Source organism: Lycorma delicatula, chromosome 5, assembly GCF_047948215.1.
Source record: "Lycorma delicatula isolate Av1 chromosome 5, ASM4794821v1, whole genome shotgun sequence".
Lineage (NCBI taxonomy): Eukaryota > Metazoa > Arthropoda > Insecta > Hemiptera > Fulgoridae > Lycorma > Lycorma delicatula.
The window spans coordinates 182,212,069-182,284,157 of record NC_134459.1 but is presented as its reverse complement, the minus strand read 5'-3'; the positions used below and the strand labels follow the sequence as shown (position 1 = coordinate 182,284,157).

At 31.2% G+C, this 72,089-nt stretch overlaps 1 pseudogene; it reads right to left on the bottom strand.

Moving 5' to 3' along the window:
• Positions 1-28,895: 28,895 nt before the first annotated feature.
• On the bottom strand, positions 28,896-65,472 carry LOC142325813 (protein Smaug homolog 1-like; annotated as a pseudogene).
• Between the last annotated feature and the right edge of the window lie 6,617 nt (positions 65,473-72,089).

Here is a 72,089-nt window from a genome sequence, read left to right as displayed (position 1 = left end):
AACTACGAGGAAAATTAATTCGTATCAATTACCCGAAATCGTCGTGTCAAACTTCATTTGAATCGGTCGTCCATTCAGTGTGGAAATATCAACCTACCTTTTTTTTTAAGCACCCCCAAGGGCAACTGGAACCGCCGTTAAACATTACATCAGTCGTTCCAAGGTGCCGTGGCAGTTGAATGACCCCCTATGAATTGTCCCGTTGGACTTAACCCATCGAGGTCTCCCCCGCAATATAGGAGCAATTCGACTACCTGTTCAGGACGGCAACGAACTCCTCGGCGGGGGCGCTGTCTTTCCCGGTCTTAACCTATCTGGCTCCAGGCATGCTTTGCGCATACCCTTTGACTCGCGCCCTTCGTACACCCTCGAGGATTTCCCATGCCATCATCGGATACGCCCCGATTCCCCCACTCTTGCTTGCAGGCGAGTCCGGGGCGTTCTAGGCAAGAGGGCTACCTCCCGTCCCTATAAGTGTCACGCTTTAAAACACCCTTTTTTTCTTTTTTTTTCCGGAGGTTCCTCCTCGCCCTTGATAGTTAAGATGGGATCGACCGAGTTGGCCGATTCATTCCAACCCCCCTGATGACGAAGCATACGGTCAAAAACCATATCAGGTGTAATCGCTACCGACAGCCTTAATCTGACGTTTGTTCAGTTTGGTTTGTTCAGCTATCACAATCGAACCAGGCGCTGGAAAATATCATCTAGTCCGCAGTACCGACACGCCGAATATTTCCTCCTTCTCATCAAGTAACAACCAAAGTCGCCATGGCCAGTGATAAACCGGGTGAGACGGAAGTCGACCTCCCTGTGTCACCGCCTCACCTAGTCCTTCACCACGGCAATAAGACGTCCGATCCAACGACCCTTCTCACCGGCCTCCCATCTCCTCTGCCAGCTGACCGTGATCGTTTCTCTCGCCTCAGGTTTCGGCATCCGATCGAAGCGAACAGCCCTCTTCTCCACCAGCAGGTCTATTGACGGAATACCCGCAAACAAACAAACCGCATCGAAGGATACCGTTCTGTACGCGCACGTAATCCGTAAGACCAGCTGCTATGAATCGACTGCATCACGGTGCGGTATTTTTGTACCCTCATGACTCCGCTCCATGCCGGAGTCGCGTGCAGCTTCACTCAAGTAACTATCGCACCGATAACTCTCCTCTTCTTCATCGGTCAGAACCATTTATAACAAGGCAAATGTCCCGTAGAAGCCTCCTACCGGAAACGACTAGGACCTCTGACTTTTCCTGGACGATTTCGAGTCCCCGAAAAGTCAACTATTCGTAAAAAATCCGAAACGCCACGTCGCCTCTCCTCTCCATCCGGTCCTCATCGACAACCCTCACCTGTACCGCCAGATCGTCGGCGAACCCAACCACATCGACTCCAATCACTTAGCTCCATATGCAAGGTCTTAGACTTCTAAGACCTTGTTCCAACAAACCCCGCGACCCGCCGGACCGTAGCCTCTCATTTAGTGTCAAACCCCTTTCAAGAGGCTTCATCGTATCCCCGGGCCGACCAGAATCGGTCTAGATTACAAACAGCAGAAAATTAACAAAAAAAAACAGTAAATTAAATTATGCGGATAGATAATGAATTAATAAATCGATTAATCAATTAAATCCACACCGAGTCGGTTAAATTTAATGTAAATTAAATCACAATTAATTACTAATTCAAATTAATTACAAATTCGACTTAGAAGTCTCCGTATGTCGAAGTAAACAACAATTTAATTAAATGAAACAGCTGTGGCCGTAAATAAACAAGTCTTAGCAACCGTAGGCTGAATTCAACAAAATCGAACTTAAAACTCGTAATTAACACAAAACGATAAATAACAACAAAACAGAAAATAATATCACAAAACAGAAGCGAACGCAGGGAAAAACTACCAAAAGCGGAAAAAATAACGGTAAATTAAATTTCAATAAAACGAACGTAAAATAATTCAAAACCCGACTAAACCAAACAGAACAAGACAAACAAAACGAAACAGCATTAATCTGACTCGCAATACGGACCGCTTGTGCTAACTAAAAAATCCTTCTGGAATTTTCCAATACTAAAATTCAATTTTTTGGTTAACGTGAATCATACAAAATACAGATCCGAAAAAAAAGTACCGCATGCAAAATTTCAACGGTTTAGCATATTTTTTTAAATATTGTATACCGTATAGCTTTACACAAAAAATTAAAAAAACGTATAAATAAAAAGAATTCTTGCGTAGATCTACGCAAGATGACCGACCTTTCGTTATTTTATTTTCTTTGCCTTGCTCAAATATTTTCGACCTTAATTGAGAGTAACTCAACCAATCATCATTAAATTTTTACTACTATAGTATGTATAAATTTCAATGAAATTGATTTAGTAGTTTTGGAGTTTTTCGAGCCACAAAATTTATTCATAAGCCTATAAGGAAACGTATTTTTGTACTCCTCGTACCTTAAAACGTAAAGCAAATTAATTTTCACCCGTAATTCCACCTTGCGACGGAAAGTAATGTCGTATTTTTTTCGAAAAGCTGGTAATTAACCTTAAATTGAGGGTAATTTAAGAACGACTCAAGCAATCTTCATAAAATTTTCATATGCCCGACTTTAAATATATTACTACAAAATATTTAAATTTCAGTGAAATCGATCAAGTAGTTTTGGAGATTTTTGAGCCACAAAGTTGTATACATACGCCTATAAATAAATAAACATTAAAGGAAACTACAATTTAAATGAACGATACATTCGTATTCTTCATACCTCAACATATAAAGAAAATTAATTTTCATTTCCCAGTCCTACCGTGTAACCGAAAGCAATACCGTAAATTTCTTTGAAAATTAGATAAAAAGTAAAAATTAAACAAAAAAGGCTTAATTTCTTTTAATAAATTACCCGCAACAAATTTTGTTTTTAATTTAGTGAAAAGGAAATTATAAATTATATAAGATAAAATATTTACGATTACACAGACAAATTTTTTTTCAGTTTAGTCTACGGTAACATCGTCAGGATTACTTCAGAGTATGCGTGTAAATGAAGTGTAGTTTTGTACAATCTGAGGTCGACCGTTTCTGAAATGTGTGGTTAATTGTAATCCGACCGCTAAAGAATACCGGTATCCACGATCTAGTATTCAAATCCGTATAAAAGTAACCGCCTTTACTAGGATTTCAACCTTAGAACTCTCTAAATCGAAATCAGCTGATTTGCAAAGAGCGCTCATTTCTACACCGACCCGGTGGTTAGTACACAGACAAACTGGTATGCTTTTACCTCTCTTCCGGGTACTACTGACTTAATATTCCAGTTATTTTAAGAATCTTTTTATATATCTATTTCCCGCATTAAAAAATAAAATAATTGTAATTTGGTAACGGTTTGAAACGATTAGCTTTCCAAATCCATTTTTTATATCGGTTTGAAACAATTAGCTTTCCAAATCTATTTTTTAAATTTTTTTACTTCGTACAAGGAAGTACTGTGATCGCAAAACATTTCGGTTTCCAGATTTCGACGAAAATATACATTTTGACCGTCCGTAAATCCATTTCGACTAGTTTCGGCGTGACGTTTGTACGTCAGCCGGTCTCAGTGGCGCGAGTGGTAGCGTCTCGGCTTTTCATCCGGAGGTCCCGGGTTCGAATCCCGGTCAGGGATGGCGTTTTCAAACGCGACAAAAATTTAATTCGTATCATCCTCTGAAGCAGTACGTAATCATAGTCCCAGAGGTTAAAAAAAATGCATTGTACGTTTTTACGTACTGCTTTTATATCTTGCATAATTCAAAAATGATTACTCGTATTATGTTGAAATATTGAATTTAGGACTGTTGTAACAACTAATTGTGCATCTTCACTTTTGATTGCAATCGACTGAACCAGAAGCGTCCAAAAAAGCCCGATATCCAAAAATTTTGGATTTTGGACTGTTTCCTAACTAAAGTAATATCATCACCATCATTGAGAGCTTTTCAACGATATATCATAAGCGGTACTTATTTTCATCGGTTCCGTAGTTATAGCCCAATGTAATTTTAATTAATGAAATATTTGGATCTTACAAGGGGAAGGCACATCGTTTCGAATCCGACTTCATTTCCTTTTTTTTTTTAATTTAAATATATTGATTTATTAATAATTATTTACTTGTGATTATAAAAGAAAATTATTACGATAAATAATAAATAATTCAAAAATAAAAAAAAAAGAAATATGAATAAAAATCATAAGCTATTAATGAAATAAAATTTTATGTACTTTTCATTTTTAAAAAAAATTTGTATATGTAATTTAATCGGCGTAAACGAAGTCATATGGTGCCCACATCAGATTTTATTTTTTTATTTAACTTCTCTCTTTAACTCTCCTCATTACATGATTATTCAATTTTTTTGCACATTTAATATTATCTAATTTTTTATGTCTTTTATTCTACTTTTTCTTTCTTTTTTTTACATTTCACGTTCCATATATATAAAGAGTTACGCAAAAAACTTTCTCAGTTTCATTTCTATCTCTTTCTAGGTAATTTTTTTATTTTTATTTATTAAATACTTCTCTCAACACTGTTTTACCTTTCTTTCTATTTTAAATGTTTTCCACTACACTTGCTTTTTATTTTATTCTCACTTTCATAATCTTATATTTATTTTTTATAAACCTTCCTATTATTCCCTTTATATTTATTGGTTTTATCATTTCTTTATTTTATAAAAGATAATTTTCATTCCATAACATAAAATAAACAAATATTGTTAATATTTTATCGATCTCTATAACAGAGTGGTTAATGTTTCTGTTTTTTAATTCCTTAACCTACAAGACACCAGGTTCGAATATCATTGATTTTTATTTTCCCGGTAAATATATTTAAAGAGTTATATTAAAAGAAGAGGAAGTTGAGGAGGATGAAATGGGAGAAACAATACTGAGATCTGAATTTTAAAGAGCATTAAAAGATTTAAATGGCAGATAGGCTTCTGGAATAGACGGAATACCTGTAGAATTACTGCGCAGTGCAGGTGAGGAAGCGATTGATAGATTATACAAACTGGTGTGTAATATTTATGAAAAAGGGGAATTTGCGTTAGACTTCAAAAAAAATGTTACAGTAATGATACCAAAGAAAGCAGGGGCAGATAAATGTGAAGAATACAGATCAATTAGTTTGACTAGTCGTGCATCAAAAATCTTAACTAGAATTCTATACAGAAGAATGAGAGGAGACTGGAGGAAGTGTTAGGAAAAGACCGATTTGGTTTCAGGAAAAGTATAGGGACAAGGGAAGCAATGTTAGGCCTCAGATTAATAGTAGAAGGAAGATTAAAGAAAAACAAACCGACATACTTGGCGTTTATAGACCTAGAAAAGGCATTCGATAAAGTAGACTGGAATAAAATGTTCAGCATTTTAAAAAAATTAGGGTTCAAATACAGAGATAGAAGAACAATTGCTAACATGTACAGGAACCAAACAGCAACAGTAACAATTGAAGAACGTAAGAAAGAAGCCGTCATAAGAAAGGGAGTCCGACAAGGATGTTCCCTATCTCCGTTACTTTTTAATCTTTACATGGAACTAGCAGTTAATGATGTTAAAGAACAATTTAGATTCGGAGTAACAGTACAAGGTGAAAAGATAAAGATGCTACGATTTGCCGATGATATAGTAATTCTAGCCGAGAGTAAAAAGGATTTAGAAGAAACAATGAACGGCATAGATGAAGTCCTACGCAAGAACTATCGCATGGAAATAAACAAGAACAAAACAAAAGTAATGAAGTTTAGTAGAAATAACAAAGATGGACCACTGAATATGAAAATAGGAGGAGAAAAGATTATGGAGGTAGAAGAATTTTGTTATTTGGGAAGTAAAATTACTAAAGATGGACGAAGCAGGAGCGATATAAAATGCCGAATAGCACAAGCTAAACGAGCCTTCAGTAAGAAATATAAATTGTTTACATCAAAAATTAATTGAAATGTCAGGAAAAGATTTTTGAAAGTGTATGTTTGGAGTGTCCCTTTATATGGAAGTGAAACTTGGACAATCGGAGTATCTGAGAAGATAAGATTAAAAACTCTTCGGAAAGATCGTAGAAAAAAAAATTGATGGTGCGAGATCGGGTTTGGGATTATGTGACGGTTTATTCCTCTGACCAGAGTTTTGAAAAGCATCCCGTGTCTTTTGAACGGCGAGCATTATCGTGCAGAAGTATCATAAAGCCTTTTGAAAGGAAACCAGGACTTTTCTTCCTTTCAGCGGGTTTCACTACGTTTTATAACACGATAGTATTCACTGTTGACTGTACATTATTCTTTCAAACATTCGTAATAAATTCAACTTTTATAGTCCCAAAAGCCTCTTAATAGGATTACTTTACCGGCTGATGCTAAGGTTATGAATTGCTTCCAGGCAAGCGAACTCGCGTCTTTCCATTCCAGACATTATGTTTTGATTTCAACACAAACTAATGAATCTGAGTTTCATCTCAGATTCATAATGCGATTTTTTTGTTAAAAGTTTTCGATTAAATTCTGTAAAAATGTGAATTTTGGCGTCTTTGGGAGTTTTAGACGATTATCTCGGTACCCATCTCGATCGTGATTTGAGGGAAGTTCAGGATAACATAGAAAATGGAATAAACAGCACCTATATTCGAACTACAAATTTCATAAATTCCCAAATTTTTACGATTCTATCCTCGCAAATAAAATCATTAGTCGTCAGTCAAATTTCAACCGGTCTTTCGATACGATAAAAATTGCCGATGATTATTCTTCTCGATTTAAAATGTTCGACCCACCGATAAAAATTTATACCGTTTAACATCTGCCGTTGAATTTCGTCCGGTTTTACAGAAGAATTAAAATCTTAACCGCAGCACGCTGTTCTTCTTCGGTACGTATTTCAAGAGGACTCGACATTTTGAACTAAATAAAAGAGATTATAATAAAAGAAATTCTTTTCGAACGGCTGATATTTACCGTCAAGGGTGCCAACTTCAACGTCATACAGTCTCAATTGATTTTGCTTGATGATATCGCCACATAAGCTTGAAGCTTATGCGCGGGATATGGAAATGGAGACGTAATTAAGGCCGAGACTCTACCACTCTCACCACGGAAGTCGGCTTATTTATTCTACTAAATATTTTTCCACTATTTCCATTTCTATTTTTAATTATCGAACGATCTTTGAATAAAATCCAAAACCTTCATTTAGTTTTAGAATTTTATGGATAATTTACACAAAAAAAAAATACATTTCGGTTTATTTTTTTAAAAAAATAAACGATTGTTATCGGATGGTTATTATACGTCCAAATTAGGAGGTCATGATATCCAACAAACTCAGAAAGTTAGAGAAGAACAAGAAGAAACGAGGAGGTCGTCCCACAATATTCAACCCGGCCCAGATTGCCGGAAGAAGAATAAAAAGAATCTCCACCGCGTAGATCCCTACCATGTTCTTAAAATTACCAGTCAGACAATCGCCTTCAGATAACTTTCCCCGAAGAGAGTGCATAGGACTCTCCAAAAAACTAGGGCTCCATCAGTCGCATTCCTGCTAGACCGAAACGCCTTCAGCGGTCGGACTAAAGGGGAATCGTTTCAGGAGAAGGATGTAAATATCTTGCTGAACTCCCAAGGAATAACCTGTACGTAAATACTTTTCACACGCACGATCTACAACGGATCGGAACGGCAATTCTAAATCCGGCTTATCTTAAAGCCAAAGTACAAGACAAATATTTAAATATTAAAACGAATTACCCGACAGATAAATAGAAAGACCCAGCAGCAATGGATTGATGTCCACTTTCAGCAGTAAATAGGAAGTGCGGTAAAACATTTCCCTATATCCTTGCGTTCCGATCCGGATGTAAAGATAGTTTTCTATCTTGCCCAGCGGTCAAAACACGGGTTGTGAATCTTGAGGAAGACCGGTTCAGTTTTAAAAAAGAAATCGTTAGAAACTCCATACGTATTCAACGAACCCGAGTGAATATTGAAAGTTTTCAATAGCTGTGGTATCGGCTTTGCGTCTCAGCTAAATAACCGTTCGAAGAATATTATACCGGATGTTACAATTTCATCCGTATAAAGTTAAAATCGGTTATAACCAACGAATCATCTGGTCTGATAGGTTCAGCGGTTAAAAACTTATAGAAAAGGCAAAAAATTACTCAGATTACATTAAAAATTTATAGATGTCGGACGAAGAGTATGTCCATTAATACGAAAGTGCGACAAAAAAAATTGGTATCTCAACCCTTAATGACAGTATAGCGTAGACACTGCCCCATCCGATTTTTAATATTAGCGACAAAATTTCTTTTAATTTTTCTGGTCTACATTGTATTTATTAAATGATGTAGGAACATACATTCTAGGGGGGGGGGGGGGGAAATACATTAGAAGTATGGAAATGAAAACTAATGGAGAAAATAAAATGGATAGAATAGATAAAGTAAGAAAAGAAGAAGTTTTGGTTTGGTATAGATTTGTTAAAAAAAAAAAAGAAAGCTAATTATAACAAAAAATAAAAAGAAATTGGCTTAAAAGAAAATGCGAACTAATCAACTGTATAAACGAAGGTAAACTAAAGAAAGAGTTTCAACTAATTGACGATATGAAAATAAGAAAGAGAACACTATTATAAAAGCTTGGCAGAGAATCGATTGGCTTGAAAGCTGACTGGTTATGTATTTAGACCTAACAAACGGAAGACTACTCTTCTAAATAGATTTTTATATTATTAAACTATAAAATTTCTTACAGAAATCATTAGAAAAAGTAATAACAAAACAAAGAAAAAAATATGAACAAATTTTCAATGGAAAAATACTTAATAATTATAAAACAGTAAGCAGTATTGTTACAGTACGTGACAGGAACTTAATTATGATACAGAGTATATTGTATGTTTATTTTTTACTTTTATTTATACACAATGTATAAGAATTAATTAATATCAAACGTGAAAATGAATATTCATTATAGATTTTAAGTCGTATTCCTTTCCTGAAAAAAAAGGTTTCCCGTAATATTTGTTTAACGAAAAATTAATTAATGATAATACTCCCATCATATATCTTTTAGCATTATATACATTAATACCGTAACAAATAGAGAAAAACAAAAATCGTAACGTTTAAATCAGTTCATATTAGATCTATAAAGAAATAGCGGTGTAGACAATTTCTTTAGCCGTGAAGCTAAAGAAGCATTTATTTTGTCTGGGCAGGAGGCTCTCCCCTGGACCTCGATGCGTTCGTATCTTTATGTTTCTGAGAATATTAAGTATTTTACAAAAATATTTTAAGAAAATAAATATAAATGCGTAGAGATTTTTGTGAACATTTTGATGTTTTTATATTTAAAATAGGCTTAAGGAGTGAATAGATATAGAGTTTAATAGAAAGGAAGAAAAATTAACTTTAAATACAAAAAGCAGCTATGCCTAATATAAAATTTAAAAATTAATAATTAATAAATCATTTTAAAATAGGTGATTTGAATGTTATATTAATAATTTTTTTAATCGAATAACTTACTTAAAAGTAAATAAATTTAACGCAATCATATTATTTAAATTTAAAATTGAATATCATCCGCTAACGCTAGCCATATTGTTAACAGGGAGTTGGCTTTTTCGTTTAGTTTTGTGTCGGTTGGTGTGAAGTTGTGTTAGTCGCCGGTCCAGCTGCTGCTACTAGCGCAGAGTGTGAAGTTGTTTTTTTCCATTCGTTTATCTTCCTTCAGTTTAAATATTTTTGAGGAAAATTTTGAAAGTTTATTCTTCGTATATATATATAAATAAATATATAGAGCTATCAAGAAATATCTACAATTTTTAAAAAATTAAAGATCCGGAACCAAAATACAGAAATATTTTTTAACTGTAAGCTTATTCATCGCGAAACCAAAAATAAATAATGAAAAATCTGTGTAAGGCAGTGATTCCGAAACTGTGCAACACGGCGCCCCGGAGAGCCGCAGCCTCTTCATAGGGGCATCGCGAAATATTGTTTTTTTTTGTCTTCAGCCATTTGACTGGTTTGATGCAGTTCTCCAAGATTTCCTATTTAGTGCGAGTCGTTTCATTTCGGTATACTCCCTACATCCTACATCCCTAACAATTTGTTTTACATATTCCAAACGTGGCCTGCCTACACAATTTTTCCCTTCTACCTGTCCCTCCAATATTAAAGCGACTATTCCAGGATGCCTTAATATGTGGCCTATAAGTCTGTCCCTTCTTTTAGCTATATTTTTCCAAATGCTTCTTTCTTCATCTATTTGCCGCAACACCTCTTCATTTGTCACTTTATCCACCCATCTGATTTTTAACATTCTCCTATAGCCCCGCATTTCAAAACTTTCTAATATTTTCTTCTGAGGTACTCCGATCGTCCAAGTTTCACTTCTATATAAAGCAACGCTCCAAACATATACTTTCAACAATCTTTTTCTCGCATTTATGTTAATTTTTGATGTAAACAAATTATATTTCTGAGTGAAGGCTCGTTTCGCCTGTGCTATTCGGCATTTTATATCGCTCCTGCTTCGTCCATCTTTAATAATTCTACTTCCCAAATAACAAAATTCTTCTACCTCCATAATCTTTTCTCCTCCTATTTTCACATTCAGTGGTCCATCTTTGTTATTTATACTACATTTCATTACTTTCGTTTTGTTCTTTTTTATTTTCATGCGGTAGTTCTTGCGTAGGACTTCTTCTATGCCATTCATTGTTTCTTCTAAATCCCTTTTTACTCTCAGCTGGAATTAGGATATCATCAGCAAATCGTAGCATCTTTATCTTTTCACCTTGTACTGTTACTCCGAATCTAAATTGTTCTTTAACATTATTAACTGCTAGTTCCATGTAAAGATTAAAAAGTAACGAACATCCTTGTCGGACTCCCTTTCTTATTACGGCTTCTTTCTTATGTTCTTCAATTATTACTGTTGCTGTTTGGTTCCTGTACATGTTAGCAATTGTTCTTCTATCTCTGTATTTGAACCCTAATTTTTTTAAAATGCTGAACATTTTATTCCAGTCTACGTAATCGAATGCCTTTTCTAGGTCTATAGACGCCAAGTATGTCGGTTTTGTTTTTCTTTAATCTTCCTTCTACTATTAATCTGAGGCCTAAAATTGCTTCTCTTGTTTCTATACTTTTCCTGAAACCAAATTGGTCTTCTCCTAACACTTCTTCCACTCTCCTCATTAATATCATTATGAAAAAATATCAGAAATTATTAATGAAATAAAATTTTATGTTTTTTTTTAATTAAAAAAAAAATTTGTGTATATAATTTAATAGGCGTACAAGGAAGTCATGTGGTGTCCACATCAGATTTTTTTATAGCCTTTATTAAAAAAGGTGTTAGATTTAGAGGAAACTTTACAAGAAAATTTGTTAAGCTTAACTTATAAATATATTCCCCCACCTCTACATTTTTATTTTTTGGCTCTAACTCTTTCAATTTTCATTATTAAACAATTTCTTTTTATCGCTTAAACGGTTATTACATTTTAAGTAGTTTTGACCCCTAATATTATATTCAAAACACAAAATAAGAAGCAATATTTTCATTACTATCATAAAAGTTATAAATTTTATAAGTTATAGAATGCCGGACTGGGTGAGAACGAAGGAGAAATTGTCATTTTTCCTAAGTATATTTTTTGTTTAGTTTTACAAATAGAATCCAAAAAAGTATAGCCAGCCCACCATTTTAGAAACATTCTGTATAATTAGGATTCGTTAATAAAATTCTGGAAATTTAACAATGTTTTTTCTTTTGACATTTAATTTTAAAATTTTTGTAAACAAATTAATTATTTATATTACACACATATATAAATTAAAATTAATCTGTTTTTACGTCTTATTTATATAACATTTATATATATTATTATTATTATTTAAAATACTTTATATACATAAAACACGTGATTGTTTTGTTGCATATTTTAATAAATATTTGTATTAAAAAAATGTATAATTTTTTATATTATCTATCACATAACTTGTCCAGTAGGCCTTCATTATATCAGGTTCAGTACAGTCTTGTTGAAATTAAACTATTTCTTAATGTCTTAAGGTCGTTTACGTATATATATTTAATAAATAAATATTAATTTTTAATATTGATTGTAGTAAATAAAACTTGATTATTATAAATACAAGGAAAAAACTTTGTCAAACGTTTTTTAGCTACCGAGAACTTTGGCCTCAAAAGACAATTATTAAAGAAGAAAAAAAAGTGGAACTCTAATACAAGTAAAAAGAATTATCTAAAAAATAAAATTATTAAACTTTAATTCAAAATTAAACTTTTGAGGTATGAAACCCGCATGTTATCCAACCCTTGACCAGTTGTATCCTAAATTTAACGTATTAAGTCACCGTTCCAAACTTTATAAAAATCCAATCAAAAGATATAAACCAAAACGATAAAATTTAGTTTTATTCTCTAACCCTGAACCCGTATGCTCGATATACCAAAGTAATGGTATCAACTAATTGATACAAAAATGTGACACGAGTCCGGAAATTATGAAAAAACCGGTTGTGTTTTGCTCTCAACCTTTTATAAGAGTTTTTAAGTGAAAACATCAAGAAAAAATATCTTAGATACTTAAATGCAATTAAATTATACGAAAATCTACCACTTGTGTAAAATTTTGAGAGACGGAATCGTAAATATTCCCTATAATCATGACATACTTCATCTTAATCAATCCATCCAATTTGTAAATATCAAGTAAAAAAACAAGTCTATATATACTTATATACATTCTTCAAGAGTTTTTTAATGCTAAAATTATGTTTTTTAAGTTACAGAGGGGTCATTAAAAATGAAAATGTGCCAAAATCCCGATGTATTAAATTTGTCCCAATTAGCTTCATAATTTTCTTTATATAGAATACTGTATATATATATAATTCTAATTGAAAAAAATTCAACTTAACAATTTAACGAAGTTTTCTTACGTTAAACGCAAAAACGTGATGTTTTACCCCCAATTTGTTTTGTTAGAAATCTTCAAAACTAATGAATATACAGTTCTGGGACCCATTTTTTAAAATATTTTTGTTCAGAAACCATAAGAAACAATTAAATTTGCTTCTTAATTTACTTTCCCAGAATTTCAAGAAGTCTTCATTTCACTGGGGAAACTGAAATCTTTCGTTAACGAAGCGTTTTTCCTATGTTTATATGAAACTTTTTTCCCATTTTTACTACACAATCAGCTCCGAAGAGATTGCCGTATAGTTTTAAATATATATATATATATATATATATATATATGAATATTAATTTAAATGTAATTTATTTAGATTTATTTTCCTCTTAATTGGATAGAATTAAACATAATAACAAGACATATTATCTTTATTAATTTCTTGGGTAAACCAATCAACTATTCGAAGTTATAAATTAAATTCATTACATTTCACTTAGAATTTTCTAAGCTTCTCCCCGGCATACACCCAGGGGCCGGGAATGTAAGACTTCACCTGCGCCATAAGATGCGACATCTGCTTAGCGCTGTTGGGTGTCTGTGGAGCCAGACCCGACCAGGAGGGGTGGGAGGCTCCCACCATCAATGATTGGCCTCCTTCACAGGGCCTTCGGAGAGAGAATATAAGACCGTAGTCCCGATGGGGGATCCCTTTTGGGATTCCTTATTAGAGGCAGGGCGTAAAGACCGGAGTCTCCAATGGGGTCCCTTCATTTAGAGGCATGGCCCCAAATAAATACGGCTTCCCGGCTACCTGGATGGAACTTTGTTTCTACCGAGGTAGCTTGAGGCGATTGCAACCCTCTTGGAGCTGAGTTTATGCTTGGTTGCGAGTCTGTTTCCGGTGGCGGTGAAAATACAGTTGTAAAAAAATAAAAATAAAAAAAGAGATGAAGTTATAAGAGATGGGGACAGTAGTGCCCCATCACAAACATCAGAGGAGAATGTTCAGCATCACATGGCTTGCTCTGCCAAGACCGACTGTCCTCAATGTGCTACACAAGCGCCTTAAGTTTATGCATACAAACTGTAATCTTTACACCAAGTAACACACTTATATAAGGTTTTTTTTTATTTTTATTAATTCACCATTTACGAAAAAAGGGAAGTTACATCAGACTTCAAAAAGAGTGTTATAGTCACGATACCAAAGAAAGCAGGAGCAGATAAATGTGAAGAATACAGAACAATTAGCTTAACTAGCCACGCATCAAAAATCCTAACTAGAATTCTGTACAATAGAATTGAGAGGAGAGTGGAAGAAGTGTTAGGAGAAGACTAATTTGGTTTCAGGAAAAGTATAGGGACAAGGGAAGCAATTTTAGGCCTCAGATTAATAGTAGAAGGAAGATTAAAGAAAAACAAACCAACATACTTGGCGTTTATAGACCTGGAAAAGGCATTCGATAACGTAGACTGGAATAAAGTGTTCAAGTACAAAGATAGAAGAACAACTACTAACATTTACAGGAACCAAACAGCAACAGTAATAATTGAAGTACATAAGAAAGAAGCCGTAATAAGAAAGGGAGTCCGACAAGGATGTTCCCTATCCCCGTTACTTTTTAATCTTTATATAGAACTAGCAGTTAATGATGTTAAAGAACAATTTAGATCCGGAGTAACAGTGCAAGGTGAAAAGATAAAGATGCTACGATTTTCTGATAATATAGTAATTCTAGCCGAGAGTAAATAAGATTTAGAAGAAACAATGAACGGCATGGATGAAGTCCTACGCAAGAATTACCGCGTGAAAATAAACAAGAACAAAACGAAAGTAATGAAATGTAGTAGAAATAATGTAAATGAACCACTGAATATAAAAATAGGAATAGAAAAGATTATGTAGGTAGAAAACTTTTATTTTTAGGAATTAGAATTACTAAAGATGGACAAAGCGATATATAATGCCGAATATTACAGGCGAAACGAGCCTTCAGTCAGAAATATAATTTGCTTACATCAAAAATTAATTTAAACGTAAGCAAAACATTTTTGAAAGTATATGTTTGGAGCTTCATATAGAAGTGAAACTTGGACGATCGGAGTACCTGAAAAGAAAAGATTAAACGTTTTTGAAATGCGGTGCTATAGGAGAATGTCAAAAATCAGACGGGTGGATAAAGTGACAAATGATGAGGTGTTGCGGTAAATAGATGAAGAAAGAAGCGTTTGGAAAAATATAGCTAAAAGAAGAGACAGACTTATAGGCCACATATTAAGGCATCCTGGAATAGTCGCTTTAATGTTGGAAGGACAGGTAGAAGGGAAAAATTGTGCAGGCAGGCAACGTTTGGAATATGTAAAACAAATTGTTAGAGATGTAGGATGTATAGGAGGAGGTATACTGAAATGAAATGACTAGCACTAGATAGGGAATCTTGGAGAACTGCATCAAACCAGTCAAATGAGTGAAGACTAAAAAAAAAAAAAATTCATCTTATAAGCTCTAAGCTTATACATGGGAATATAAAATGTATATATTATAGCGAATGAAAAATGTCAAGCTTGATCGGGATTCGAACCCGGATGAAAGGCCGAGATGCTACCACTCCACCACGGAGATTAGCAATATTACAAAAAAAGAAAAAAACCCGCCAACTTAAAGGTTTTTGTTCAAAATATTGAAATTTGAGCGATCGTTACAGGTTTATTGGTTATTGTTACGAAAAGTGTTGAAATTAATATTTTTTAAAAGTCTTTTTAGGTTATTTATTAAAAAAAAAAAGGAATGGTCAACATAGTTAACTTATTGATAGTTGAAGTAAGACTACGTAGTCTAGTAGTTTTTGTAGGCTACCGTTTATTTTAAATATATATATATATATATATATATATATATATATATATATATATATATATATATATATATAGTAAGCCCCTTACACTATGAGTATTTGTAGGACATACACATTTGATAACGGACTTTTGTTTGGTGAGCTACATTACAAACCAGTTTTGATGATAAGTTGTAAGTCGTAGAAGAAATCCTCCTTTTTGTATTATTGAGGCCCAGTAAGCGGCAGCTTGATTAAAGAAAAAATTGTACGCGCATGTGTGTGTGTGTGTTTGTTTGTGTATATATATATATATAATAATAATTTATATATATATATATATATAAATTAAATTTTTTCTTTATTATTTCAAAGTAAATATTTTACATTCCATACAGGTCTTTATATATTTATATACACATCTTTCTGAATCACTCCTTCCCTCGTTTCTGTGGATTACTTTTCAGTTATATTAAGAACTCTTCCGGTTTCCTTTTTTAGATTTTATATTATTCCACTGCTTTTATCCCTGATGTTTTATTAATAAATAATGTATTACTTAAATTAAAAAAAGACGACCACCTGAATTTTTCATTTTTTTTTAATATTTATTTTTGATATCCTATTTTTCTTTGAATTAAAAAATTGTGTATTTATACTTCTATAAACAGTTTGTCATATATATGATGAATTTTAGCAGAGTGTAAAAAATGTAAACCGTAATTGAGATTCGAACCCAGTATCTTCCAGATAAAATACAGCACTTTGAGTACATTTTAATAATAATAATAATAATAAAAAGATACAATGGTAAGAAAAAATAATATAAAAAAAATTGCATAACGGAAAAGTTATAAAAAAAATATCTGATGTGGACAACACATGACTTCCTTGTACGCCTATTAAATACACATTTTTTTAAAAATAAAAAGTCCATAAAATTAGATTTCCTTAAAAACTTCTGATATTTTTTCTTTTTCTTTTTTTGTTATTGAACTATTATTCGTCGTAATTTTTTTTTACAACCGTAGGTTAGTAATTATTAATAAATCAATATATTTAAATTAAATTAAAAAAAAAAAAAAGGAGATGAAGTCTGATTCGAACTTATGTGCTCTCCCCTTGTAAGAGTAAATATTTCATTAATTAAAATTTTATTTGGCTATAACTCTGGAACCGATGAAAATAAATACCACTTATGATATATCGTTGAAAAGCTCTCGATGAGAACTTATTACGTCAGTTAACAAAGAGTCAAAATTGAAAATTTTTTTTTTAATTTGGGTTTTTTTGGACACTTTTGATCCAGTTAATTGCAATCAAAAGGGGAGGTACATAAATCGATGTTATAACAGTCCTAAATCCAAAATTTCATCATCCTTCTGGTTAATCGTTTTTGAGTTACGAGAGATACGTACCAACGTACAGCCGTCACGCCGAAACTAGTCAAAATAGATTCAGGGTTGGTAAAAATGGATATTTCCGTTGAAATTTGGAAATCGTACTTTTTCGCGATCGCAATACTTCCTTTACTGCGTACAAGGAAATAAAAATAAAATGGAACATTAAAATATACAAATGTGCACTAAAGAATTATATAGAGAATTAAAGTATTATAAGAGTGGTATCGTCTCGGCCTTTCATCCGGAGGTAACGGGTTCGAATCCCGGTCAGGCATGACTTTTCCTCACACGCGAAATTTGTCATTTATCTCATCCTCTAAAGCAATAACTAACGGTGGTCCTGGATGTAAAAAAAAAATGAATTATATAAAAATTTATTCTACTCTTTGAATAAAATTTTAAGATACAGGACCCATGCGATGTTTTATAGTCTTGGATATATAAGCGGTGATTTAAGTTTAATTCGCTTTTACTATTTGGTTTTTTTATTTATTTTAACTGTATTTTTTTTAATTTTAATACCTCACACCTCTTTGACCCGTTATATTAGAAATTAAATAGCATCAATGATGAATATTCAGAAATCAACGGACAAAATTTAAAAAAAAAAAAGCGTTTGATCAAAAAAAAGAAACGATTACTGACAAAAAAAACTGACCCGGCCTAGCCAAGAATTGTAATACACTCGTATATAATTATTTTTACGTATAATTATTAATTTCTTTTCTTTTCGTTCCGATTATTACTGACCATGTTTGCATAGTTTTGATTTCTTTTTCTTTTCCCAAAAGATTTTCATTCTTTTACTCGGTTGTTGTCGCCTTTCTTCCGTTCATTTATTCAGGTTTATACCCGTCGTTTTCTTCTCTCTGGAATTCTCGAATCACTTTTTTAAATTTATCTCTTTCTTTTCACAGATCCTTAGAAATGTTTAACGTTTTTAGATCTATTTCTACAGAGTGATTCAGAAGGATAGGGCAATACTTTGATAACTCATTGTAGAGGCTAAAAATAAGAAAAAAAGTTCATATAAACATAGGTCCGAAAACGCTTCGTTAGCGAGTTATACAGGGTGAAAGATTTCGCCCGAGTTTCAGTTCCTCCGGGTAAATAAAGGCTTTCTGAAATTCTGGGAAGGTCAATTAAGGGGAAAATTCAATTGTTTCTTATGGTTTTTGAGCTGGGAAATCGAAAAAAATAGGTCCCAGAACTGTATCTCTTTTAATTTCTTCATTAAAACGCCAAAAATATGGTCAAAAAACACATTTTTTTTACGTTTGACGTACAATAACGTTGTTAAATTGGCAATAAATCATTCAATTTTTAAACATAAATTGTAAAGAATTTAACTATAAGAAGATAATGTAAATAATGTCAACAGAAAACAAATAAAATTTTAAACACGTCGACTTTTATTAACCACAAAACCCACGAAAACTTAGAAGAAAATGTTACAAAAAAAAACGGATTTGTCTAGGAGGTACAATAATTTTAGACCTACGGAAAACAAGTTGGCAGCACTGATTTTTTTTATCACAATTTGTTTAAATACTACTCACTGTTGTCAGTTAATTGCGGTAATGTGTTAAATAACCTTTCACTGATCAATCGTGTTTGCAGTATTACGTCGAATTCTTATCGTAAAAATTTTTAAGTAATGAATTTATTATATTGCTGGAAAATATCCCCTTAGCAAAACGAATCGAAATGTATTACCAACTTAATGGAGCTCCTACATATTTCACTAATGAAGTAAGGCAATGACTTGATGAAAAGTTTGCTGGTAAATGGATAGGACGTGGAGGGCCGGTTAATCGGCCACCGAGATCTCCAGACCTCACTCCGTTGGATTATTGTTTGTGGGGACGGTTGAAAAATGAGGTTTACAAGCAAAAAGTAGACACACGCGATGAAGTGATCGCTCGCATTCTCAACGCAGCAGCTATAATCAAGGAACGCAAAGATACCGTTAAACTGGCCACACAAATCTAGTACAACGCGTTGAAAAGTACATTGAACACAACGGTGGCATTTTTGAAAGTTATTAAACCGCATGAAATACTACTTGTAAGCAGCATTTTATCATTATCATAAAAAACAGTAAGTATTCTTTCTTCCTCCAGTTATTTTCTACTGTACATTACGAAAAAGTTTTTTCAATCTGTTAAAAATTAATCTGTTTTGTTGTTAATAAGAGTCGACGTGTTTAAAATTATATTTCTTTTCTGTTGACATTATTTACATCAATCTTCTTATAATTAAATTCTCTACAATTTACGTTTAAAAAATGTATGATTTATTGCCAATTTAACAACGCTATTGTACGTCAAACGTAAAAAAATGTGTTTTTTACCCTATTTTTGTAGTTTTACATGAAATATCTTAGAAACTAAGCAAGATACAGTTCTGGGATCTATTTTTTTCGATTTCCTAGCTCAAAAACCATAAGAAACAATTGAATTTTCCCCCAATTTGAATTTTCATAAAACTGTAATCTTCTATTCCGGATTAAATCCCCTATACTTTCCCATTTACTTGTATAGCATTGTAATCGGTCCAATTTGGTCATCATATGTAGTTTTCACCGGATATCTAAGGAATCCAAAAAATCCAGATGGAAATTTTCCGGATGTTCACACTCTAAATCATTTTATATCTCCAGAAAGACTGGACCGATTAAGACCAAATTTGATGGGGAATTGATGCCATTAAATTTTCAACTTGAAAAATCAAGGAGGTGAGGCTGTAAAGCAAGGTCACCCTCCATATCACGATATTTCACCTAATTAAGGTCTTAGTTTTCTTAGGCACATTTGTCAACGATTAAAAAACAATATTTGCAAAATCGCACCTCTACCTCAAAAAAAAAACTAGTGGCTAAGTGGGTATACGACGTCAATAGTACCTTCTATCACCACAAGGAGGGCTAGTGTAGCATTGACGTGCTAAATTAAGTTGTATGTATATACGTGTTTAAGCCTCATGACGGGAACGACATACAGCCGTTTGTCAGCTTTTTTCTTTTATTAAGTATTCGTACATAGCTGAGAAAGTAAACGATTATGTAAATTTATTATTTTTTTAATTAATAATTAAATAATATATTTGATTAAATCATCAACACTTTTGAAAAAAATAAATGATTTAAAAAAATAAAAACGGCTTAAAAAATAATTCCTTAAAAGGTAAGATCTTCTGATTCTATTAAAATTTAAATAAAAGGAACAAATAATTAAGTAATGTAATTTAAGTATAGGGAATTTTTATTATAAAAAAAATAAGAAAACCGTATCAAAATAAATTTAAAAAAGTAAAGAAAAAACTTAGAATGTATATTTATATAAATTTATTTATAGATATATTAACCCGATTATAGATCGATCGACCTTCCATCATTCGTGTATATATATGTACAAGATATATAAGGAGAGATATTTCCATTTTATAATCGGTAAAACAAAGCGAATGAAATAAAATCTATAAATGGTACTAGTTCTATTTATATTTATATATATTCTCAGTATGAAATATAAAAAAATAAATAAATATTTAAACCGTTTTAAAATCCAATATAGTTAAAAATTTAGTTTTTATTAACAATTTGTATTTTCCTTAATTAAAATGAATTGCCTTGCATTTTTTTATATTTATTTATTGATTTTTATTAATTTTATAATTAATTTTCTTACCAAAAAAAAAGTAATATTATATTTACTTTTATTATTATCAAAAAATACTCCCACAAGCAGAGAGGAATGGCCCTTACCTGGATTAGTTAAGGGAAACCACCTTTAATCCTTCATCAGAGCAAATTCGCGGAATACATAATTAATTATAAAATAAAAAAATACTCCCAAAAAAATTGTTATACTTTCCTGGCATTGATTATTTATTATTATACAGAAAAATAATGATACGTGAAAAATTTACCAAATATTTCCTTTTTGGCGATAGGAAGGCTGAATTATAATAAAGTTTTACGGTAAAATTATCATTGCGTATTTAAATAAACCAAAAAATAATTTTTTAATTAAAAAAATACATTTGTATAAGGCGTACAAGGAAGTCATGTAGGACTATTTTTCTTTCACTCTGTAGTTAACTTTAATGTAGATAAAATGCCGACCTCGGTGGCACAAGTGGTAGCGTCTCGACCTTTCATCCGGAGGTCCCGGGTTCGAATCCGGGTCAGGCATGGCGCATTTTCACACACGCTACAGATCATTTATCTTATGCTCTGAAGCATGCCTAACGATGGACCCAGAGGTTAAATAAAACAACAAAAAAATGAAATTCCAGAATAATTAAATAAAGTTAAACAGAAATTAAATTAGAAAATCCAAAAATAATACGATTCTAAATTTATATTAAATAATCAGGTGTTTCACCTGATCTATTACATATACACATATGTAATAATATATGATCGGTTTAACATTAACAAATACAAAATCTAAAGTGAAGTTTCGTGGCGAATTTTCCGAACCTTTTTACATAAAATCCGGACTGAGACAAGGCGACGGACATTCGCCTTTATTATTTAATCGTGCTTTAGAATTTTTGATGCGCGACCGGTTTAAAATTAATCCAAAAAATATACACATAGGATACAAAAGAGATAACTTAAATTTAAATCGCCGAGGATTTGCCGACGACTTAGCTTTATTAGCTGATAGTATCGCAGAAGCCAGAATACAAACAACAAGTATAGAAGAACTTGCGAATAAAATTGGACTTAAAATTTCTTACGAAAAGACTAAAATGATGGCTATAGATCCTTTAGTTATTAATTCTGTGAATATTAATGGAAACAAAGTAGAACTTGTAGAAAGATTTCAATATCTTGGAGAGATCATTACTTGTAATCGTAACGAAAAACCAAACCGGACCGAAAGACTTAATAAATTATTTAAAGTGCTACAAGTAACAGAGATTACTTACAACAAAAAATCGCTCTCGATTAACACTAAAATAAGACGTTACAAAACTGTGGTTAAACCGGTAATTACTTACGCGAACGAAACTTTATTTAGATTAAATCAGAAAATACGACTGAACCTTTGCTTAAAGTTGAACGCAGGATTCTTAGAACCCGAATAAACGAAAAATATAAACACGAAAATCGGTAGAGATTATCGCCTAATAAATTTCTGTACGAAAACTTGGAATCCTTAATCGATACGATGAAAAAGAAGCGAATTTCTTTATGCGCACACTCGTTAAGATTATCGCAGGATAGGATTACTAAGAGAATTATCGATCGATTTTGGTCTTTAAAAAATCCGCCGCTATGGATAAAAGACATGCGAGAATTAAATTTGACTTACGAAGATTTACTTAATAAATCCGAAAAATTAAAATTTTTTATTAAAGATCCGAATACCGACTTTAAAGTAAGAACTTTTAATTATACAAAAAGGGTTTATTCAGAAGAGGATCGTAAAGCAAGATCGTTAAGAATGACTAAATATTAGGAGAAAGTAAAAGCTAAGAACTTAAAGGCCAAAAGATCGGCAAAAAAGACGATTTATTCTGACTAAAGTGGTCCTTTGCGGCCTTAAAAGTAAAAAAAATTAATAAATACAGACCAAAATCCAAGGGTAATAATTATTAATAAATCAATATATTTATTTATTTTTTTAAATATAAAAAAATTCAGTTAAAAAAAAATAAGATAGTCAGATTTGAACCGATAATATGCCTTCCCCTGTAAGACCAAACATTTTATTAATTACAATTTTATTTGGCTATACTCCGGAACCGATGAAAATAAGTACCTCTTGTGATACATCTTTGAAAGGCTCACAATGAGGACTTATTACCACAGTTAACAAAAAGTTCAAAATCCATTTTTGTTTTGGATTTTGGGTGTTTTTTGGGCACTTTTGGTTCAGTTGAGTGCAACCAAAAGGGGAGATACATATCTAGATGTTACAACAGTCCTAAATCCAAAATTTCAACATCCTATGGCAAATCGTTTTTGAGTTATGCGAGATACGTAAATAAGTACGTACAGAAGTCACGCAGAAACTTGTCAAAATGGATCCAGGGATATTCAAAATGAATATTTCTGTTAAAATCTGAAAACTGAAATTTTTCACGATCAGAATACTTCCTTTACTTCGTACAAGGAAGGAAGAAATATGAAAAAATATCTGAAATTTTTAATGAAATAAAATTTTATGTACTTTTCATTTAAAAAAAAAATGTGTATATGTAATTTAATAGGCGTACAAGGAAGCCATGCGTTGTCCACATCAGATTTTTTTCTTTTTGTTTTAAAGAGGTCTATCTACATATATAATTAAAATTTTATCTGTAGTGTTAAAAAAATACCACTTATATTTACATTATCTTTGTATTCCATACCAGATAAAACCAAAACGACTTTATTTTGATTTCTACAATTATCTCAAAATTTATGTCTGTTTTTGCAAATATTATGAAATTATTCATAAACTACACATAACATGTTTTTTTTGTTTTTTGAGCTTTGCTAATTATAATTATTTCATACTCAAAAATTATGCTACAACTTTTTTAACTTTTAAATTAATTTTCTATTTAATTATATATTATTTATAATTATAGTTTATTTATAATTATTATTATTTATATATACATAAAAATGTTAAGTTCGTTTGTGTACGTCTTCAAAAACTCAAAATGTTCTGCACCGATTGAGCTCAAATTTTAGCACGATATATAACCTGCATCAAAGATTGTTTTTATCTATTTTTAATAAATCTATCTATCTATTTTTAATTTGGAAATGTAATCAAAGGAAAACCAATCAGATCAATGCAAGATGGCCGCTGTCAAACACAACGACCAAATTTCTTTAAATTATATTTAACAGCTAAAACATCTGTATTTTATTTTTTAAAAACACGATAAAAAAAAATTTTAGCACGATATATAACCCGCATCAAAGATTGTTTTCATCTATTTTTAATAAATCTATCTATCTATTTTTAATATGTACAGTTTTTTAATAAATAAGAGGCTAATAAATCAGATCAATGTAAGATGGCCGCTGTCAAACACAACGACCAATCACAAAGAGCCCGTATGGCCGTTGCCAATGTAAACAAAATCACAACTGATTAAGTAACAAATTTCGTTGAATAATATTTAACAGCTAAAACATCTCTATTTTATATAAAAAAAAAAAAAAACAAAAAGAAAAGCCACCAAGAAGGATGACTTATAGCCCAGATAGACTTAAGACTATGCAAACAAAAAAAGTCGAAATAACCAAATACACAGAAAATAATATCCCTACATAATGACCAAAAAATACTTTGTTAGGTTAAATATTCACTTTTGTCTGAATTAAATATTTACTTTAATCGAGGTACTTTTGTGTGATCGTGTCGTGATTGAGCTGCGCCTTTCACCAAGCTCTGAATTTATTAGAAAACTACCAACAGTGGGATAAATGTATTAATGACGCCGTGCAACACTGCACATCTAAACCAAATTCGCGCATTATTCGCAATTATATTGACCGCTTGCTTCCCTTCATCTCCCAAAGAGTTTCGGGAAAGATATCGATCGCATATTACTGAGGATATTTTGCATAGAGTACGCCTAGAAAATGCCAATATGACCGTGGAATTTACAGAAGGCATTTACAACGAAGCATCGATAAATATTGAAGACAAGCGCTTAGCTAATTCAAATAAAGTTCTTAGTCGATCGGGAATGCCAGCACTCACCGGAGCTGAGATTGCTCCATTTGATGTGGATTTACGCCGTGAACAGAGTTACAACATCGGTGATCTTCAGTCATATGTCCGATCAAACATTCCCAAATTAACGCGTGGGCATTTATGATCGCATAGTGCAAATGATAAATGACGGAGTTGGGGAGGACCTTCTTCTTGGATGCGCCAGGAGGAACTGGGAAAACATTCCTCATTAGATCGATTCTAGCAACGGTTTGGCCATAGTGAAATGGAGTATCTGAAAAAACATAATCCGGTTGTTATCCAAGACTGCAAGCCATTAAAACGGTCAACATCTTGAAACGATGAAATATTTCGTAACGACAATATCACTATGTTCTTTCAAGGTATAAAAATTATACCTTGAAATAGTTGAATAGTTTATGCGTGAAAGAGTAATACTCTCGGAACAGAACGGAACGCAAGGATGTCGGAAGGTGTAATACCCTCCTACTTTTCGCAGTATACGGACTTGCGTCCTTTGCTACTGAGTGATTCTACTATACTGGCGGGTTATATAAATAGGAGATGGCGTCGATTTGTTTTTTGTGAAATTTGGACTGCGTTCCGATCCAATGGAGGATTTAAACGGTAAGGGCCCGGCGGAACGATGTACTAATGAGCATATCTTCCGTGACGCCCTCCCTTTCAACCGAGAATGAACTAAAATCCTTTGTTTAAGGGATCGTCCCCTTAAGGAAAGGGAGCCGGAGGAGATTTTGTGGGCCTGTACTTGTTATAATTTAATTTTAATTAAAGAAAATGAGTTTGGGCGGGTAAGTTCTGGAACGTTGTGTCCCAGAGCTATCCCGGTCAGCGGGAAAGTAGGGTTGGGATGGTCGGTAAGGAATTTGGTGTTTGGTTGTCGTGTCTGTCACTCATACCTTCTTGATAACCTTATAAAAGATCTGTTAGTTCTGGAAAGAACTAGACAGGCGTGAGGCAGACTGTTTTCTTGTGATCTTTCTTCTTTTTTTTTCTTTCTTCCTTTCTTGTAAGGATGGAAGGGTGGCGAGGAGGTGTCTTGGGTTCATGGCACCAGCGGTTTTTTTGGCAAGGGTGTTATTATTGATATCGTAGTTATATGGTATAAGTGAGAACGTGTCGGATCTGCAACCGTGGACACTCTCGGAAACCACACGTTTATATATACATACAGAATGAATCGTGAAGTTCCTCCGGGACTTTAATAATCTATTATACTCGTGAAAATAAACGAAAAAGTTTATAAAAAGATATGTCTTAAAATGCTTCGTTTGTGAGTTAACGACTAGTAACTCCCAAGTGCCGTAGCAATGTCCTGCATATATCATAAAAGGAGAAGAATTCAATCAAATAAATACTAGAAGTATCTGTATAATATACAAAAAATAAAGAACGGACAAAACTAAAAATTATACAGAAGTTAAAGGGAAATGGGAAATATAAAAAATTTTAGTTTGGAAATAGAAATGAATGGAGGAGACATACGTGCTTCAAGGAACTTAACACATGGTGGATAACCTTATAGGATAATGTTAATATCAAAATTAATAGGTGATTTTCCAATAAAATTTAGCAAAAAATTAATATAATATAATTAACAATGTATGAAATTACAAACGCTATACACTCATCTCACGCACTGCATAATAATCATTGACCGCTCACACACCGGAAGTCAATCTATTGAATTTTAAGCGGAGATAATCTTTAAGTACTACTAATTGAAAAAAGTAATTAAAGCGAATTTAAAAAAGGTAATAAAGTATAAATTATAATAATCTTATTATATCTTTACCGATTAGTTTTAATATTAATGAGGCGGTTTTTTATTGATTTTAAACCGTGAAAATTCTTTTATTTAAAATGAATGAGACGACCATGTAACTGGTTTAAAACTTTATTTACTTTCCCGGATTTAGCGTTATATGTTACTATGCAACTAAAGCTTTAAGGGATAAGTAATGTAGCTGTCAAAAAAAAAAATTTTAAGTTTTGTACTTTAAAAATACATTTTTTTTAAAACGTTTTTGTAAATAATTTGCGAAAAAAATGTTCTTTCCAAGTTTATTTTTTTCAGACGGACGTTAGTACGAATTTAGGAATGTATGTTGTCCTGTACTTTAACTCTGAACCAGTGACCGATTTTCTTCAAACTTGGTAAACATATACCTTCAGGAGAAAAGAATGTATTAAATTTTTCCAAAAATTGGTGTAAATTTGTTTTGGTTTGGTTATTGGTGTTAAATTTGTTATAAGTTGAGGTGTTTTGACCAAAATAAAATTTCAAATCTTCACTAGGACACTGCAAAAAATATTTTTCTTTTACAAAAGTTGAAGTTTTTTTATCTAGAAATTAACAAAAGCTTTTATTTTAAAGTTCACCTGGTTCAAAAAAATTATTATATATTTTTATTTTACTTTCCCGTCAAGTGACTTTTCTTTTCTTTTCTCTAAGCGAATGAAATTATGTGCGCGCGCTTTAGTCAGAATCATTGAATTAAATAAACAAAAAATATTATGTATATAAATAAAAATGTAAATGTTCGTTTCTTCAAAATCTTAAATCTCCGAAAGTTCTTCACCGATTGCTTTGAAATTTTGACACAACGTTGCATTCGAATGCGCGCGTGTTTTTATATACCTCTATATATATATATACCTAAGATGTCACACCTGTGACAGAAAAAACATGCTATTTTTTTTTTTTGAAAACAGCGCTATTTGTTGGACGTAAAAGCAACGCATGCTATACTAAATATTTTACGATTCCATTTCAATGTTTCCAATATGTATGTCCGCTATATATTAAAAACTACTGGACCGATTTACGCGCTGGGAAGAAGAGAAAAAGGGAAAAATCGTAAAAGGGAGAAAAGGAAAAATCGACAAATATAAAAGGGAAGAAGGGGAAAATGTAAAAAGAAAAAGGGGAAAACGGAAAAAAGAAATGGAAAGGGAAATAAGGGAAATGAAGGGAAGAAAAGGGGGATAAAGGTAGAAGATTGTGGAAAAGAGAAAGAGGAAAATATGGGAAAAGGGAATGTGTTAAACTAATTGTTCTGTATTCTTCACATTTATCTGCCCCTGTTTTCTTTGGTATGATGACTATAACACTTTTTTTGAAGTTTGACGGAAATTCCCCTTTTTCATAAATATTACAAACCACTTTGTATAATCTATCAATCGCTTCCACACCTGCACTGCGCAGTAATTCTACAGGTATTCTGTCTATTCCAGGAGCCTTTCTGCCATTCAAATCTTTTAATGTTCTCTTAAATTCAGATCTCAATATTGTTTCTCCCGTTTCATCCTCTTCAACTTCCTCTATAACACCATTCCAATCAGTATCGCTCATTTTTGTTAACGCACAACAAAAACTCATTTCAAGAAACATTTTGTTTATTATTAATACCTAATATAAATTACCAGTTCATATAACCAAATATTTACTAATAATTTTGCCATTTTAGCTTAGAAAAAAAAATAAGACTCATTACTTTATTTACAGACCTGGTACGTATAAATATTTTAATGAAATAAATCTGTTTTTAAGAACCACATTATTCCTCTCTACTGTTACATTATACATAGTTCTATTAAATAAATCACAAAGTACAAAATATTGAAATAACACATATCTATTCAGATTTATATATATATATATAAAACAAGTTTATAAAACAATTATACAATTTTGTTGGCATAAACAACAACATTAACTACAAACTGACATATGCCAACTTATGCATTCACAGCTGAATACAAAAACAATCTTAGTTTGTCATGACAATTTTATTTAAATTACTTTTTTTAATTTGTAATTTTTATTAAAATTAAATTTAAATTCATTCTTTTTTAATCTAAATTAATATAAATTGTAAATAGAATTGTAATTGTATTAAAGAAAAAAATGTCTAAAATTAAAAAAATATTTGACTTACTTCAAGTAAATGGTGATCTTGAAGGCTAGGTCTCTTAGCATGAAATACAGAAGCAGCATTATTAGATGATATTCCACTACCGACAACACTACTGGAAACATTAGCCACCACAGGACCATGCTGTACATGATGTGTTGATATACCGCTAGCATAAGTTCCAGTGGAACCAGCCGTAATACTTATTCCAGAATTATTGCCGGTACTAGTGGTCAATGAGCTACTGGCATTTCTATGAAATTGTACTTGTCTTGGACAAGGACCAGTAGGTGACACGACACACTGCGGAAACCTTGAACCTGGTATCGTGGCTCTTATTGGAAGAGATGGTTGAAGAAATACATTTTGCGGAAGGTATCTTAATGGATCTGGCCTCCTAATATAAAAAGAAAATTACAGATAGTTCACTATAACGTTTTTAAAAATAACAATACGATATTAAAAAATAAACATTTAACAAACTCATTCAGGTTTAACAAGTAACAAATTTCCTTACAAAACATCAAGGTAGTTCACAAAGGAATGAAATCCAAAATACGAGTGTATATTCTACTGATGAAAATAAAAAAACGATTCATATAAAATAAATGCTTTTTTATTTACCCCAGCCAGCCAGAAGGTTTGCTCAGACTCCTGCTTCAATGACAAAATGAGGCTACAGTGAAATTCTTGGGACAAAAATTATGGATAAAATTAGGATTTACAGTAAAAAAAAAATTGAACCTAGAACTGTAACTCCATTAATATTTCCCCAAAAGAATTTTAAAAACCAAATTCTTTAAGTCAAAAAGACTACTTCAACAAAATTTTTAGAAATTTAATTTAAGAATGATTTAAGATAACGTCAAAACTGAAAATATTCAAGAAATTTGACTAATTTAAAATATAAATCTTCTCAGAAAATATTATAATTTTAAACCAAACCAAAAATCTTCCTGAAAAAAAAACACCTCAAAATTAAAAGAAAAAAAAATTATTTACAACTGAAGAATGAACATTTGTAAATAACTTATAGAAGCGTACATAAATACAAAGATACTAATCACAATAAGCAGCATACTGCATAGAATTAACTGAATAATGTTTTGCTCACTAAATATTTCAACACTCCTAAATTGCAAAGAACTGACAGAACTCCTAAACTTCAACTCCAGCACCCCAATAACAACACCACTGGAAAGCACCAACCCTCCCACAGTAAATTAAGTTTACCAAGCACTGACTGAAGAATTACAAAGCAGTGGGAGAAGATCAAGCCTTTGTAGAGATCTGGAAACATGAAGGAAAACTAGAAAAAAAACACCCTTCATAAACAACTTAAGAAGAACTTCCAGAACACTGGTCGACAGCACTCATCCACCCGCTACACAAAAAAAGGGACAAAACAGATTCAACAACTAGGTATGATAGAAATCTCACACCTAGACACAACAACAAAATTCTTTCATGAATCATCCTTAAAAGGATTGGTTTACCTTTTTGAGAAAGAACTAGGAAAATACCAGGGAGGTTTCAGATCCTGGAGGAGCTTGTCCAGATCAGATCATAAGCCAACAGAAGGAAAAGCAGAGACATGGTAATAACGTTTGCGAACTTCAAGAAAGGATATGAGTGCATACTCTGAGAATTCCTATTTAAAATACCAAGATACCTCTGACTACATACCAAATTAATAAAAATTATAAAACTGACCCTCACAAATACTAAGTGTAAAGTGAAATTCAGAGGCAAACTCTTGGAACCATTTAAAATTAAAACAGGACTGCAGCAAGACGATGGACTCTTACCGCTTCTATTCAACTGCATTCTGGAAATGATGAGGAAATGGCTAAAAAAATTCCCCCAAAAATAAAAATAAATAAAGCCAAAAAATCAAAACTAACTGCTTTGGTTTCGCCGATGATTTGACACTGCTAGCAAACGACATGGATGAAGGTAAAACCCAAATATTAGAACTTCAAAATATTGCAAATAAAACTGGCCTCAAATTAAAGAAAGAGACTATGCCCCAAAAACCAACACAATTAGAAGAAGTAAACATAAACAGTAATAATGTAAAATAGTAATCCATTTTAAATACTTGAAAAAAATAATAACAACTAAACGAAAAAACCTAAGTCCAAACAAGAATAAACAAACCAAAAATAAAAATAAATTAAAGCACAAAAATTAACCTGGTACACCTACAGTAAAAAATATTTACCCATAAATGGAAAAATAAGACACTAAAATACAGTTAAATACAGCTTCATCTATAATATTGATGAAGCTTCTTCATCTCCTCTACCACAAATCATTAACTGTGTACAGACTACAATAAAAATGAAAAAAAAATATTATTCATTATATAAATTCATCAGACAAAATTAATGTATATAATTACGTATATAATTATGTATTATTATTAAAGAAACCAAAAATTATATTTATAATAATTTTTGGTTTCTTTTAATATACTTGTTTATAAAAAAAACTAGTATAAATACAGTTATAATATGTGAAAGTTATTATATGCAGATGAAACAATTTTCCACCTGAATGAACAATCTAAGACAGACAGACTCCAGAAACTCAAAATAAGAATTGGAAGAACCTGCATCAACAAAGAGTAACAGAAAGATGGGCAGTGATTGACTCTGCCCAACAAAGTCATGAACAAAGAGTTAGAACCCATCCCTGATAGCATGCATATGAGGAGATTAGGATTCTTTGAATCCAATGAGGATACAAGATTGAAGACTTTTGAAACAACTGGTGTTGTACGAATTAAACTCGAAAAACACCAAAATAGGATGCAGATGGTTTAGAGAAATAACGGAAGATCCAAAGGAAAAATTACCTTACACTACAAACAAGATAAAATTAAACGAAAAATCAAAGACAAAAACACTTGCTCACAATCACGAAACTTAAAACACAAACATTTTCAACACCAAAAAGGGCACAGAGAAGAACATATGAGAAGTACTGGGAGGACTGAAAATCCCAAACAGTCCCTTCACAGAGACTTCGATAATAGACTGAATAAAGTGATCCTATGGAATCATAAAATATGAAAAAAGAATTATAATTTACTTCTGATAATTTTATTGTGATACATTTTTTTTATAAGAACTTCCTAATAAGAAGCAGTCCTTCTAGTTATTTGTTTTTAATTTCCAATCACTGAGAACACTAAAAAATTTTTAATTCTGTCTATCTTTCTGTTTTACAGAACTCCTTAAGTTGTGATCACATAGTAACATATAAAATGTATACTGTTCAAAAATAATAAATTGCAGTTGCAATAATATTAAAATGAAGTAAACAAGATTTAATGCAGTAAGCAATAGTTTTATAAAATTTTATTAATAAATTTAACAACTAAATGGTAAACAAATTATAAGTTTACATTTGTCTTAGCTGCTGTTTGAATTGTAATCTCCATGATGATACTTTTCTTTTTTGTTGAGATGTGAAACAATCATGATGGTAAGTTTTATCAAGAATTGAAATGAAACAAGATAAAGCTTCTTCATCTGCTCTATCGCTAGCAATTAACTGCATACAGACTATAATAAAAATGAAAAAAAAATTTTGATTATATAAATCATCAGACAAAAAAAAATTTATGTAATTATACTATATTAATAATTAATTTTTTGTTTCTTTTAATCTAACATATTTTTTATAAAGTAAATAACACAAAAAGCAAAGCATAAGCTGACCATTTCCTTCATGAAATGAGTTAGGTAAATCTTAACATATTTACAGCATCAGTATATCTCTTGTTCCAAAATTGTACGCTTGCATCTTACAAAACTTTTGCACCAACTATAAAACAATATTTAAGTAATATGATAACCACACTTGCTGCCAGCATATTCTTACACCAGAGTAATTACAATAAAAGTATCTTTGGATTATTATATTTACAAATACGAATGTATTATCTACTTCAATCTGTATTCTTTGCTCCTTAAAATAACAATAATATAATAAATTTCAATATATCAATTTTTATTTGATTTATTTTGATTACATATTTTATTTACTTAATTAATTTTTATTTACTTGAGTTTTTTATTGTTTCTTTGAATACACAAAGAACCACCTTTTTCATAAAAATATATTTCATTATAATGCATGAAGAAATGGAAGTCTATCCACCCAGCCCACCCAACAAAAAAGTACACAAAAATGTTCTGCTCAAGCAAATGGAAAATGCAATAGCTTTAAATAATAATAATATGAAAAAACAATACTGCCTTGATATAAAAATAAAAATAATTTGTATTAAATAATTTTTTGATCCTTATAAAGTATACAAGTAAAAATAGCATACTACACATAAAAACCAATCTTGCTTTTTCAAAATAAATTTTGAAAACACAGATATAAATAAACCAATACATTCCCATTTTTGCTTTGATTTAATTATAAAATACTAGTCATGGATTTTTCTGAATGTTACATTGTAAAAACACATTCATAATTTGCTGCACCTCACCCTGTACAGCGAACTGAGTGAGAATAGCTGAAAAATTATCAAGCATAGAAATTTGGAAACAGTATAGCTCACAGAATCTAGAAATATCAATGACATGTTAATTAGATGTTTTATCAACAGCACTGTAAAACTAAAGCATATATTATTAATTATATTAACATATCATGACAATTGAAATTGTGAAGTAATATTATTCAATGAAAAATAATTTACTGGTACCTTTTCCTAATACTTTAGTAAATTGAGCTGGTATATCATCAAGAGCTGTCTGCTGTCTATTACCACCACTAGAGCTACTGGTATCATCATCACTGGTTGCTGGCTTAATTGGAGTGACCAACACTGCTTTCAGCATATCCATGGCATTCAAAAGATTTCCACCATTTGTTACATCCTAATATAAATAAGAGATAATGTACTAATCATAAATATTATGAACAACAATAATAAATTCATCAATTGTGTTTTATTTGCAATAGGAAAAAAATTAATTACTAGTTAATCAAAGCTTCAAAAGTTCTTTCTTTCTAAATTTAAAATAAATACTACCAGTATTACCTAATTAGAAAATAATTAGTTATTATTTGGAAGTTGAGCTGGCAGCAGACCTACTCTCCCTTAATAACAACAGCAAAATATGTTAAGTACATAAAGTTCCAAAGAGCAGTTCATTTTTTTTAAAAATCATTTAGGTTTGGCATTACAAAAAGGGCTATCAGCTATCACTAGACTGAACAAGCATTTCTGATTAATTTACTTATTTACTGTACTCATAACAAAAATAAATTTTTAATAAAATTAATGTTCACATAATAATTTTCATTTTTTTTTTTTTTTTTTTTTGCCTGACAAATCAGTTTACTCCAGATGCTTGCAAAAGAATGCTTGTGAACAGGAATATGAAAATGGAAATGTACAGCATATGTAAAACGCCAAGCCTGACTCAAACCTAGGACCTCTGGATGAAAGGGCAAGGAGGTACCACTCTGCTATAGAGATTGGAAAAATTTCATAAAACATTTTTTAAACAACTTGGGTCTAAGACCAACATTAAAAAATCCATCAGAGATGGATTCAAACAAAGTCTGAAATTAATTAATTCCTGTAATTTTTAACAATTTTTTTTTTTATTATTTATTTAATATTTGTCAAGTTGTAATATAAGTGACTACACAATTTGTGATTGAATAAATCAAAGAATGAACTATTAATCAAATACTTTTTTTTTTAATTTACAAATTTCATGAAAAAGAAAAACTAAGACATACTGACCTGTTCTAATTGACATAGTTCACGTAGTTTGGCAATAGAGCGTATCACTTTACGTCAAGCACCTTGCGTTACTGGACCAGCATCAATTTGTTGTAATACAGAATCAAATGTTTCTTCACTCAAAGATAACATCTGTTCATATGTTAATTGTGAAAACAGTTTTGAATATTTGTGCAACCTCAGCGATTTCAGCCATGCCTGAACATCTATTAAATATAATAAAAATGTAGTATATATAGATTTGTTTCCAAACAGTATGTACAGAGTAAAATCACAGCAGTGCTGATAAATCTATACAGCAAACAATAAGTTCGGATTATATTAATTCAAATCAGACAAAAAATAATTGATAATTGCTATTTCAACAAATCTTATTCTTAAAGACAATACGTCAAAATAAGACTTTTTATTTTATGTTTTCAAGAGAGATGACAGAAGAGTTTGCTTTGAAAAAAATTAGCTTTTTTTAAAAAAGAAAAATTAGAACAAAATACAGAGCTTTTATAAAAAAAAAATAAAATTTTATTTCCACACTAGTAAAAAGTGTTAGCAATTGGGAGGTGTAGTGAGTAATCTTGGTATATAATCATAATGTATTTTACCTATGCAAGGGAATAAATGTAACCTTTGCATTATTTTAACAAACTGCAACATTTTTAAGAAAATTAAATTTGCCTACTGTACAAACGGCACTTTTAGCTGTAAATATGCAGCAAACACCACACCACATGTAAGTTTATGATCGTTTCACAATTTGTTTCAATGGATATTGTTATATTGCAGTAATTAATTATTTAATCAAGCTATCATCATAGCAATTGATATCCATAAGGATACTTGACTTGGCTAATCTGTAGTATTAAGTAATTACATTGGTAATTTTTACAAGCTCATTTTATTATTATAAATCTATTTAAAAATTTTAAAACCTTAATTACTTAGTATTGTAAAAATTCTTCTTTTTTTGGCTTTTACCAGTTCAATAAATGTATACAAAAAATACAAATACATATTATGTATTTGTATTTACCTGAAGCCAAGTAGTTACCAAACATGCACCTGTTCATTGGTCTGGGTTTAGTGAACACTAAAATAAAGTATTTAATTATAGTCTTATATGGAGGTTTTATATACAAATATGGATTGGAATATAATCACATATTTATTTCATCCTGTCTTCTATTATACGAGGTGTGGCTATTAAATAACGAGTATAATTTATAATATAATAGTGCATTGGTTAATACACTTTTAAGTGTATTGGTTAATACACTTTTACCATACTTTTTTAATTATAAACTAATGAACTTCGGCCAGTTTTACACCTTCAGAAAATAAAAATCTTATCCAAGAATTTGTTTTTCCATAGTCAAATTCCTGATTTTTCTGTGGGAGTACAGACTTGAATATCAGACACTTTCAGTTTATTCTATTAGTTTGTTTTTATTTTTATAAAAATCAAAAATGACTACTGAAATTTCATTGTAACTATTTTGATTTTATGCACTGTGCACAAGTGAATTGCAAGAAAAATAATTAATAGTAAATCATTCTATTAGTAAAATTCTTAATTTAAAAGTGAATAATTTTTATAATCAGGTAGATACTTGTTAAATTTATATTTTATGGTTTTTATGAAAATAATTATGAACTTAAAATATAACAAAATAATAGAACAACAAACTGAAGATGACCCATTAATTAAAAAATATCTCTCTATTGGGAGGGTTTTATTCACATATTACTGTTTTTTTCTGTTTTACTGCAAATATATTTATGAAACTTATAATATTTACTAATATTAAATATATTACTTATATACAAAAGATGAATTATTGATGTTTTTTTCAGTTCAATGTTCATTCCTAAAGAAAATGCTTTACAGATCCTCTGCAATACTAAATTAATAATTTATTATATATAATATTTACCTGATGTAATGAAAATGCTAATTAATATTTGAGAGAAATGGAAACTGACATTATCAGTAATTGTACTGAAAACTTCAATTTATAAACTTCCAAATTATAATATTATTTTAAAAATCTGAAGATTGTAAGAAACTAACTGTATACCTTTCACATCTACAATAAAATAAAGAAGTACTCAGTAAAGCTTTGAAAAAGTATGATTTCTTCCATTAGATTATACAAGATTCTGTAATATATAATTGATTTGTATTTTATACATATATTACAGTAAATGTAAAAAACTTTTATACCTTTCATTCCAGGTGAATTATAACCATGGGGTAATTTAAGATCATCAAGCTGTGCTTCAGAATTACTACCAGTAGTTATCTGTGACTGTGGTGATAACTGAGGACTACCACTTTGGTTAGATAAGGAAAACCTGCAACTTTTGTCTCTAACAACTGACATGTCATTCTGAAATACAATAAATAAATAACTATAACAATAAACTAATAACTATAAAAGTCACATTCATAATAGTGAACGTGTTATAAATTTAACATAAAGCAAACATTCTATGATGAATATAAATTAAGAAAGGCAAGTACAAATAGCAAACGGGAGTGAGTTGTCGTAAATTTGTTTTACAATTTGTAAAAAAACAAAGGAATTGAAAGATACATTTAAACAGACATTAATAATCCAATGTTATAAACTAAAAATGAGTAAGAAATATAAAATGACAAACTCTTACTGAGAAGTACTTATTGAAGAAATTAACTTTTATATAATTAATAAAAATAAAACAAAGAAATTTTTTCAAAGAAGAAGGTACGTAAATCATATAGATAAAACATAATTATGTACAAGAAAAAATTAAAAAATTAGATATTCTGATAGTAAAATTAACAATGGAATAGATATAAGCAAAATACTAAAAAGAAGGAAAGCGCTATCATAAAAAAAAACACCTGTTTGTAATTAATTTTTTTTAATGTTTCTAATACTAATAGAAGCTATAAAACTTTGCAGCTCTTAATCATGAAAAGCCAGAAAGGGAAAAATAAACTTTTTGTCCTTGATACAACTACATAAAGCATCCTATATATAACCTGATGTTTTCACAATATCTGAAATGTGTAAGGCAAAGCAACTTTGTAATTGAAGAGTGTGAAATAGAGATAAAATACCTAACAGCAGAACTGAGGCCACAGACTATTTTTCTAGTAGGTCTCTAAAGGTGACTAGTTCCAAGATAAGCTGTGAGCAGCCTATAGCAGAATATTTTCACAGAGGATGCACTATAGGCTATGCTGCTAATATTAATATTAATTATTCGCCTTCCAAAGATACATGAATTTCACTACAGCTCCATACTCAGGCATTCAAAAAGCAAATTATAGATTGCTTTTTAAAAGTATATTTTTTTAATACAACAAATTATATATGGAATGTTCAGTATTTTTTAACTGGTCTGCAGCAAGTCAATGCTAAACACATATTTTGTTTTTTAAATGGTATAAATGAGATCTCACTGGCAGTATATGTAGATTTTTTTATCAATCCAGTTAACACTTTGTTGGTTGTTACAAATTAACAAGCATTTGTTACTCAATAATAGAAAAAAAATATCACTAACTTTTAGGAGAGATAAATATTTCTTTGTTGTTGTATAGTGTCAAAACACATACATAAAAAAAGATTTCATAAAATAGATTTCCTTTAAAGTGAATTTATTTTTAATGCAACTTTCCAAATAAAAATTCTGAAAATTTTACTGACTTATTTCTGATCAGATAAATTAAGATCAAATTATTAAGAGACTGGTTTCTATGTGTGGCTTCTTATTGTAAGTAACAGACTAAAAGCAATATGGATGATCCTTAAACCATTACTTCCCCACCTGTTACAACATTAATTTAGCAGTATCACAATTTGTAAATCTAACATAGAATAAATGATATACCATTTAATACTTCATAAAAACAAGATACTTTATACAATCTGCAAAATTACTTAAAAAGGTATTAATCAAAACTATACAATAAAACTAGGTTCATAAAAAAATATGATCATATATATATATATATATTTATAAAATCAGTCTTTATTTTGTGATAAGTAATGATGTCCACTCAAAAAAATGCTAATTGCTTACAACTGAGTGATGTCCTACTGTAACAACAGTCAACAATAACAATATTCTACTACGTAAATCACAGTAACAGTAAACAATTCTATACTAAATAAATCAAAGTCAAGAATGAAAACAGTTCCATCTATAGATAAAACCATGGCTACAGTATTTTAGCTTTCTTTAGTGTGGTGCTTATAGACTACCTCCAAAAAGACAGGATCATGTAAAGTATTACACTTCTCTACTGGATCAATTAAAAGGTGATATTCAGGCTAAACATTCACATGTGACCAAAAAGAAAGTGCTCTTTCACCACGATGATGCGCCAGCACATACGTGTCTGGTTGTTGTTGCAAAGCTCTGTGACCTATGCTTTGAAGTGCATTCACATGAGCCGTATTCACTAGATTTGGCTCTCAGCAATTACTTTCTCTTTCCAATAAATTGCTTGCTAGACAAAAATTCATTTCAGAGGAAGATCACAGCTAATGTTATCAGTTTTTTTTACAGAGTTGGAAAAGTTGCATTATACTGAGGATATTAAAAATCTGAACCTAGAATGAATATCTTCATATGTGATTAAGTAGCTAATCATGTGTTTTCATGTTATTCATCAAATTTAAATAAGCATGATTCTACAAATTAATAGAAGTTATTTCATTTACAAACAAAATAAACACAAGTAATTATCACACTTAAATTAAAAGGCTTAGTCATACATACAAGTATGCAAGCACACATTTGTGTTAAACTGTAGACATACTATTAAGCATACAAAAATTTTAAACATCAAAAAAAGACTATAGAAAAAAAATGTATTAAAATTTTAAAAGAAAGGTATAAAGTAAATCTACAGCAGAGTACTGCTAAAAATGAATTAACTTCTACCTTAACTTCTACCTAAAATGAATTTATTTTAGTCAATCAAACTTTAATAAACTAAAATGATAAAATGTACCAATTAACAGTGTGATATTCTATAATAATTTTTCTACCAATGCTGATTATTTTATATTAATATTAAGGTTCTATATATCAAGAAAGGTTTACAATCAACAAACTGAAAGATATAAGAAGATGAGAGCTCATAAACAAAAGCAGCTGTTTTAATAACAGTATTAAAAAAGCTGAATATACAGTAGCAGGACTTTCCCATCATGCAGTTAAAATCCTATAACTGTGGGTTGTTTCTGATGCGTGACTTACACGCCCAATTTAATTAAAAATATTTATAATTTTATTTAAATATATATTTTTTCATTTATTTTTAATTCAATGATTCTAATCAATGTTGGTCAGCACTAAGTAAACTAATGTAATTTCAAAACTTACGTAGAACAAATTTCACTTGTACAGTGGCAGACTGGTGTAGCTGCAAGACTTAACACACCAGGTACAGAATCTGGGGATCAAGTTCGAGAGCCAGCTCGATGGAGTCAATTTTTTATACTTTAAATGTTATTCATTTATTTAATTCTACTTTTCTTTTTCATGTTTAGCCTCTGGTAATTACCTTTCAGATAATACTTTCAGAGGATGACATGTACAAGTGTAAATGAAATGTAGTCTTGTACAGTCTCAGTTTCACCATTCCTGAGATGTGTGGTTAATTGAAACCCAACCACCAAAGAACACCAGTATCGTATCCACAATATAGTATTCAAATCCATGTAAAAATAACTGACTTTAGTAGGACGTGAACGCTGTAACTCTCGACTTCCAAATCAGCTGATTTGAGAAGACGTGTTCACCGCTAGATCAACCTGGTGGTATTTAATGCTACTGTTTAAAAAAAAAATATTCATTTAGAAACAAAACTAATAAGTTTAAAAAAAATCAATCTTACATTTCATAAGATAAATCAAATTTACAAAATATACTTTTATTTCATTTGAGATCCTAAGATTAAAGAAATATGTTCTTAATTCATGCCCCTACAAATGATACAAATTGTATTTTACTCACTGAGAAAGTGTTATTTGTACATAAATTTGTTCAATAACAAATCACAATCCAACATTATTTGCCGTGGAGTTGAAAGGAACTGGTCACCTAATCGATAACAACTTAAAACAACATTATCATCAATACTACTTAAGCTTAAGGTAATAAACATTAATATTTTCATTTTATATAAATAAAGGTTTTCATTAGTTTATTACACAATTAATTAAAGAAAACCATAAAAAATTTTTTAAATTTAACTAACCTGAGAAGTACACAATTCATTTGAAGGTGTCACACCAAATGGAGTAGTTAGAAAATTATTACAATGTTGCCTATTTTTTTCTTGTGAATTTAGGTGGGATTGCAATTTGCATGAACTATTGCCCAAATTACAAATACCAGGTGAACCTCCACCAGGTGTACCAAGATTACAATTTCCACCACCAGTAGCACTACTACCAATGTTACTGCTACTACCCATTACACCACAATCTGAAAAATTACAAAAAAAAGTTTGATTTAGTTTTCAGTTTTCAACACGATCTTAATTTTTGTTACAAAGAAACATATTCATGTGTAGAATATATGTAAATAAACATATAATCCAATTAAGATTATGTGCTACAACAGAAATAAAAACTTTTCATACTATTGGGTGCCATAATAACAGCATGGCTGTCAGCATTCTAACATTTCAATGCTTGTTAATCACATGCATTAAAAAAGTGCTTATGTTATGTATTTATATCAAGTATATTTATTACTTGATAACAAATATACTTGTTTGTATATTTGTTTAGAATTTTTATTTGTAGATTACATAAAATAGATTCAAAAAGTTCCTAATATGGTTTAAAATCCATAATATAAAAAAAATTTTGGTTTTTATGTGTGTAATACTCCTAATGTCACAAAATAAGAGCCAAATCAAATTTTCTTGTTTCATAAACAATACTAAAACTGTTTATTTCACATCATTTATGCTGTAAAGAGCAATTAATGCCGTAGCAATTAAACAGCATACAATATAAAATTTTAGTTTTAATTTAAAATTTACAGAGACTGATTTCTAAATAGTTACAAGTTGCTTGAACAAGTATATGGAGAATCCACAATTTAAAAAACAGCAGTTTACAGGGCAACATTCATAACATTTTGAGGACAACATTCATAATGGGCAGTCATCTCAATAAATGAAGAAAATATAGTGTTAAAAATATTGTTTGGAGTGACAGAAGGAAAACTGTCACTAATATTGTCAATATTAGCATATCAGTTGGAAATTATCGCAATATTCTCCATAATAAACTGAACATGCATAGTGTTTGTCAATACATAGTTCCAAAAATATTGTCTACTGTTCACTATGAATTAATTTCTGATGGGCAGAGAGTGAACAAAAAAAAATTTCTATATCTTTCATCGTTTACGAAATTCAATGCAAAGAAAACATCCTGAAAAACAGGAACCAAAAAATTGGATTGTTTTGCAAGACAATGAACTAGAACATCAATCCATGCTTTGTCAAAGAGTACCTTTCTTTTTCCTGTTTAGCCTCTGGTAATTACCGTTCAGATAATACTTCAGAGGATGAATGAGGATGATATGTATGAGTGTAAATGAAGTGTAGTCTTGTATAGTCTCAGTTCGACCATTCCTGAGATATGTGTTTAATTGAAACCCAACCAAGATCGGTATCCAAGATCTAGTATTCAAATCTGTGTAAAAATAACTGACTTTAATAGGACTTGAACGCTGGAACTCTCAACTTCCAAATCAGCTGATTTGGGAAGACGCGTTCACCACTAGACCAATCTGGTGGGTTATGTCAAAGAGTACCTGACACAACATAATTTAACAATTCTGGAGCATTGACCACACTGATTTGGTAGCTGAGTATTACTCAATGAAAAAAGCTGAAATGGGAAAAGATACAAGAACAGTGATGATATGACAGCCAACCTGACAATATCTCAACATGGGTTCCACAAACGTTTTCAAAATATTATGTACATTTACAAAAGAATATAGCTGCCAAAGGAAACTACTTTGAAAGTATACTCTAAAAATAAGCAGTTTTTGAAAAATAAACAATTCTGGGAACTTTGTGGCCTACCTTGTTTATTAAAACATAACATTAAAATAAAAGCATAATAAAGGTTAACTACAATAAATAGATTTTAGTTCATTTTTAATTTAATTTAAATTTTGTGATACATTTAAGTTAACTTAATTTAAATTATTAATTTACTTTTTTGTTATTGTTCAGAAAATCTTTGAAAACATAAATAAACATATCGATTTCATATTAAAGTAGTCAAACAAAGTATTTACTTTGTGAATGAAGTTGTACAATTTCTTCAACCTTTAGTAAGATAGAAAATTTTTTTGAGATTTTCTATGCTAATACAAAAATTACTGTTTCACTAGCTTTACTGATAAAAATTATTTGCTTGAACAATCATGCATTTATAATGCATGTCTCTCATAACTGTTTCCTGGCAAAGAAATAAAAAAGTTTTTGTATCACTATTAATAAAAGACCACTTTTTTTTTGGTTATCAAAGTTACATGCAAGGGTGTAATACATACATGGTTGCCTATGTTTTTACTTTCTTGAAAATTCATAAAAATATTACTGAATTTTACAAAGGTTGATTGAACATCTAAATTCTAATCTTAAAAAACCTTTCATTTAACATACTACAGTATGTTAGTGTTTAATCTTCAGACAAAGATTTTTTTGTTTTTTTTCTGATCTTCAAAGCTATACAGCTGATCATTAAATAAATAGTTTTCAAGACATTCAAATTCACAGACCTATTCTTTTCTTTACAGGATATTTTCTAAACAATTTTTAAGTAAATAAGATTCCTAGGTAAATACTAAAAAGGAAGATAAGCTAATCTTTTCTCATTACAAAACGCACAAACTGAACAAATTTCATACCAAAATTCTAGAATTTCACCTCTGTCTTTTAACCAGAAAATTCTGTAAGTAAATCCTAAGTTTACATAAACATTTTTCCGGTAATGGGATTTATTTCTTATTAAAAAAAATTAATTTGCATCAGCCTTAGTAGTTAAATAGTCTTTCTTAGCAATTAAATAAACAATTTAACAAAGAATTGGATTAATTTTAAAATGAATGATAAAAATACAAAACTAGTGGGTTTAAACAATGACCAAGTGTCTTGGTAATGAATGTTTTTTTAATAAAAATTGCAGTAAAGCGAGTTCATTAATATTAATTATACAGAGATATGACAGAGAATAATAAACAATGTAATAAAGAGAATGGTCATATTGGTTAAGTAACCTTAACGGAATTATAGCTAAACATTATTTACAATATTATAATAAACATTTTGTTATAATCCCTATATTAAATGCTAAAGAAGAAGAATTTATCCAATGTATAATTATAAAATGATAATATAAAGTACATAAAACAAAGATCAAAAGAAGCCATTAACCCTTGTTCTTTTAATTACATCGTAAATGTATTAAGATATTATACAAAATTACATCACAATATTTATTATAATAAACCACCAGATGGGTCTCTTTTTAGTTAATGGTTTAATTGTTGTAATAGATATTGCTGCATTCAGTGAAAAATGATATAAAGGTTGATAAATTAATATTTGGTATAAAAATTAACATATATAATTCATGGAAGTAAGTAATAATAAGAATAACGTAAACTACATTTCCGATTATATTACGGTTTGAGAGGCAGGAGTAACTTTTCTTTATTCTTCCTCTGCTTAAATTACTGAATAAAAAAAGTCTCATTTAAACAACACTAACAATTTATGTAAATGTAGTGCTAGTCATTTTTTCTATGAATTTATTTTTACAAATAAATTAATAAAAAAAACTCACTTGTATGTTTTGAACCATTCATTATTTTTTCACCTACAGAATTATACCATGGCTCAAAAGTTCTGAAACAACAAAAATATAAATTAGAATAGAAAATTAATTTACCAAGCATTAATACAAAAACAAGTTAATAAATAAAGCAGAAAAAGTAAAATTAAGAGAAATAGCAAAAAAGTACACTACAAAACATAAAAAAAAAACGTGCAAAATTACTTAATATAAACAAATTTCTGCAAGTTTGTTCTCTATATTGTTTTTCTACTACTTTTTGAACTATCAATAAAGATTTGATAAACCAACCAATATTACTACAGAGCGATTTTTTAGTCCTGTTACCCAATTTTAAATATAATTTAAGAAAGGGAAATTTAGGTGGAATAAAAAATGTATTTGTTACTTACATAATTATTAAAGAATATGCTCAAAATGCCCACCCCTTGCGGTTAAACACGCACGGACTCTTTTCAGCATATTAGCAGAAACCTTTTTAAGAGTTGCAATGGAAATATTCGTGAAGTCTGTAATATTGACTTAAAATTCACCAATAGTGTGAGGATTGTTTTTGAAGGCCTCGGACTAATATAGCCCCACAAAAAGTAGTCAGGAGATGTGAGGTCTGGGGACCTTGGAGGCCATAAGCCCTTGCTTATTATTCGATCATCAAAGAACTCTTGCAGAAAATCCACGTGGTTTCTTGAGACGTGTCATGTAGCTCCGTCTTGCTGCAATACCGTTCTTGAGGTTCCACCAGGACACAAATTGGTGCACAATATTCCTGTACACTTCACCATTTACTGTCTGTTCAAAGAATATGGATCCGACTATACGATGATGTGATATCGCACACCACACACCAATTTTTTCAGGATGCAAAGATTTGTCTTGTAAAGCGTTAGGATTTTCAACCGCTCAAATTCGACAGTTTTGACTGTTCACATAACCATTGAGATGGATCCAAGCTTCATCGCTAAAGAACACTGTGTTTAAAAATTTGATTTCGTTATCATTTATGAGAGACCTAAACCTACGGCAATATTGTAATCGCTTGTTTAAACCTGGAGGCTGAAGCTCTTGGACTAATCGTACGCGATATGGATACAATTTCAATTTTTTAGCGGCTTTCTGAACACTAGAATATGATAAACCGACTTGTGTGGAAAGTTTTCGTAAACTTTTCCAAGGAGAATTGAGCAATCTTGTTTTCACATTCTGTAAAACGTCATCTGTCAAGCGAGTTGGTCGACCGCTAAGTTTTCTGTCGTAAACACTACCTGTCTCTCGAAATCTGTTTGCTGGCCTAGAAATTGACATTTTTTCTGGAGGAGGAACACTGACAAATTCAATTTGAAATGATTCTTTTACACTCTCATACGATTTCGTAGCAAAATATTATTCAAGAATGAAAACTCATTGTTCTATGGTAAAAGACATTCTGTTCGTAACACGACCAGAAATGGCATAAAGGTTTACACAGCTCAAGGAGAATCAACTCATACTGCCATATCTATACCGGTTGAGTAGTGCTACCAACTTTGTGTCTCAAAACAAAATTTCCCTTTCTTAGAAAAAAATTACCAGACATTAACAATTGGGTAACAGGACTAAAAAAATACCCTGTACTTATATTGCCTATTACTTATATTATATAGGGTGATCAAGAAGTGTTATTTTAAATAAATTAGAAACAAAAAGAGTTTAAAAATTTTTATTTAAAATCTATAGTAAAGGTATGCAACTTTTATATGAATTTGAATACTAGAGTGTGGGTACAGATGTACTGTGGTGGTTGTGGTTCAATTAGCCTAACCAAATATCTTCAGAATTGTTGACCTGAGTCTTTACAAGACTGTACCTTATTTACATGTCATCATCTCATTGGGCCATAGGGTTACTTATTGTTCACAAGTTTAACAGACTGCAACTTACATTACTACTTACATTAGTAATAGAAAAAATAAATTTTAAAAAATATAAAAAAGATGTTCATTTTGATTGCTATAAATTGTCATCAATGGGCAATAGGGAATTGGCATACATATAAGTAAAAATATTAAATTACATGAAATGAAGTAATAAGGAATAGTACATAAGAATATATAGCTTTAACTTATTTTCAATTTGTTTTAATAATTATTTCTTTATCTTTTCATTTATTTATCTATTTGTACAAATATTACTTCAAGTAGTCTGCTGACTTGATACTTACGACCATTTAGTTTGAGATTTTAAGTAAAATTTTTTTTCAGTTTATCTCAACTATTTAACATTTCTTTACTTGTATTTAAAAGTTATTTATTATATGAAAATATGAAGCATTGTGCTCACACAGCACATTGATATATTTCAAATTAATTAAAATCAATAACATAATTCTGAAATAAATGACAGTGGTGATATAAAAAACAAATTTGAATGCGGCAGTACATGTAGAAAATTAAAATACAGTAAAATGTTATAAAGAGATTCCCTACAAAATGAATAATTTATAAAAACAGAGGCTTCTAGCAAAAAAATTGGTCATCAAGAAAAAATAAAATAAAAAAATGTGAAAAGGGCTACCACCAAAAGAAAAGGAAAAAATCGATAACCATTTTCCAAGTACAAATTAGTCTGCCAATACTAATAAAAAGGATTTAGCTAATGAATCAGACTTCAAACTTTAGTACAAAATTAGATCCAATTTTGAAGAAATATAAATTGCGGCTTTGATATAGTGAATGAAAGCAAAATTGGATGAAAGTTACACCATAAATCTTTTTTTTTTTTTTTTTTTTTTTTATTAGGGAACCGATACTTAGCCATCAAGCACCTAAGACTATTTAGCCTGAAAACTTAAAATCCCATCCCACTTTCCATGTCCTTCAACAATTTTTTACATTCACAATTTATCATTAATCTTTATTAAACAAAAATGCATCTGTTAGCAAACGTTCAACATTTTGTTATGCAGATTAGTTTGATTTTAAAGAATCTATTTTCATAATGACAGTTTTTTGTGAGCTTTCCTCAAACAGAAATGTCTTAATTTTTTTTATTATGAATGAATTAAGGTAAGTGTGTCAAATTTTAGCAGTCTAGAGAGCCAATAACGGTTACTTTGAATGTTGAAGGAATTTTCAATAGCAAAAAAACATTGTTTGTTAAATGGCAATTAGATAGTAACACTTTGTTAATATCATAAAACAATACACTTATATAATGTAATAAGAGAAGAATATCTAAACCACCACATACACAGAATCAAAAATAATTTTTTTTATTTCTTTATTAACATTTGCCAGACATCAGACAAGTATTATTAATAAAATTAAGACTACATAAAAGTCAGATGTTAAACTACAGGCATTACATCTCTGTGAAAGGCATGACCACAATTTCTAAACATTTTTATTAAAAATCAGTTTTTTACATCTATAAAATAATATATATATATATATATATATATATATATCAATAAACATGTAGATAAAAACATTTTTCCGAAATGTTTTTTTAATCAGCCTATCTGAAATCAGTTCTGCAATAATCATAGTAACAATACAAAGTAAACATACAAAAACAATACCTATAAAATATTTTTTTATTGTTACCTCCTATTATCCTTTAAAGCAGGATGTATCAGTACATAGACTAATAGCTGTCGAGCCTCTTCAACAAAACATCCAGTTTCCATTTAATAGTTTAGCATAATCGGTACAACAGCCAAATAACGATGTTTTGCTTCTCGGTTGCCAGGTCACAAAAGCGGCAGATGAAGTAACAACTGTGTCATTGCCACTTCTTTACTCTCAGACAACAATCCACTCACAAAACCTATTAAATTAATATTATAAATGATTTTATAATATATGGTTAACATATAATGCATATAACAATGCAGTTTATTGTTAACATTTAATATTATTAACACAGCAACTTACAAAAATATAGAGATATTCAATCAGATTTTTATAAAGCTATAATCTAAAAAAAGCAAATGTAAATTAGGACCGTACAATAAAATTAAATTCTATAATATTATGCAAAATCTTGCCCTTTTGTAGCACGAATAGATAAAACATTTCAATTAAAAAATGTGACACAGCTTACAGTAGCATTCTGTTCCTAAGTACAGAATGCAGTTAACAGTATTCACATTTAACCTATTCTTAAACTTATCCACATTTAACCATTCTCAGCAGCTCTTCCAGTTAATTTTAAAAACCAAAAGAAATACCATAGCTCTATCAGTGAATAACAGCTAGTGATGTAAAGCATGAGAACCACTCGTGAACACTGCAGAGTGCTGATTTTGATTACACTACCACTACATAAAATATAACAAACTGAATGAATAGAAGTTATACAATATGGCAAACAATCGTACCAAAAGGAAGTTTTAACATAAGGTTGCCAACCTTATGAACTTACCGTAGAGATGTTAATCTCTACATTACAATACTACACTCAATTACTACACTCTAATATTACACTCAATTACTTTAGAAACATTTAACAGGATTTGAAAACAAAATGTTTCAAGAATAGAAAAGCACAACAACTTAATTCCTCATGATAAGATTATAAAACCTTGCAAAATATTAAAAATATCCAAGAACATCACATTTTATGGTCAGTCTTTTGTTGGGGGAAAATGGATTAAGATAAAGAAATGTTTATAAACAGCTATAAAGCTCCCAAAATAATTTTTACATGAAAGATTTTTTATGACTAAAAATATCTTTCTAGCGAAGCCAAGTATCATATTCTTTTATGAATTGGTTCCAATAAGGTACATTATTCCAAATTTGAAACTTAACTGTTTCAAATCATAGCTCATCAAATTACAATTAATCAGCTTAGAAAAATAATTTTTTGGAGATTTAAACTCTCTATAATATAATTACTCATTTTATAGTTACATATAATTACACATTTTATAGCGAACTTTATATTTAGTTCTCTAAATACTTACAACCGTACAGATTTTCAGATTTAACTTATCACATTTTCAAACTTGTATACAAGTTTTAGAGAAGCTACAGAAAACCCATGACACAAAATAATAACAAATATTGTAAAAACAGAATAAAAATTAAAAATTTTTTTAAGAAAATATGTGACGAAATAATTACCTGGATTATTAGCTTCTTGTTCTTGTAAAGCTAATTCCGTACTATCAGCGAGACTGTAATCAATAGCGATAGAGGCAAACCTAGCTTGTATTGGGGCAAGCTTAGTCAACAATTTAAACAGTGCAACAGTCTGACCGATCTTATTCCACTGGTCTAACCGTGTGACCGTAGTGTTTAGCTGTGCCTGAAACATAGTGCCTTCAGCGTAGTTCAGTACTGCGTCAGTAGGACACAAGTACTGTGTGTTGGTCTCTTTTATGGACACTGAAGAAAAAAAAATCAAGTAAGATAAAGAAAGTTGACACACATTATGAAAATTATATTTTAAAATAGCAAGTTTGCATAAAATGTTAAATATACAGAATATGAATTGATTTTGATACAGATCGATTTTGCTTGTCGATCAACAGCCACAGAAAACAAAATATGTAGTCTTTTCTCGCTTGCAGGACCCCTTTTTTCCTCAAGTCTTTCTTGGTAGAGAGCTATCTCTTCTGATGTCACATTTTTAGGTTTATTTTTTGATAGCCACCTTATGTGGGTCAAACACATCAAAGAATTAAGAATGAGATGTTTCAGACTTTTAGATATGCTGCGAGTCCTTAGTAATACCAATTTGGGTGCCAATCTGTCATGTATGTTGCATTTTTACTGATATTATTGATTTTTACTGATTTTATGCTATAAATAAAGCTTTGAATATCATTACCATAAGTACGGTCATATCCTTATTTGTAGCAACTCATGTAGTCCTCTCCAAGCCTTACAAAATTTTTACTCCAGATATCCGCCACCGAAATTTACAATGCAATTGACAAGTTGAACCATCGCAATGCAAAAGCGAGTTTCTACTGGATCCCTAGCCGTGTAGGGATTTCGGGTAATGAACATGCAGATTCCGCTACTAAAGACGCATGTAGTCAACCATTCTTCACTACCCATGTTACTGCATCAGACTTTATTAGTTATGTAAAACTCGCTCTTTGTGCAAAGTGGCAGGATGACTGAACAGCTACAATAGATAAAATCGGACACATTAAAGGTTCTGTGTTGCCATGGGATTCCACGCACAGGAAAATTTGTCATGAGGAACTGGTCCTCTGCCGATTGCGGATAGGTCATAAAAGAGCTACACACAGGTAACTGTTGTCAGCAGTAAATGCACCAATATGCGTACGATGCAACTGCCACTTGACTGTGTGCCACATCCTTGTGGATTGTGTGTGTTACGCGGCCTTACATGCAAATTTAAATTGCCCAGGACATTCATCAAATCCTGGGCAATGACAAAGAAATTTTGGGCTGGGTGTTTTTATTTCTTCGAAGTGTTTGTATTTTAGGTACGTTTTAGTAGTGTTGTTTTATTTTATTTTTATACTGTTATCAATTTCATTTAAAATTTTTATTTTTTCTGTTATCTGTATTTAATGTTTTAGTTTAAGTTTTTTATTTTGTTTTTGTATTTCATATTTTAATTTAAGTTTTAATTTTGTTTTTAAATTTTTAGTGTATGTTTTGTATTTTGTTTATTTTATTTTTTTTCGGGGAATGATAACGAAGAAACGTTTTTCGCCCCTGCCCCCCCCCCAAAAAAAAACAGAATATAGTTCCAAATTAATCCTCCACTTGATTAACCAACAAAGTTCATTTGTTGTTCACTGAAATTAGATGTTTTATTTAAAATACTACTTACTGTACCTTATTAAATTTATATGTATATGTAAAAACAGAATTTAACAGAACCAGATATTTTATAATTAACATAACCTAACAACCATATTAACAAGACTGATTTAATTTATATTATTGCTTGGCATGTCAAAAAAAAATTAATAAAAATTATGCAAGAAAAGTAAGTCCTTCATTTTTCCTGAATAGTCTGTTTATATAGTTATGCTCCGATACGTCAGAGATAAATTAATTAAATTTCTACAAACAATTAAGTTTTTCAATTTTCTAGTATTTATATACTGTACAACCCAAACCAGTGTTAAATTTCTATTAAATTTAACAATATTCTGTTGACTGAAAATTGCAGAGAAAAGCTTTTCTTTAAAAAAAAATTCTCCGCAGTTTCAACATTACGACTAACTGCTCTTCATAACAAAAAGTTTAATTTGTAGGATAAGTTAAAACTAGAAATAAAAGAATAAATAATACAATAGTGCAAACTTTTTTTAATGTAATATTCTTTCGGGGCTTAATTTATATTTTTAAATTCAATAAAAATATCTGAAAAAAATAACTTTTCCATTTAATCAACAAGAAATTTTCTAAATTTAAAACTGTAATGCTTTTAACAAGCTCCCCCAACCACAAAGTAAAATCATGAAAAAGTAAAGCACACCTACATGCAGAATATAAAAAAAATAATAACTTACTGGTAACAGAAAGAAGTATCAAATACAGTTATGATTAACACGAAACGGTCAGCAAAAAATCTCTTAAAACTACGCGAATCAGAAAATGCAACTGTCACCCGATCCGTAAAGAATTATGCTCGGCAATATCGTAAACTAATTTTTTCTCTTAAATTCTCCCCACTCCATCAAATCGCACATACTGCCACTAGTAAAATGAGGGAAGGGATGAATGTAAAATAATTTTCCCTGTATTCTAAATCACACCGAAATATCCACCACCAACCACGTATCATCATTCAGAACAATTACAAATGACAATCAAAACAAGTTTTTTTTTTTTCACGAACCATTTGATAAAAAAATTGACCGCCTTCAAATGAATTTTAGGGAAAATTAAATTAAGAAATAATAAAAATTAGATAATAATATTTTTCAGATTTTTAAAATTTTGAAGTCTACATCAAATTAGAAACGAGTATCAATATCAATTTGTTAACTTTAAACTTGGGGCTAACTCTGAAATTTAAATTTAACAAGGTTTGACTATTATTTTTTAATAAATATTATTTTTTTATAGCGGTTTTTCATTTTTTAAGTTGATTTATACACGTTTTAAATTTTTAACATAATCCTTTTTTTATTTTTATAAAAACATTAACTTTGACCTGCAAAAAATACTGCCTGTATGAAAAAAAAAACAATAAACAAAACGCTAATTAAAAATCATCAACATCTATTTACTTGTAGAAGAATCCGAGACCTTGCTTTTGTACTGAATTTAACAAATTATGTTCCACAATTAAATTGAATCGATACAATTAAAATAAAATAAAAAAACTGAATTATCAATTTTAATCGATAGCGAAAGGTTGCACAAGAGGCAAATATAATCTAGTTATTTTAATATCTTAATACAGTTTCGGTGGTCATCCAAGACCACACTATTGACTGTGGAGGAATTATTCCTGCTACATCCTCATATGTTAACTTATACGGTGTCCAAAGGCAAACGATAAAAAGTTTACCGAAAACCAACGTAGATTAGCATTAGCCAGAATTTTTTTCAGTATAATTATTTCTTTCCATAGAGGTGTTTGTAAAGTTTAGTTTTCAGAAGTTGAAACACTGAATCCGGCTAGAAATTAGTTGAATTCCTTTAGAAACGCTGTCAAGTGATGATTAAGTAATGAAATAAACTTGCACACAGAAAACGGTCACCCGAATGATATTATTTTTAAGAAATTGGATGGTTATAACATAATTTAAATGCTTTTGGGTAAAGATCTGTTTGTATATTAAAGAATAAAATGAATGCTTGAATAAACCGGTCATCATTTTTTTAAAATGATCCGTTTCACCGACACAAAAGTACTACTACAACTAATGATGTTCTCCTCTCTCTTTCTTTCTTTTTCCTGTTTAGCCTCCGGGAATTACCGTCAGGTATTACTTCAGATGAAGAATGAAGATGATATGTATGAGTGTAAATGAAGTGAAGTCTTGTACAGTCTCAGTTCGACCGTTCCTGAGATTGAAATGTGTGATTAATTGAAAACCCAACCGCCAAAGAACACCAGTTTTTTTTAGGTAAATAGTTTTAAATACAAATTAAAAATATCAAATTAAAGATATCAAACGAAGCAGTCAATTTTTTAAACAGTTCCAAACGAAAAAACAATTTCCAGAATGGGAACCCTCCACACACCCCACTCATACTGTTATGGTTCTACCATTTCTGTTTTCTCTTACTAGCTTATTAGATTATCTTCAATTATTTTACAAATACTTCTTGATATTACACTTCTTAAGAGTTCTTTCTCATTTTTTACTTAAGGGTAGTTTCCTCTGGACGTTATTTAAAGTTATTTTTTCCTGTTCCGGGTGTTATTCAACAACTTTTTTCTTATAGAACTCTTTTTTAGATACTGTTCCTTTATGTACACTTAAAGCTTTTCACAATTATTTTCTACTTAGGTGTCTACCTTAATCGGTAAAGTAGATTTATCAACTTTAAGCTTTTCAGCCTGAACCTCAACAAATTTAGGTATGGAGAAATGTAAATAAAGTAATCCTACAGGAAGTTCCGATAGAACTAATTTTAGTATTATCAGACTAGTGTTATGTTCCTGGATTAACTATTTAAAACAATTTGTTTCTTAAACAAATTGTTTTCCTTAAAACAAAGAAAAGCTTCCTTTGTTAATAAATTTCACGCGTTTATTAGTCATTTAACAAAATTATTGTATTGCAAATCTAAAAAAAATGGTTTTCAGACAACATTTTTTTCATTTTTACTTCAGATATCATGAATACTACTAGAAATACAGTTCTGGAACGTATTTTATTCAATTTTTCGGGTTAAAACCATTAATTTCACCCTTCAATTAACATCCTAAAAATTTCAATACAACCTCATTTCACCAGAGAAGATGAATTTTGGGCGAAATATTTCGTTAACCATAACTCGCTAATGAAACGTTTCCGTACCTATGTTTGTGTGAACTTTTTCTTGTGGAGCTTCTTTTTGGCTTCTGTTACATTATGTACACTTAAAGCTTTTTACAATTTTCTTTTTATGCGTTTTCCTTAATCGGTAAAGTCGATTTATCTACTTTAAGTTTTTCTAATTGAACCTCAAAGTTTAGGTATGGAGAAATGTAAATGAAGTAATCCTACAGGAAGTTTCAATAGAACTGATTTTAATATTATCAGACTAGTGTCATGATACTGATTAACTATTTAAAAACAAACAATTTCTTTCTTAATGTAGTACGGTTTCTTGTATAAATATATATATATACAAACACACTTCTTTATAAAATATTATGCGGGGGATTTATTTTTTTTAAATAAATATATATATATTTTAGCATCCCGTCGCGGCTATGCCCGCACTATATGATTACTTGCCTTTCCCGTCACGGTCAGGACTATTTTTTTGTAATTAATTACATAAACTCATTGTTACAGAGAAACTCAAAAAACAGTAATTTCATTGTAACTCCATTTTATTCCCTCAGACTCGGAATTTCAAAAAATCCTTTCTTAAGGTGTACGCTTACACCGTAAAAGGAACGTGAATCAAAATTTTCAATTTATCTTTAGTAGTTTTATCTGGGCGTTGATTACGAATCACTCACGACATGTTCTTTTATATATATATACATACATACAGATTTACGTATTAAATTAGTAATCAAAGTTTAGAAAGCTCACTTGAAACGCAGGATGAGGACAGATTGTTAGATCAAACCTACCGGGTTGGTCTAGTGATGAACGCGTCTTCGTAAATCAGCTGATTTCGAAGTCGATAGTTTCAACTTTCAAATCCTAGTAAAAGCAGTCACTTTTATATGGATTTGAATACTAGATCGTGGATACCGGTGTTCTTTGGTGGTCGGGTTTCGATTAACCACACATCTCAGAAACGGTCAACCAGATACTGTACAAGACTACACTTCACTTACACACATACATATCATCCTCATTCATCCTCTGTAGCAATACATGACGGTGATTCCCGGAGGCTAAACAGGAGAAAAAATTATTGTTGGATCAGCGACTGGTTTACTGTTACCTACGATGTCTTGCCGCGGTACTAAAAATAGTCCAAACATCAAAATTACTTCAGAAGATACCTCAGATAGAATTAGAGTACAGCATCTCAGTGTTATAGTACAATGAAATTCTACCGGTGACAGTCATTAAAAAATATCGTTATCTTGTTTTGTTATCGACATGTTCAAATTGGCCCGTGACAAAATCGTACACAGCTATTTAGACGTAAAAATAAAATTAGTTGGCAACGATATCTTTCAGTTTTCAATTCGTAATGCAGACCTGGTAGCATAATTATTTTTTTAAAACATTCGTTTCCAGAGGGTATGTTCTTTTTTTCAAACGTTTCTATTTTAATTAAAAATAAATTTAATGTATGTGGCGTTTTAAGTATTCGTAAAATTTATCTTCGTTAACAGTAAGTTCTTTATAAGTTGTAGCATACTCTTCTTTGGTTTTTCTTTTAAACCGTACATCATGTACCCTTTTTTCTTTTCTTACTGCTTTTATCCTCTTCTTCATCAAGAATTACAGTTACGATTGTATTTCATCAGAAAATTGGGCAGTCTCAGAACAATCTGATTTAATACTTCATCGCAAATATATTGATAAATACGAATAGTCGACTAAATTATCAATGTCACGGTACGGGCACTGCGAGTTGCGAGAGCATTGTTTTGATTGAATAAACAGAGATAAATAGATTGCGGCAAATATGTGATAGTGCTCTGTAAAATTTGACGAATTCCATACACGATTAAACATTTAAGATCATTATAATTTGCATCGATTCGAGTAACTAAATGAACAAAATTAAATTTAAAAAAAATACCAAAACTAAGAAACTCAATTTCATACGAAAATATTGAGATGAAAATGTTAAAATAAAAATATTGAAGGCGATAAAATCTGCACCAAATATCTTTACAAAATATTTACGGAATATCTATTACCGTTGGTGAGGGGTATCCTTAATGTAAAAAAAAGTTGAAACACTCTTTTGATTAATTAGAACTTAACACCTTACAATTCTACGCGTTGTAATTATACAGTAAAAACTACACAAATTTAATTAAAAATAATTTTGATCGTCAAGATCAAACGAAACGGTTATTAAACGTATAATATTAACGCAAAAATAATTAACAGAATAACATAACGGGGTTGTAGTGTCTTGTGTTTTTCTTCAGGAATTCTACATTCGAATTCCGTTGCAGGATTGGTATTTTTCATTTATGAAAAACAATGAGTTTATGTGAATAATTACAAAAATTTTAAACGAGTTAATAAAAAGTTAATGAAATTGTTGATGTAATAGCGTACTGACGACATTATCAGCAACACCTCGAGTAAAAAAAAATTATTTGGACACCACATGACTTCCTTGTATGCCTATTAAATTACATATACGCATTTTTAAAAGTAGAAAAAATGTTATTTTATTAATAACTTCTGATTTTTTTTCATATTTTTTTAATTTTCATTGTTATTGAATTATCATTTATTTAAAAAAAATCTTTTTACAATCACAGGTTAATAATTATAAAAAAAAATTGGTAATTAAATCGATTTATTTAAATTAAAAAAAAAGAAATGAAGTCGAATTCGAACAATGGGCCTTCCCCTTGTAAGATCCAAATATTATTTAATTAAAATTTTATTTGGCTAAAACTCTGGAACCGATGAAAATAAGTACCGCTTATGATGTATCGTTAAAAAGGTCTTAATGAGAGCTTATTACTGCAGTTAAGAATAACTCAAAAATCCAATTTTTTGGATTTTGGTCTTTTCGGGATACTTTTGGTCCAGTCGATTGTAATCAAAAGGGGAGGTGTACAACTAGATGTTACAACAGTCCTAAATCCAAAATTACAGCGTTCTACGGCTAATAGTTTTTTAAGTTATCCGAGATTCATACTGTACAGACGTCACGCCGAAACTAGTTAAAATGGATTCAGGGATGGTCAAAATGGATATTTCAGTTGAAATCTAAAAAACCGATTTTTTTCGCGATTACAATGTAAAAGGAAGTAAAAATGAATAATCAGTATAAATACGGAATTATAATAAATTACCACACGTTTTTTTATTATTTTACAACGGCATTATTAATAGTCATCGACTCTGATAATATTATATTTAACTAAACAAAAAAATATACGCCTACATCCAATCGCTTGCTTTCATAAGAAAGTAACAGATAGTAAAGGGGCGGACGCACGTAGACGGACAAGTGAGTTTAAGCTACTTTTACTGATCTTAGAAAAAATTTAATAACTAGTTTCATAAAATCTAATTTAACATCCGGTTCGCTTTTTGTTTAACTTACATAATTTCATTTCATTACTGAAATTTATCTTCAAAAAAATACTAAAGAAAGAGGTACTTTTATCGAATGCCGGCGCCAACGCTTGTTCGCTTCATATCAGTGGCTTTTTCTAACTAATTTCTTTATTCGTTGTTAATTTACAAGCTACTGAATTATTTCAACTTAAAAGTCACGGAAATTTTACTTGCCGAAAGCTACGATCGCCATAAGAATTCGGCGAAGTACAGTTCAACGTGACGCCTTTTTATTCGGCCATTTCAGAGATCCCCACATACGTTCAACGGTTTGAATATCATCGGTTAGTATTAACGAAATAGTACCGATGATTCAGTGTAATGGCGGAACCGTTCCGTTTCCAGTACGTCAGTTTGGTACGCACGCCAGGAATCCGAGTAAAATATGCTCCCGATGTTAACTTTAATACCATTCAACAGGGTTTGAAGCGATTTATAAGCGACTTTCACGAGAAACACACGCAGTTTTCATGACAAATGCCGCTGAAAACCCACTGTTGCGGGTAGACGCGACCGGTATGATTTTTGCGCCTCGAGAACAGCGTTTAATGGATTCTGAGGAACATACAATTTCCTCCGATTTCAGGTCGTCTGTGTTATTCAATATCGTTTGACTGTATTGAAATAACTTCTGTAATGAAATTATTCCGATCGACTACTGTATTCGGGCCGACAGCCGATCCAAGATGACATCAAGCATCGCTTGATAATTGAAACGCCCAGTTATATAGAAAACCTATGTCGATCACGAAGATGAGGTTCAAATTTTTCAGTCGAGCACCGACATGCACGTTTACTTTCGACCGGCAAATACGTTTGTCGCTAAGCCGTACAATACCATCGGTTTCGTAAAATCGCGCTGCGTGTCCATCGCGACATGTCCTGGTTCCAGTTAGAATGCCACGCGGTTGGAGGAACCGATCGGTTTCGTGTTCGTTAGTAGGCAAATTCCAAATATTCATGTTAAACCTCGATACCGAAATTAAACTGCTCTCGATATAAACGCACAGAACCGATCCAAATAACCTGCTACAATACATTTGAAACGGATATCGAGCTGAATCTACTTTACTGAGATAAGGAAATTTATTCTTATCTAATCTTTTTCGTCGGAGACATTTAATCAAATAGTATTCTTATATCGTTAAAAAGAGATAAATCGGATATTTAAGCGAATAATCAGCGGTGCCGGTATTCGATAAAAGAATTCCCCGATGGTACTTTTAAAATGAAAATACCATATTTATTTTATTTGTAAAAGGTAACCGTTCTTGACGAAACAACAATTTTTTTTAAACGTAATACAACTGGAAAAACCGTAGGTTCAAATCCCCCCCCCAATTTTGGTATAAATAAATTTTTAGAATTCTTCTTACCCGCATTCAACAAGGGCGTAAGACGTTAAGTCAAAAAGTAACCGTAAAAAGCAAGTAAGTTTTTTTTAATAATTAATTCATTTTAAGATTTCTTAAAATTTGAAGAAGATACTGCGTATCGAAACAGCTTTCATTTTTAAATACGTTTTTTGAAAATCAAAAAGATATCTGTTTTTACTTTCTAATTGTTATTATGAATTTCCAACAAGCAAAGGCTTCAACCATCGATTATTTAATTTTCTTTACTTTTTCTTCATAATTTCGAAGGCAAATTTCAGTAATGAAATAAAACTGCATTTGTTAATAAAAAAATAACCGAGAAGTAAAACAGAACCAATAGATTTTTAATGTAGCTATATACAGAGTTATTTATTATCTTTAAATTAATAGACTAGTATGTAGCTCGCCATCTGTGTACGTATAAACAGTTATTCTCATATATATATATATATGTTAAGGAAAGTAGACAACAAACACAATGATTTTACCCTGGCAGGTCAAAAACTATAAGAAAGAATGTGACCACACCGACTTATCTAGGGACGATATTTTAGATTAAAAAAAAATATAATTTCACATAATATAGCAAAAAAAGTATCTTTTTAAAACTGTCTGGACGGTTTAAACCTTATTTTTATAAGAATAACATTTTCGTTAACAAACGTTAAGTATGAAAAAAAAGTTAATTCAACAACATTATCGATAAATGAATATTCGTTAAATTTAAAATTATAGAAAATCGCAATTTTTCAATTAAAGGGAAAATAATATTTTTCCAAAAATCGACCAAAAAATAAGAAATGAAACAATGCCGCTCACTGGTTAACTAAAACTTTTAAATAATTTTGTTACAAATTCAGGAAAATGAAATACTTTATTGTGAAAAGTCATCTGTAAACGGATAAACCAATCATTTAGGGAAAGATAACAAAAATTCTGATAACAAATCATCCTCCGTGGATATAAATACCAGTGAATACGATTTAAACGCTTAAAAAAATCTGATGTAGACACCGCATAACTTCCTTGTACGCCTTTTAAATGACATATACACATTTTTAAAAAAATGAAAAGTTCATTAATAACTTCTGATTTTTTTTATTATTTTTTTTATTTATTCATCGTAAATGTTTTTTTACAATGAGAGGTTAATAAATTAATAAATCAATATATTTAACTTACAAGAAAAAAAAGTTAAGAAAAAAAGGAGATGAAGTCCGATTCGAACCGATGTAAGATCCAAATAATTCATTAATTAAAATTTTATTTGGCTATAACTCTGGTACCGATGAAAATTTTTACCGCTTACGATATATCATTGAAAAGCTCTCGATGAAGGCTTATTACTGCGGTTAAGAAAAAGTTCAAAATTCAAATCGTTTTGGATTTTGGGCTTTTTCGGTTTAGTCGATCGCAATCAAAAGGGGAGGTTCACAAGTAGATGTTACAACAGTCCTAAATCCAAAATTTCAACGTTCTACGGCTAATCGTTTTTCAGTTACGCGAGTATGTATGTATACATACACACATACATACGTACGTACAGACTTCAGGCCGAGACTAGTTAAAATCTGGAAACCGACATTTTTCGCGACCACACAAAACATTTTCCTTCACTTCGTACAAGGAAGTAAAACACAAAATGCGGACCGAAGGTAAATAAAGCGAAATAAGTAATATTTAACTACGTAATTTTTTTTTATTTTTGTGCCGTAAATCAGTCCCTAATTATGACAAACACGCCCGGGCCCTGTTTACTTATTTTTTCTTTAGGTATTCAAAGTATTTCCACTGAAAACTCGAATAAATTAATAAGGAATTTTTAGATAATGTTAGATTAAATGATATTTTAAAAAACTCATTGTTTAACATATTCTCATCGTCCAAAAATCCTTCTTTAAATTCGATTTGTAATTCTGCACCAAAATAAATGTCAGCAAGTTGTCAACAGTTTTTTATTTTATTTTTAATTTGACAGACTTCAAACGATCGAAATTTTCAATTGAAAAATGAATTTTTGGTCAGATTCACCGGACCGATTTTGAGGATTCCTTTTATATACCGGTATAATTAATTTTTTCTGATAATTTTCTTTCAAATATAACTCGAAGAATTTTTTTTAAATAAATACTATACGATCTACCTAGAAGATCTGAAGATTCTTTTCTTTTTTTTTTCTTTATCGACGTTATTAAATAGATTATTGTTACAAGGAATTATAAGGATCTTAAGGATGTTATTCTAATATTTAATTAACTTTCAGTCAAAACCGATAAAACCGGTAGGAAATTTTACATCAACAAGCCCTAAACATAAAAACAGATTAAAAACTCTAACGTAAAATGTAATACTCATTCTTGCGATTCACGCGTTTATCTGAACATTTTAAAATTTAATTCGACCGTTTTCATAATGGAACGGAACGCAAGGATGTCGGAGAGTTCAATACCCTCCTACTTTTCGCAGTATACGGACTACACTGACGGATTATTAATAGGAGATGGGCGTTGATTTGTTTGGTGCAGTTTGGATTGCGTTCCTATCCGATGGAAAGTGTTAGCTGCAGGGACCCGGCGGAACGATGAGCTAATAAGCCTATCTTCCGTAACGCGCTCCCTTTCAGCCTAGAGCGGGCTGAAATCTTTTGTTTAAGGGATCGTCCTCTCTTAAGGAAAGGGCGCCGGAATCGATTTCAAGGCCTGTATTTGTTACATTTAATTTAATTTTGAATTTTTTTAAAAATTAAAGATAATGAGTTTGGCTGGATTGTTCTAGGACGTTGTGTCCCAGAGCTATCCCGGTCAGTAGGAAAGTGGGGTTGGGATGGTTACTAAGGAACGTTCTCATAAAAATATTTTTCAGTTCAATATTTAATCGAGTACAGGAAAAAACGTTGTCTTTCTTTCAAAACTTGGAGAAGATTTATTTAATATATAGGTAGAAAAACAGGAAAAAAAATATTTTTTTTTTTTATAAAGATATATGCAATTTTACGGTACGAGGAAGCAGCTCAATACTTCTACGAAGCTAGGAACTTTCAACAAAACACTTATTATTCTAAGAAATGAACAATTTGAAATTGAATATTGTTCCATTATAACGAAAACAGGGGAGTCCGATGCCGACAAAAGTTTTAAATAATATTCAGTTAAACTATACAGATAGGTTATGAAAATAACAAAATACCCGTTATGGATAAATCAGTTGTCTGTCAACATTTTATTTCTATTATTATAATTTTAACGTTTTGCTGTAATCTCAATAACTAACAATACGAAAGGACACACCTTTGTACGACTAACATTCATAAATACCCCTTGCCGGTCATCAATAGTGTAGGAGACTAGATAAGCACCAACAAGAAAAATCCCTTCTATCGTAACATCCAGTTACCGATCGACTTTCTATAAATATTTTTCAACTTTATTAAATACCGTGGGAACATGAGAAAAAATAATTCCCCAGTTCGACCCGATATAGGACTCGGGTATATGTCATAAAAACAGGTACTTTTAGCCGAAAACTAAAAACCATTACTTGACAATAAATAAAACCTTTCTTAAAAAAAAAAAAAAGATAAAATAAATATAATGTTTGAGAAAATATTATGAATGTTTTAAAACGAGTATACGACCACAATGTTAAAGGAAAAGAATAATAGAAAAAAAGGAAAACTACGAGAAAAAACTGACTTTGAAAAAGACTTAGCATTTACGTTGAAGTTAATCCAAGACAAAGAAGCTCAAAATAAAACTAAAAATACGGGCTTTAATATAAATGGTAATACAAAATGTTAATTTTACAATATTTATTTATAAATATTATTTATAATATTTATTTATACTAAGGATGGATGAAGCAGGAGCGATATAAAATGCCGAATAACACAAGCGAAACGAGCCTTCAGTAAGAAATATAATTTGTTTACATCAAAAATTAATTTAAATGTCAGGAAAAGATTTTTGAAAGTGTATGTTTGGAGCGTCGCTTTATATGGAAGTGAAACTTGGACGATCGGAGTATCTGAGAAGAAAAGATTAGAAACTTTTGAAATGCGGTGCTATAGGAGAATGTTAAAAATCAAATTAATGGTTAAAGCGACAAATGAAGAGGTGTTGCGGCAAATAGATGAAGAAAGAAGCATTTGGAAAGATATAGCTTAAAGAAGAGACAGACTTATAGGCCACATACTAAGGCATCCTGGAATAGTCGCTTTAATATTGGAAGGACAGGTAGAAGGAAAAAATTGTGTAGGCAGGCTACGTTTGGAATATGTAAAACAAATTGTTAGGGATGTAGGATGTAGAGGGTATACTGAAATGAAACGACTAGCACTAGATAGGGAATCTTGTAGAGCTGCATCAAACCAGTCAAATGACTGAAGACAAAAAAAAAATTTATAAAATTTGTAATTAAAAAATCTGATGTGAACACTACATGACTTCCTTGTATACCTTCCTTGTAATTACATATACACATTTTTTTTAAAATGAAAAGTACATAAAAAATTTTATTTCATTAATAACTTCCGATATTTTTTTAATTGTTATTACTGAATTATTGTTTATCGTAATTTTTTTTTACAATCACTCGTTATAATTATTAATAAATCAATAAATTTAAATTTTAAAAAAACAAAGATTCGAACCGATGTGCCTTCTCCTTGTAAGATCCAAATATTTTATTAATTAAAATTTAATTTGGCTATAACTCTGGAACCGATGAAAATAAGTACCACTTATGATATACCGTTGATGTCTCTCAATGAGGGCTTATTATTACAGTTAAAAAAAAGTCCAAAATCCAAACTGTTTTGGATTTTGGGCTTTTTCGAACGCTTTTGGTTCAATCGATTCCAATCAAAAGGGGAGGTCCACAACCAGATGTTACAACAGTCCTAAATCCAAAATTTCAACATCCTACGGCTAATCGTTTTTTTAATTATGCGAACACATATGTACAGACGTCACACATCGAAACTAGTCAAAATGGATTCATGGATGGTCAAAATGGATATTTCCGTTGAAATCTGATAAGCGACATTTTTTTGCGATCATAATACTTCCTTTACTTCGTACAAGAAAGTAATAAAAAAGTACTCGAGATTTTTTTATACATTCTTATTGACTGACATCTTAATATTTACGCACAAATCAAACCTATCAAATATGAATGAATTACTGAATGAAATTGTCACGTTTTTCAACTAAACGTAATGAATGGTACGTATAAAAAAAAAACACGAGGAAGTTAACTTATTTATTTACAACAGCTTTTTTCGAAATAAAATCCATGATTTAGGAATTACGAAGCAAAAATATATCCAAAATTTTTTCTTCTACAAATTAGGGTTTTTTTTTAAGTCCATTTTAATGCGAATATTCTAACTGATCGGTAAAAGTTCTAACAGATCAGTTACGTTATGAATGACATAACTGATAAGTTTTTTTAGTTTAATCAAAATTTTAATCTTAATTTCCGACAATAAGACAATGTATTATGTATGAATAATACAATAAGTATTTCTGTAAGAATGAAAAAGAGACTATGAAGACCATGTACTAACTATGAGCTTGTAATTTGGCTTGTATTATGTACGAGCTTGTACACAAAGCGAAATTCGCTTTTTAATCATGTTAGTGATCCGATGTTATTACTGAATATACTTTTTTTTTCTGGGCGAAAAACATTACATATTATCATCGCCCGGAAAACAAAGATAAAATTTAAAAACAAAATATAAAAACAAAATTAAAAACAAAAAAAATTCAGCTAAAAATTTAAAACAAACTAACATACTAAGAATAAAGTGAAAATCTAAACTAAAATATTAAAAACAAAATTAAAACTTTGTAAAATATTAAAAAACAAACAAATAAAATTGCAGATTTCGAACAAGAAGTTGTGTTTTGGACGTACCTTTGGCATTGAAAACATCGTCGTGGGTTGGGGATGTATGGACGCATCCGAACAGACACGTAACCAACCCGTTTAAATCTTCACTGGTGGTACCGGAAGATTGAAAGAAGTTAATGTAGGTTCTTCCACTCCGTTCTGCCGTTTCTTTATTCTTTTCACCTCCACAACTTCCTGGTTACGAAGTTCATCAGCAATTTCATTTGTATCCATCTCCAGAAGGTGGCGGCAAAAAATTACTCCCCGACTGGTACAGAAACGCTGTAAAAAGAACTGAAGCTTGTATTCAAGAAGATGAATTCCAACATTTACTCTAAATGTAAGATAATGGATGGTAATAATAAAAATTACATTAACATTTGCATATGCCTTTTTATTATTTCAATACCTACCGATATAAGGTTGGGTTGCGTTTTATATGGGACACCCTGTATTTAGGATCTTGCGGCATGTCGCACTTACGAATTATGTGAGAAAAGTAATGAGATTGGTAACACTGCGAACGATCTGGCAAAGCTGTGTCTACCGGTCTGTACCAGACCGGTTTGTTCATCCCTTCCACATACTCAATACGAGTTTCAACTCCGTTCAGCCAAAATATTATTTTTGACAGCGCCATCAGTGAAGTTGTGTTTTTGTTGTGCGTTACGAAAATTGAGCATCGAAATTTAGAACAACGTTGTGCAATTAAGTTTTGTGTTAAACTTAGGGAGTCCGCGAGTGTGACCTTCGAAAAGTTGAAACAGACCTATGGGGAACATTGCTTATCAAGAGCGCAAGTTTTCCGCCGCACAAATCATTTTTGGAAGGCCGAGAACACGTTGAAGATCAACCTCGCTCTGGGAGACCTTCAACTTCAAAATCTGACGAAAACGTTGAGCGTGTGAGGGTTCTTGTGAGATCAGACCGTCGTTTAACAATAAGGATGATGAGTGAAATTTAAACACTTTCATCGTATCATCAAATTTTGACAAACGATTTGGACATGCGAAATCGGTGTCGAAAAACCTCACAACGGAACAGAAGGATAATCGAAGAAACGTGTGCGTTGATCTTCTTGAGAGGATTGACAATTACCAAGAATTCTGTAATCGTGTGATCACAAGTGATGAATCCTGGATATTTGAGTATGATTCTGAAATAAAGCGGCAAAGCGAGGAGTGGCACACTCCTTCATCTCATCGACCGAAAAAATGTCGAATGAGAAAATCAAAGATCAAAACCATGCTGATTTACTTTTTTGACAAAAGGGGTATCATGCATAAAAAATTTCTTCCTCCAGGACAAACTGTCAACCAAGTGTTTTACAAAGGTGTCCTTGAAAGGCTCAGGAAAAGAGTGGTTCGCGTGAGACCACACATTGCAGACAAGTGGATGCTTCATCATGACAATGCCCCGTGTCACACGGCATTCACCTGATTTGAGTCCTCATTATTCCGAAGAACACAAAACGAAAATACTTACATTTTTATTTGACTCATTAGAATTCAGTATATTCTCTTCTGTAGCAATATTATCCTCGTCAGACAAAGCTGACCGAGGCCTTTTCACTAGACTAAAAATGGTAGTCGTCTCAGATGGACCACCAACCATCATAGAATTTATTTTTGGAACTGAAATTTTGGTCCCACGAGTACTGGCGATATAACGGACCACTCCAGCAGCGCGCGCGCATACTGGAGCTAGAACAAAATACAACTGGTTTGCCTCGGTGCCAAGAGAGCATCGTTCGAGACTCACTACGTAGAGTCATTCACCCGTCAGCACGATAGTTTCCACCTTGGGTTACGGTTGCTCTTCGTAAGGTGTCGCAACATCACCGAGTGTATTTGTAAGAAGAAATAGTGTAGAGTATTGTAATGTAGTTGTGTAAGGGTATATGTTGTAAATTGTGTAGTGTTCTTGGTGTAATGTACGTGTATAGTGTAAAGTGTTCTGCAGCTCAGTGTGTAGTGGGAAGAAAAGCCGCAGTGGCTAGGGCCGTGGGGATGCCAACCCCCAAAGTCTTAAAGAATAAGACTCCCCGTCGGGGTATACAAATAATGATATTGACGGTATACTTTGCGATATTAAAGAAATATTCGTAATTTCAGGTCGAAAGCGAACGGAGTGAATATTTCGAACCAGGCTAAAGATATCTAATTTTATAATTATTTCCAGTTTAATATTACGAGTACTTTTTGTTTAGTATATTATACGACAAACAATATTAATTCTAATATAAAAAATGTTTACAAAGTGTTCATGTAAAATTTTACTGTATTTTAAATCTGAAACTAATCTTGTAATTTCAATTGTAAAAACGATCTTCAGTAGACGCTGAGAAAGTAGTATACAAAAATAAATAATTAAGAACATATAAATCCTATTTACGAAGTACAATAAAGCCTGTATTTCTATTAGTGTAAAATAACCAAACACGTAAACTAATATTTATTATTATTTCTTTAGTCATTTAATTTTTAATTATATATATAATTAAAAATATGGCAATACCTAAATAACTTGTTAACAGTAAACGATCAAAAATTTAATTTTCCAAATGCTCATCTTATTTCAAAACGATCTATTTTTTCGGTATGAAGCAACTACTTGGGTATTGTGTATTGCAGGTGACTTTTGAAACTGGCTGTGAAAAATATTAAATGGCCGCTGTTTGGATTGTTGACGTCGCCCGATCAGCGTTTTGTTTTTAAATGTCCTTTAAAATTATTTGAGACAGTTCTACTCTTTCCGTTTAAATAGTCCTTATTTTAAAGTCCTACTCTTGTCATTCAAAATTTTTGAGTTGCCGGATGGATTCTCTTGGATGATTGGATTGTAGTGGCCGCATACTGAAAAAAATATTCGTTTCACAATACGAGCAGCTACTTATTTCATTCTTCTGTTGAAAAGTTATTTAGGAGTTGTCTTTCTCTCCAAATGTTGCAGGTTTGGGGGTCACCTCTTGGGTGCAATAAATTGGGTGTAATAAATATGTGACGCAATTTCTTTTCGGCATGGTGCTTTTAGGGATAGACTGCAGAAATTCGGCCTGGTAGATTCTGCGATGTGTCCTCAGTGTGAATAATTGGACGACACTTACCATGTTCTTTTTATGCGTTCTAGTTAATGCGTACGGAGACCATCTGTCGGGTCGATCTTATCTAGTTGGCGATCGACGAGCTATACCACTTGCTCTGCTGTATCCAGTCCGCCGCAATCGTGACAGCGACTTGTATGGCATCTGCCCATCATGTACAGATAGTCCCGAAAACATCCATGTCCAGACAGAAACTGTGTAAATTCGTAGCCTGTCTCACCGTGCTTTCGCTCCACCCAGTTCCTGACGTCGCTTATGAACCCATAGGTCCACCTTCCTTTGTCCGAATCTTGCCATCTGTCACGCCAAGCCATGTAGAGACTGTCATTTGCTTCCTTTCTGTCCCGTCCCGCCACTATTGAAACTCTCATTTGCGCTTGTAAGTCTACGGGCGGTACTCCAGGTACAACCGATGCCGCCTCGTCGCTGATGGTACAATACCCTGCGATGATACGTATACTTACTTAGCCTACGTTGTTGCATAACCAAACGCCTCACGTTCCTAGCCCTCGACAACGCTCCCAGCCATACAGGAACTCCATATAACACCACCGAAGAGTGCACACTGGCCAACAGTTTCCTCTTACCCTTCTGAGGACCGCCCGTATTCCTCATAATTTTGCTGAGCGCCTTCACCACATTTTCGCCCTTTCTCGCCGCCTCCTCAACATGTATAGTAAAGGATCGGTGCTTGTCCAGCCACACGACTAAATACTTTGCGGCTGGAATGTTATGTTACTGTGTTGTTATTGTTCCGTGTAATATTTTAATGTTTCGTGTTGCGTGTTGAACTCACTTTTACCTTCTACGGGTAGGTAGTTCAATTCCTTTGTTCGTTAGGTATTTTCAGTGTTGCTTAAGACTCGGCGAGATGCGTTTTATTTTCAGTTTATTAACTAGTAGTACACCGAAGGGAATGTCACTCGTGGCATTCGCATCGGTGGGATCCTGGCCTGGACTGAAATACTTCAAAAGCCGAGGTTCCGAAGATGGAAGATGACCTCCGGTAAAACCCATAAAAGCTCGGAACAGAGTGGTCGGCGGAGGGGTGTCTTCTCCTACGGGGTCAGGATGTATATTATCGCATTTCCTTAAGTGTCCTTATGGAATCGCATATCCCGTGTATCTATCGGTGATGATTGTTCATCTAGTTTTACACTTTAAATAATTTATTTTTTTAAACGGATTTTAAGAGTTTTGTTTCCCAGTACATTTCAATAACCATTCTGCATAACATTTTCATTATTGTCGATTGACTTTTTTAAATACACAAATATTCCAACTGAAACAATATTACCTATTACAGATAATTACCCCGAATAGATAATTATAAAATAAGACGGAACTACAAGCTTTATCAAGTGTAAAACCGGGCCTAACAAAAAACCTGCAAATATTTTAACCTTGCAAAAGGTTAATAAGTTTCAATGCGGTTATTTGATGAAAACATAACTGTACATTCCGTAAATTAGATACTTTGCTCGCTTAAAAATCGCCTACCCTTTTATTCAAGTTTATTTCAACATCGAAGACGAGAAAAAAAAAATCGATGGTGCACCACTATTTTGTAGACACAAAAAACGATGGGGATGAGACCTTAAAATGTACTTTGTAAAAGTAGAAAGTATTCTGATTATCTACTGGCGTTATTTCTACGGCGATGATTGAACAATTCGCTTTATAATAAAAAAATCGGAAGGTCTTAATTTATTCACCGACACTTTTCTTTAACTCCACGATTTCATCTCGTTAATGAAAATTTTAATATTAAAAAAAAAGAAATATATAACAAGAACAAAAAATATTCAGATCCAAAAAAGTCACTACACAAACAATAGAAATAAATATAAAGACACGGATAAAATATTTAGATCACAAATACTCTGTATATTATAATTCTTCAGGTAGAAGCAACCACTTACAGTATTATTACTTAAAACAAAATACAAAACAATAACATAACTTTTCGCTTTCAATGCGAGGCTTTATCAAGTGCAAGTAAAACGTTGTTATTGTTTTGTATTTTGTTTTAAGTAATAATACTGTAAATGGTTGCTTTTACCTGAAGAATTATAATATACGGAGTATTTGTGATCTAAATATTTTATCTATTTTATTCCTACAATTTGCGTAGCGACTTATTTAGATCTGAATATTTTGTGTTCTTGTTATTTGTTAACATCCAACCGAGAAATTATCATCATTATTATATATATAATAATGATGATATATATATATATACGTTCCGTCCGTGAAAATATTTTTAAATATACTCATTTAGTCCTGATACCTATTCTTCTCTCATTGCCCCAATCAACCATTTCCGCCTTCTGGAACAAATTTTCCCTGCTCATTTTTTTTAGAGATTTTTACGAATCTTGCATACCAAGGTTCGGTAACCTGGTGTTATTATATCGACAGAAGAAATCGATTATAGTAACCGTACTCATTTCTTAAAGGTATAATTTTTTTGCAAAATTGTAAAAAACGACTTTTTAAAACGTACTATTTCGGATTAAAAAACAATGTAAAAAGTAATTAAAACCATTACTATAACCAGAATTAATTGGCATTTGAAAAAAGTAATTAATAACTGCAGAATCAAAAAAAAAGTTCTATAACGTCGCATAACACATTCTGGTTGCTGTTATAGATTACACTGACAATTCACAATTCACTTCTAAATCCACGATACATGATATCGTTCATAAAAAATTAGCCGGCTAATGAACCTTACATAAGTACCGATAAAGGTACTTACATTTCCAATATTTAATCCTTGACATATTAATGGTAATTACTTCCTTGTACGAAGTAAAGGAAATATTGTTTGCGAAAAATTTTGGTTTTCAGATTTCAACAGAAATATCTTTTTTGAACATCCCCGAGTCCATTTCGACTAGTTTCGGCGTGACGTCTGTACGTATGTATCGCGCATAACTCAAAAACCGTTAGCCGTAGAATGTTGAAATTTTGGATTTAGGACTGTTGTAATATCTAGTTGTGCACCTCCCCTTTCGATTGCAATCGATTGAACTAAGTGCCCGAAATCCAATTCTTTTGGATTTTGGACTTATTCTTAACTTCAGTAATAAGCCCTCATCGAGAGCTTTTCATATACCATTAATGGTACTTATTTTCATCGGTTCCAGAGTTACAGCCTAATAAAATTTTAATTAATGAAATATTTGGTTTTACAAGGGGAAGGCACATCGGTTTGAATCAGACTTCATTTCCTTTTAGGTTGATTTTATAAGAAAGCTACCTATTGTAACGGGTACCGTGATTCGACTTCCAGAAAATTTCAACATATCTTCGCGTTTCACATCCTCCAGACCTCTAAACTACCGTGAGTTCAAACGTTTTTATATATACGAGGTGCGACAATAAAGTAATGAGACTGGTTTTTCTTTGCAAGATGTGGTAACCCTGCAGCTTGCGTAGGCACACCTTCTTTTACCTAGGTCTATAAGCTACTTCTAGTCCAAGCGGCACATTGATGCGACTGCTCGGTCGTAAGTTGTGCTGTAATAAGTGAACACGTGTTTGTGTCTCTCGTCACAAAAATGAAACCGCAAAATATTGCGCGACGGTATGCCATTTCTTTTTGCGTTAAATCGGGTGAAAACGCGACGGCAACTTACGGTAAGCTTCAGAAGGCTTTCGGAGAGGAGGTTATGTCAAGAGCTCAAGTTTTTCGGTGGCGTAAAATTTTTAGTGAAGGCAGAACGTGTTCGCTTATTACAGCACAACTCACGACTGAGCAGTTACTACTAGTTAATAAACTGAAAATAAAACGC